The sequence below is a fragment of the Salvia miltiorrhiza genome, chromosome 4, assembly GCF_028751815.1.
Source record: "Salvia miltiorrhiza cultivar Shanhuang (shh) chromosome 4, IMPLAD_Smil_shh, whole genome shotgun sequence".
Taxonomy (NCBI): domain Eukaryota; kingdom Viridiplantae; phylum Streptophyta; class Magnoliopsida; order Lamiales; family Lamiaceae; genus Salvia; species Salvia miltiorrhiza.
In genome coordinates, this window is record NC_080390.1 from 49,736,399 (window position 1) to 49,797,346 (window position 60,948).

A 60,948-nucleotide genomic window follows, 5' to 3' on the forward strand; every position below is an offset into this window, starting at 1 on the left:
AACTGTATTGAAATTACAATAGAATGACAAAACCCGTGAAAAGATGTAGCCGAGTCGAGGAGGATCCTCTATCCGCAAGACGAGATACGCCCCGGTAGTGCTCACGGTTTGACGTGTCGTCTCCAAAGATGAAACGGCTTCGTTTCGTGGGTAGCAGCACCGCAGACCAACGAGCTCCGGCGAACTGGAACGAGGCGAGAACAGAACTTCTGAACTATATGAGTGCAGAGAGTATGTGGATGCTAGAATGCAGATTTCTGAGTGTTTGGATGCATGGAGTGGCTGTCCTATTTATAGGCACAGTCCACTTATGGAGGATCCCGTCTAATAATGACGGCAGTTACCAAGTAACCCCCACCCGTCCAATAATGACGACAGTAATGACGGCAGTTAGGGGTGAGCAGTCGGTCCGGACCGGACCGAACCGGACCGGACCGACGAAACCGAGGACCGAATTTTCAAAAAAATTTGGACCGAACCGGACCAATTGAAACCTTAGGACCGAACCGAAACCGCCATCGGTCCTCGATCCGGTTCGGTCCAAAACCGACCGTTTTTAAATATTAAAAATTATTAAAAATATTAATAATATTAATAAAAATATTAATAAAAACATTATAAATTAATAAAAATATTAGAAATTAATAAAAATATTAATAATATTAATAAAAATATTAATTATATATTTAAAATATATATATTCGATTCGGTCCGATTTTCGTCGGTTTTGGCCTCCCCAGGACCGGGACCAAACCGAAATATTTTCGGTCCAAGAAAATAGGACCGGACCGGACCAATACATGGACCAAAACCGACCCGGACCGAAAAAACCGATCGATTCGGTCCGGTCCGTCGGTTTTGATCCGGTTTTGCTCACCCCTAACGGCAGTTACGTTGTAACTCCCTCCCGTCCAATAATGACGGCAGTAATTACGGCAGTTACGTTGCAACTCCCTCCCGTCCAATAATGAAGGGAGTTATGGAGGTGTGGAAGCTTCTAGTTGGGAGATCAACGGGTCCTCCCGTCAGGTCGAGCCCCTTGTGCACGTGTAGGCCTAAACGATTGGGCCTCGTTCTTTGGACCGAGAAATCGTTGGTCATTTGGGAGCTAAGGGTAGGCCCAAAGACCAACCCAAGAACCAATTGCCAAGATCCAAGTTCACGGCCGAGGTCGGGGACCGGGGCCGAGCGAGCAGCGGCGGCGCGCGCGTGTGGGCTTTGCAACCCATCACTTGTGCACATCTCTTTTATTACATGCACTGATGTAATAACTTATATAATGTCTTAATTATCATCCACAGAATAATGTGGCATAGGCATTAACATCTTTTTAATGCTTATCTCTTTCCACAACTCCATATTTCAAGTACTCAACTTTAAATAATTATTTCTCATTCACCGGAAATCGGTTTTGAGTAAATAAATATACTACGATCATCTACTCGAAACGTAGATCGATCCTGTCCCATTTAATTATGCTAAATTAAATGTTTTCGGTACTCGAAAAATTATCAAACATTGGTTACTCACAACCAATTTTCAACGGATATTAGGATAAAAATCATAAAAATAAGACTTTGTTACCCAAGTGTCAGAACTAAATATGGGTTGTTTCGTCCAAATCCGTGAAAGAAAGTGGTTGAAAACTTGAAATTAGGAACGGATCTAAAATCTGGACTCCCTTTTAAAAAACTGTTTCTAAAATTATGCTGTGTTGCCCAGAAATTTACACGTTGCGTGGGACAAAAAGGTAAGATTGAACTATATATATAATTCTATTAATTATGTGTCACATGTGTGGTATATTATGATTGATGATCAGTGATTAATTACCTTCCTGCTAACTAATCTAATTAATATAAATTCAATAATTGAGTGCTAATTATTTTCTTAAAGGTTTTTTTTATTGAATTAATTAATTATTTATTTTCCAGATACAAATTAATATATATACCATAGCAATAATACCATAGATACCAAACTAATAGATTACAAATAAATTTAAAACAAAAAACAAAAAAAATCGCTCGATATCACCAAATAAATAAACAAATTTAAACTAAATCATTTCGAGTGCAAAAGATAAAGTACATTGTTTCCACTTTTTTGTCATGAACCGGTAGACATGCAATAAAACCATCATATTATATAAACTCGAAAAACTACATTAAAATTAGCCCTATCCAAAGTACAAAGGTACTATTGAGATCAATAATTTAAGAGAGCACATATATAAATTATTAAATGAGTGCTGGAACTATTATACGATTGGGAGAATCACTAAATTACTAATTAGTAGAGAAAACGGGCTTCGAATCCGAAATAAAATGTAAAGTTATTCATTTATATCGAAGTAATTAAAAACAATCACGCATTACAAAAATAAACAGAGTTTAACATATAATTATTTAAATTAAGTACTCAAATTTTCGCTTTATGTACGGTTCATTTCATGTAATTGTGGTAGGAACAAAATGCATCGGAGAATAGAACATCATGGTGAGATGGTTCTTTTATTAAGAGTTGGCACGACATTTAATTTAATTCTTTTAATATATATAGAGATCTTTTAGCCGAATTTTATTAGGCAAATCAATTTGAAAATAAGAATTAAAAAATTAAACCTCATTAATGATCACCCCTAGTTTGAGCTACGAGTTTCGTCCCCAGAGGCCAGAGCTCTTTACTTTGGCACAAACACAAAATTGCTGTGCACTTTAAAGTTCAAACGTCGTTTGGTTTCATTTCCATTTTTTGTTTTTTTTTCCTTCATTTTTTTAGTTAATCATTTTAAAATATTTTACGATTTCATAAATTTAAAGCTATATATATATATATATATATATATATATATATATATATATATATATATATATATATATATTTTTGAGTTTTTAGAATAATCAATTTCTCAGGGTTATTTTCATATAATTAGGGTTTATTACATCTTTCTTTTTAATCTTGTAGCTAATGATTTTATTTATAGTTGATTATATCATACATAATTAGGATTTATGATCAAGATTCCTGTCTTTTTTAATTGGATTTATAGTTTCTTTGGTTTTAATAATACAAGAAAAAGAAAAATTGTGCAAGAACGACATAGCTTTGGCAAGAAATGTGCATGACATGCGATGTTGTGCACCCATGGAATTAGAGAATTTGAATCTCAATCTTAGATCATCATTAGTTGGGTCGAACCATGACCTTCACCCAAAAATAAATAAATGATTAATTTTTTTTTCTTTGAGAACCAAATCAAGTTTACCAATTGACAAGCCAACAAACCGAGGTTGCTAGCTCCTTTCTGTTAGAACCTATGTCTATGTGTAGGTGTCTAATTTAAATATCAAGCTCAGACCCTACATAATAGCTCATATCCGAAAATAGGCGACTTTGGAGCCTAATTTTAATTTTAAAATTTCAATTGGAACAAATGGATATTCAATTGATGATTTCTGTCGAGCTGAGACTCAGAAATATCAAACCTCCACATAAAAGCTTGATTAATTATCCATTAATCTTACAATAATTGTTTCATGTAGAGTTCTGGGTACGTACTCTTTTTCGAGAAAATTAATCAAGAATTTAGAATACACCAATATTTGTTCCGTCTGCCTTTCAAATTCAACGATAAGAATGAGTCATTCTTAATTAATGCACTTGATATGTACCCATGATATGGAACACAAGATATACAGCATATATATACGCGTCTGTACAGTTTTATATATATAGGGGTGAGCTTAAATAAAAATATTTTTTAAAATATAAAATAAGAATAATTTTCAGCCCTTAGATCATTAAGATTTACGATTGATTCATCACCTAGGTCCTGAATTTGAATCCTGAAGATAGTAAAAATTTAATTTCCGTAATTCATATATTTTCACAGCGAATTCATACATGTCCTACACATAATTCATACATTTTTGCTAGTTCATATTTTTTTTATTTTAAGAACTGTTTATATCGTATATTATATATATATATATATATATATATATATAGGGGAAGGCTAAAAAAAGAACGCTTCTTAAAATATAAATTAGGAACCATTTTCAGCCCTTAGATCATCAAGATCTACGGTTGATTCATCACCTTGTTGGATAAATTCATGGTCCTGAGTTCGAATCCCAAATGTAGCAAAAAATTATTTTTCGCAATTCATGCATTTATACAGTTTATTCATGCGTGTTATACATAAAATTCATGCATTTTTGCTGGTTCGTAATTCTTAAAATAAGGGTGGTTTATTGAATAACCGCCCCCTATATATATATATATATATATATATATATATATAGGGGAAGGCTAAAATAAAAATCAAAGTTAGACTATAAAATAAGAACTAATATAGGCCATTAGACCTTAATCAATTAACGGCTGGATTTAGTCAATGATTTCTCTAGCAAATTTTCGGTGCATATGTGTATTGGGTAAACAAGTAATTTTGTGGTTTTAATTAATATCTTTTCCTAAATTATGGGGATTACATTCAAGTGTATCTTCTTTCTCAATTAATAAATCACAATTAAACACTTTAATTAGAAAACTGAAAACTTCACCTTCGGAGCTTCTAAACATCCACAGAAAACTTTTTTCTGCATGCGTAATTTGTTCTTTGTTTGTTCTTTTTATGCGCACATGATTTCATGGGTTGTACAGTATGATACATCTAAATTGTAATGTGGGTTTCATATATTATTTCTAAACTTATATGAACTACTACGAATTAAATCACATATTTATTTTTATTGCTGAACTGTCATGAATTATGTACATTATTTATGAACTAGCATGCACTCACATGAATTAAATAGTTATTAATCCTGAATTATACGAGCCACATGATTAGTTTACCGAATTATCAGTGTATATGAGCCAGAGTAGACGAGACCAAGAGATCTTTCCTCGACAGAGCTTACTTCATATCCAGATTTCTTATGAAGAACACTGGCAAAAATAATTCGTACGAAAACCAAAATAATTCGTACGTAAACCAAAAATAATTCATACGTAAATAAAGAATAATTCATACATAAATAATTCATGCGACACATGTAGGGTGAGGCTAAAATAAATAATTCATACATAAATAAAAATTAATTCGTACAAAAACTAAAAATAATTCATGCAACACATATAAGATGAGGCTAAAATAAATAATTCATACATAAATAAAAATAATTCGTACGTAAATAATAAATAATTCGTACAAAAATAAAAAATAATTCACGCAACACTATATCATACGATTTTTTTAAAACGTACACATGAACGATATCATACAAAAATTTGTTTTTAAAAAACTCAAGTCTATCAATTTAGAATGATAAAAATGAATTTTAATAAAGCTATTAGTTGTAATCAATAATGGCATATTTGTTCTTCCATAATTAGTGGGCGTACGAATCGGAACGTGTAGGTGAAGATTTGGAAGATCTAAAATCCAATTCCCATTTTGTCATTCGATTGAATATCATTATGCATTTTAAGATGAAATACTGCAAACTAAAGCAAGATCAGAGAATTTAATCAGGACCGTTAATTACCAGCAAATCTATGGCCATAAATTAGTCTTATTTTATAGTCTAAGGGGAGTTTTCTGAATAGCCCTCCCCTATATATATATATATATAGGGTTGGGTTCCAGTAGTATCCAAGCTTATAATAGATCCGTAGATTCAAATTTAGACCACACATTTATGACATGTGGCGCATCAAGATGGTGACACGTGGCAAGGCATTTCAAGGCAAAATCCGGAGAGGGGTAAAATTGGAATGTAATTTTTGAAAAAAAAATTAGATTTTCTCAAAATAGGTATATTTTAAATGCATAAAGTTTCATACGAGAATGCATGAACTTTCATATAAAAATGCATAAAGTTTCATATAAAAATGCATAAGATTTCACCCCACCCCAACCCCACCCCCCACACCCCTGAACCCCACCCCCACCCACCCCCTACCCCCCCAATTTTTTTTTATCTTTTTAAAAACTGATTTTCTGACCACTGACCCGCCCCTACCCCCCACCACCATTTTTTTTTTCTCAAAAACTGATTTTCTGACCACTGACCCCCCCACCCACCCTCCCAAAAAAAAATTTTTTTTTTTTGAAAAACTAATTTTTACATGCATAAAAATGCATGTTTTACATGCATATACTTTCGCACATAAATGCATATACTTTCACACAAAAATGCATTACATTTTTTGAAAAAATATAATTTTTTTTGGGCTGGAGGGTGGGTGGGGGGTTAGCGGTCAGGAAATAAGTTTTTAAAAATTAAAAAAAATAAAAAATTGGGAGGGGGGGTGGATGGGTGGGGGGTGCGGGGGGTGGGTGGGTCAGCGACTCAACAATCAGAAAATCAGTTTTGAAAAAAAAAATTGGGGGGGGGGGGGGGGTGGGTGGGGGGTCAGTGGTCAGAAAATCAGTTTTAAAAAAAAATTGGGTGGGGGTGGGGGGTGGGGCAGGGGTGGGGTGGCGAAAATACCAGATTTATTAAAATGAAATGCATTTTTTGTATAATTTAATGCATTTTTATGTAAAATCTTTATGCACTTTTGTTTGATTTTATATGCATGTGAAACATGACTATTTTGGGGGGTGGTAATGGGGAGGGTTGGGGGTGGTGTGGGGTGGGTTGGGGGGTGGTGCGGGGTGGGGTGGTGAAAATACCAAAACTGTAAAAATCAAATGCATTTTTATGTTCAAAGTTATGCATTTCATGTGAAAACTTTATGCATCTTTGTGTGAAACTATATGCATCTAAAATATATCTATTTTGAGAAAATGTAAAAAAAAAATATATTTTTTTAATTATTAAATCCGAAAATTACATTTCAATTTTACCCCTCTCCATATTTTGCCTTGAAATACCTTGCCACGTGTCACCATCTTGATGCGCCACATGTCATAAATGTGTGGTTTAGATTTGGATCTACGGATCTATTATAAGCATTGGATACTACATGATCTCATTCCTATATATATATATATATATATATATATATATATATATATATATATATACTTCTTAAAATAAAATAAAAATGTTTTTCAATGTACGAATTTTATGTAGAATACGTATGAATTCATCCAACAGGGTTACGAACTTACGAATTGTGAAAAATAATTTTTTACTATCTTTGGGATTCGAACTCAGGTCCACGAATTCATCCAACAGGGTTACGAATCAACCGTAGATATTGATGATCTAAGGATTGAAAATTGTTCTCCGTACTTATTTTATTTATGGGTTATTATTTGAACCTCTCCCTATATATATAAATTGAATTTTGTATAGAACTTTAATCTTCAACTTTCAATATTATTTGGAGTCACGCATACTTTCTTTAAATTTAGAAAATTAGAGGCTTATTGCATCAATAAATGCTGGTGACGAGTAGGGGACATACATGGATTCATGAAATACTATATATATCCCTCTTTATAAAAAGTATCTATTTTTAAATGACACGAATTTTAATAAAGTAGTTGAATGTGTTGTGAGTGAAGAAAGGGTCTCACTGTATTATGAGTGGACAGACGAAAATGATAAATGAATACATTTCATAAGAACTGAATGAGTATTTTTTTTAATGTTGCAGATTCACTTGATGATATAGATGTTGCTACTGAGTCTCAATAATTAAAATGAACACATATAGTCAAAATGAAATTAATAAAGGAAAAGTCACGTTACCTAATTTTTTAAAGAAACAAGGAAAAAAAAGGAGGATGAGAATAAGAGATGCATGCTAGCTAATTGAACGTGGTGAAGTTATTTTCAGCCACATTTACCTGAGCTTTACCTAATCGATCATTTGGTGTAAAACTCAATTATGTTAAAAAAAAAAAAAACAACGTTGCATTGAGTATATAAGCCAACATTTACTTTTATCCTTCTAAGCCAACCATGCGAGAGGATATATAATGTTAGTGTGAATTGAGTACACTCAGCTGGTCTCTCTCTCTCACACACACACATATAGCCCAAAGTTTTTAGAACAGTTATTGCAATTGTAGGATAATATTTTTTGAGCTAACAACTGAAGGATAAATTTTCAAAAATTTGGTATAAAGAGAACAAATTGAATCCAAAAAATTTATTTATTCTAAAATTGTAAGTCCGAAAAAAATTGTCCTATATTTACATGTGTCGTTACTTTAGTCGGCTCTGCTGATCATGTGTCCTTCAGTCAACAACCTTCTTCCTTCAGTCTGGTGCCTTCAGTTAAAGTTTTTAGTGTTTGTCGCTTCAGTCTAAACTAGTGAGGACTAAAACACTTAAGTCCATAAAGAGAAAATCAAACTAAAAAAACTTTTTAATAGTTTTGGTATCATCAAAACCAGGAGGTTGAATATATCTTTTTGTGTCTCAGCAACCGCTCGCCGGCCTCAACATAGGAGGAGCCACGGCTGATCTATTTCAGCGAGCAAAAGTGAAGAAGACATGGAGAGGCAATGGAGAAAGTCGAAAAATGCCGACCCCTCACCGGAATTACGTACGGAGGCCGACCCATATTAATAGGAGGGAAGAGAGCTGATTTATTGGGATCATTGCATCTTGAACACAAATGTTGGGATCATTGCATCTTGAAAACCAAGCAAAACTAGTTAGCTAATGTGCAATTTTATTCACTTTCATTTTTTCATATGGCAAAACTCCGAAGCTTGCATGATTGAGTGGCTTCAGCATCATCATTAAGTGATTATAATCCCTTGTACGTACGTTTCGTGTATAACAACGACTCAACTATGGATTATTAGACATGTGAAATCATGTTCAATTTAATATCATCACCAACTTGCATTTCGGATATTCGACAATTCGACATACACAATTATTATCAATATTATAATATAAATTGGATGACTTTCTCTTTATTTTGATTGAGTTCTTACACTTTCATATTTATAGAATTAAATTCGTAAATTTGTTATTTGCTAATTAATGCGTTCTGTATATTAATTTATTTAATAACCTAATCGACAATATAATTCGACATACACTTTCATATTTATAGAATTAAATTCGTAAATTTGTTATTTTCATTATCAAATAATTTTCAATTATTTAATAACTATAATTATTATTACATTTTATACGAAAATGAAAATTTACATTTTCAAATTCAGATTGAGTAATTAATGTGGATTATTTTATTTTATTTTATTTTTAAAATATATTATACATTTGCTTATATTTTAATTATGTTTAATATTTCTATTTATTTATTTATTTATTTATATCGTTTAATTTTGATATTCACTGTGCATCGCACGAGCGGACATACTTGTATGAGTAAGAACAGTTTGATATGCAATAATTGAACGTTAATGCAAATGAAATTTATAGGTTCGATGTTAACAAATAAATATATATGGGACCTAAGAGCACTCCCAGCAGATCACCTAAATGCATCACTAATTCTAAATTTAGGCTAAAATAATTGAAAATGAGATAAAAAAATGCATCCAGCAGATCCCTAAATTGGATGGGGCCCACAAAAAATTTTACACCTACCTAAATTCAATCTTAAATTTACACCCACCCTAAATTTATTTTAAGCTTATAATTAGTAGGGCCCACACATAATTATTGTTTTCATATAGAAAATAGAAGATCTGGTGTATGCATTTATAAAATCGATATCCTAAAATTAAATAGGGAAGCTTTAGGGAGAAATATAAGAGCATAATTTTGGGATTTCTGCTGGGAGTGCTCTAATATGTATTTTTTTTCTAGATATATTTCAATCTATTTGTACTATATACACTTTTTTTTTGAAATGATACTTCGGCGTATATATATATATATAAATTTGATCATTACACATTTATATATTATATGATACAAATGTTTTAAGAAATGATAACCACCACCAAGGGAACGTTAATATTAAAGACAACTATTTTGTAGTATATTTTTATTTTTAATATATAACTAGTTAGTACGACCATTCGTGCGATGCACGAACGAACATCGAAATTAAAAAGATATATTTAAATAAACATAAATATTAAACATAATCAAATATAAATTTTCAACTTTTTGTAATGCATAATGATAATTATTTTTATTAAATAAATTGAAAAATTGTATTATAATGAAAATTAGCATTACACATTTTTATTATAGAGTATTACGCATCATAATAATTAAATAAATAACTAAGTAAATATTTTCATATGCAAATAAGGGTTAATAAAAAATTGTAAAATTTTAACGAAAAAAGAGAAAGTAAAATATTTTAAAATTTTCATAATTTTTTCATTTTTAATGATTTTTATATTATATTAAATTTAAGATGTATATTGAATATTTTTTCATGAATCAAATTTGATAATGTTTATAAAATAAATAAAATATATATAAAAAAAGAAAAAAATAGTTGAAAAATTGGTGGAAGAAGAGAGGGAAAAAATGGAAAGGAAAAAACTCTTTTATATATTACTATATAGATTTTATACAAATCTCCTGTACACCCAAGTGTACCGTACACCCGGGTTGACCCGTACTCAGATCTTAATTGACCCGTATGCTAATCCAAACCCGCATCCTGATCCAAATAGTGTAAATGACACTATTCAGTTATACAAATGACACTACTTATAATTGACACTATTCAATTATATAAATGACACCGTAACATTTTAAAATGTTATAGTGTCATTTTCAATCTTATAGTGTTATTTAAAATATTATAGCGTCATTTACAATCTTATAGTGTCAATTCCAGGAAGTGTCATTTATATTTCTAAATAGTGTCAATTATACACAACGTCATTTACAATGTTATAGTGTCATTTATACGCAGTGTCATTTGTATAACAGAATAGTGTCAATTACAAGCAGTGTTATCTGTATAACTGAATAATGTCATTTACACGATTTGAGTCATTAGGATACGGATCCAGATTTGAGTATGGGTCAACTCGGATGCACAGTACACCCAAGTGTACCCAAGACCACCTCTAGATTTTATTTTGGTTTGGTTCGTGGATTGGAAAACTTCACACAACGTAAAAATGTTGATTTAAATACAAAACATATTAATAGTTAGAACCACTCATTGCGGGCTCATGGGCTTAATAGCACTCCGTAATTAGAATTTAGCTCTATCGTTATGCTTTAATCTTGTTATCACAAACTTAGAGTGTAATGCTGAAATAAGAAAATGAAATGATTAAGAAGTACGTATTGTGTAAAAGTTTAACTTTATCACCAAAAACACTGAAATGTTTTAAATTATGACTTCCATATTAAGACATACATAAAATAAACAGAGACTATAACTATTAGTGCGAAAATCAATCAAAGCCGCAATCCTTGAAAAATACTTATCTATTGATTAGGTACATTAATATGTCCACTTCTCTATTTTATATGTTTATGATTAATTTAATGTATTAGCTTGGATACTATATGCAAATTAATTATGACTAATGTTATTTAGTACATGTCTAACGTCGACACTTAATTAAGTAAGATAACCCAAATCATCATTAATTATTTCAAATAATATAATGACACCGGCTGATGTCTCAAATATGATGAAGCATGAGTGCATGGCAGTTTTGGAAGGTTTGAATTATATTAGTGGTGAAGGAATTGAATGGACTGCCTGAGCCTCTACATGCAACAACATCACTTGGAGCTGCTGGATGTCATTGTTTTCAATAATGATCTTTTCATTTTGATTCTCTCTCTCTACATATGATTATGAAGCATGTATGAGATTAAAAGACAAAGATGGATCCACTCCAAGTGTATAAAAACGCAACAATAACATTAATTTCGCCCTCTTAAATTATGTCAGTTTTTACATATCGTCAACCTTAATTGTTCTTTTTTTTGTTGAGAAAATTTCCATCCAAATGCTCACATTTTAATTATTTCACCTCCTATGTATAATAAATAGTAGTGTTTGTGAGTTTAGGTGTAGTGTAGAGTATGAGTGTGTAAACAAATTGGTATTATGTTAATTTTTTGGGAGGGGGAGGGTCAGCATTAGGTTTGACGTTTGAGTGATAATATTGATAAAATAATTCAATTTAATCAAGTATTTGTTTCGTATGATTCGGTCTGTGATGGATAATTTGATTGAAAATTATTTATCATCTCATGCAAAATTGGGCGAATTATTTAATCTTATTTCAATCATATCAATCTTATTAATTTTATGTATCTCATTTACCAAATTCAATCGTATTAATTCATAGATGTTTCACACTTTGCCCTGGAATCTTTGCACTTCACTATTTAGCATGGTTAGTTTGCGGAATGGATGGTGAAGTGCGCAGCATTTTAAAACATTCATTAATCTTTAAACAATATAGGGTGTTCCACACTTACACCTTTTATATAAATATCATAACACGATAACAAATTATGTCATATAACACAAATATACAATTGTTTCATGACCATTCAAAAGGAAAGTGTCAGCTTAAAGGTTTAACCATATCATATGATTAATATATGAATACGATGACATACACAAAATTATAAGCCAAGAAATTTTAAGTAATTGCAGATCATTAACTGCTTAGTTCGTGTGCAATAGTCATGTCATGGAAAAAGTTCAAATGGCGATACACAAAAAAAAACAAATTAACATAGTAAAGGAGATAGATTGTTATTGTACATATGTATCTTTAAAAAAATATGGAACAACACAACATTCTAAAAATTAGATTAAAAAAAAAAACTTGTAGATAAGTGTGCATACGTAGTGCAGTGTATGTTTCCTTTATCCCGGAGGTTGTTATCGTAGACCCCTAAAAGAGTTGATAATTAATCCATCCAAATGCCTATATTTGTGAATTCTTCCATCTCTATAGTTGATTAGGTATAGACGAACTCCTTTTACCCTTTGCACATACATCTCTACTTCTATTTTATGACACTTAATGAAGCGTATTAAATTCTGAACCTACCTTTTTTCAAGGAATTCAAGTACTCTACCACGTTTGCATTTAAATATTAACTCCCCACTCTCTCTCTCTCTCTCTATAAAAACTACCCCCACCATCATCACTCCTTTAATTTGTGCCAGCGCTTTGCTTTGCATTCAATAACTTGCTGCAGTTAGAGATAATGGCGACAACACCGGCTGACAAATCCCTCCGCCTCCCACCCCTCAAACCTCACAAGCTCTTCTTCCTATCCCAGATTTCCCTTAGGGCTTTCGCCGGCGCTGCCACGCTCGCCGCCGCATGGATCATGCTCACCGCCAAACAAACCTCCGTCGTCTTCGGCATCCAGGTCCACGCCCGATACAGTTACTCCCCCACTTTCAAGTAAGATCATTTCCATTCTATTAATGTTCAACTCATTTGCAAAACTTTAATTAACAGATGTTACTTAATTGACCAAGGTTTTTCGCCTACACAAATCTGATCGTGTGTGGCTCCACAATCCTGTCGCTGTTGGTGGCGTACAAGGCAGTGGATCCGGCTTACTATTTCTACGTGTTCGTGCATGATCTGATGGTGACGGTGCTGCTGATGGCCGGGTGCGCGGCGGCGACGGCGGTGGGGTACGTGGGGAAATACGGCAACAGCCACGCGGGATGGGTGGGGATCTGCGGCTACTTCGGCAAATTCTGCAGCAAGGCCACTGCTGCTTCATCCATTTCCTATTTGGCTCTTGTTGCGTACCTCATTCTCACCGTCGTCTCCGCCAACAAGTCGCGCCACCAAATCGGAGTTTGATAATTTAATTACCACATAATTATATATAATTTCAACTCTTCAGTAGATCATGTGTTACTACTAATTAACATATAGTATATAGTATATATATATGTAGTTCATTTCTGATGCTAATGTTAACTAGCTTAGTGTTTAGACCCACGTGTTGTGTGTGTTGTGTTGTCCCAACAAACATGAGATATATGGAATGGAATTATCTGCTCTACAATTATTTGAGTCTCAGGCCATTTTATATATTTTATATATATAAGTACATTTATAACAGTAACAATTTCAATCTCAAATTAAATAATATAATAGTTATAATAAAAGTTATGTATACGTTTAAATAGATACATAAAGATGGACACACCACAAATATAAATCCGAAATTCTTACATCTTATATATATGGAGTCATTGATTATTTTGTAGTCACGTGGTTTAACCGACTTCTATAAATATATATGAACTTTTATATTATGATTTATTTTATTGAATATTTTGAAGCGTGCTTTTCAAACATACTATTTTAGTCATGTACTTAATTATATAGATCATAAATAAAATTGCTAATTTGTTGTAAAAATTATCCAAAATAAAGATGGATATTTTTATTTCAACTAAATTTGTCTTATGTGATGTACAAAAGTATTTTATAATTTTAAAATTATACATAAATGTGATTAGTTTCAGAATTTATGATCTGTAGGTATTGATATAACTGTTAAAAGTATTTAATTATACTCATATATTAAACTAGTAGTTTTTAAATTTGAAAAATATATTTTAGAACTACTTCATCAGATTAATCTATCAGCATCTTTCGAAAAGTCATGAATTGGGACGCCTCCAAATCTAGCTACAAATCAAGGTCTGAATGAAAAACAAGATCAGGGACACTAGAATGAATCCCCTTTTTCTTTTCTCTACATAATGAACCTTAAAATAAAAATATTGTGTTTTATTTTCAAAAAATCAAATTTATTTCACTTATCCTCATGAAACGATGATGTTTTAATGTGTGATATGTGCTATGTCGTTTGTTAAATCGATCATTTCATTTGCATTGAATTTCTAATATGCCATTTCAATTTCAATTTAGGCGTAATTTAAAATTATTAAAAAATGACTAGAGTAAAATTTGTATTTTTTTTTACAACTTTCTGAATTTATAAAAAAACTCAAGATGATTCCAAAATTTGTGTTTAGGCACCAATAACCCCAACTTAAATATAAAAACAATGTAATAGAAAGCAAATAATGAATCCAATTGGCACTAGATTATGGATCCTTCAAAATAATGCAATAGCCCACAACTCCAAAACTAATATGGGCTTTCTTTCTCTCATCACTTCCTCGTCATCTCGGAGCAAGAAGTAATATATTTCCCCATTAGGATATTATATATATTGGATTCTAGTCCATGCATCATTTTATTACGATCCTTACTATATCTGCACTTGTACATTCATCACAATAAGTGTACATTTGTAGACGAAACACCCTAGCTAAGAATAGACAGATCGCGATAGATAAAAACAAATTATTCAAATAAAAAATCGAACTTTTTTTTTATAATAATGGACTTTTAAATACTATGAGCAATAATTTATAATCATAAAGAAGACTTATAGTAGAGATTAATTTGAATGTTAAACTCACACACCCTATACACATCAACATCTATTATCCGAAATCGAATTTTAAAAAATTAATAGTATTCGGATAAAAATATTGTTGTCTTTTCGTCTAAAATCTTTGATGTAAATTTAAAGTATGACGCTCTCATAATCATAAAGATCTAATACAAAAGAAATCCTTTTGATCCGCCTCGAATTTATAAACCCATTTTAAAGAAATTCAAATAACAAATTGCGAAATGTAAAAAGAACCCAAAGATAAATCCAACTTGTTGTTTTAACTAATGGGGTATATTTGACTATACCGTTGACTATTAAGAACCCAAAGATGTTGCTCTCAAAAATTAAATAAAGAAATAATTTAGGCAGCTATTGGTTGTAGTCTTGTAGATTCTATGATTCTGTTTTCTAATTCCATGCCGAGCGACTTTCAGTTCTCATTAATTGGAGCTTCTTTTTTCTTATCAAAGCTCATCCCATCATCAATGCCTAAACTACTTGTTTTAGGGCTAAGTTTAAAGTCCAAAGACAAAAAAATAAATAGTCTCTACCTTTTCATAAAATTATGCTGTATTTTTTTTTATATATATACTATTTTTGTTCTTTTCGATAACATAATATTTATAATAATCTAGAAATACAAATTACGTAATTTAAGTAAATATACATATTTCTCCTCAAAAAAAGTCAATACATATTTAAAATAATTAGCTAATTAAAGTTTATTAAAGTATAATGTCTTTTTTCCAGCTAGATCTCTATTTTTTTTTTTCAACGGTATTATTATTATTACTATATATATATATATATATATATATAGAAAGAAAAAAATCTTATTTTTCGTGAGATGTGAAACTAATGAATAAATCAGTATCTAGTGATGAATAAGGCAGTATATAATATTGAATAACGAGATTAAAAAAATTTCGATCTCTCTAGGATTCGAACCAAGGTGAAAATTTCCCTCCTCCAGATATATTATATCAACACCTACAAATCAATCTAAGATCTCACCATATATGAAGGATCTCATTGGAACTATTCCCTAGAGAGAGAGAGAAAGAGAGAGAGAGAGAGAAGTTTCATGAAGAATGCTAAATATTTAGATAATGGAGAATGGCGCGTAGCGAACAAGTCTATAATTTTGATGAACAAATCAATGTACCGTATGAATAAGCATTTTAGTTTGGGTTCGAATCCTGAGAGGGGGCGAGATTTCCATTATATTTACTAAATATGTTTGTTCATTAGTTATGTTGATCTGTTCGTAGAATTTATAGATTTGTTCGTTATTCTTCGTTCTCTCGAAAAATATAATTCTCTTTGGATGCCTTAATTTTATCACTTGAATTAGGTCTCATTAACTCCTGTTAGATCTCTACTTCTTTAGTTACGCTTTTACCATCCTTACAACTTACGTGGACGCGCGTGTTAAAAAAAGAGAGAAAACTATCGAAGAATTTATTTCGATTATCAATTTCGACGTCATCCCCGATATGAAGATAGACGAATTTTTTTATGACAATGACAATTCATTTTACTTGAATATCACTAATTAAGTTAATATTACGCGTTTTAAGTCATTTTTGTAAGTATGGAATGGGTGGCAATAACGAAGACTAATCAAGGTTCAACACCCGCCATACTAATGTGTTTTCGTGAAAGGTTTTAATAACTTAATTAATATAAGATGTATATACAAAACAAAGAAAAGACACTTTACTCCATCAAGATAAAATAAACACTTCCAGACACTTATTTCATCCTAAAATGATATGGAGTATCATGCAATTCTTGATAACTTATATTGGCCACACCCTATCCATACTTTTCTTCGTCACATAGGAAATAAAGTACTCCCTCTGTCCCATTAATAGTGTCCTATTTCTTTTGAGTACGGAGATTAATGAGTGTAGAAAATAGAGAGAAAATATTGCCATAAAGGGAATGAGACTCTACTAATGGGACAACCCAAAAAGAAAAGTGGGACTACTAATAGGATAGAGGGAGTATTTCCAATCCCGTCTCCAAATTTAACAATTAAATAGTTCTCACAGATATATATAGGGTCGCGTTCAATAGAGATCACGAACACGCCCATGTTCATCAAATTATATTGAACATATAAGTCATTTCGTTGAACGTTCATCAAAATATAATGATTTTTTGGGGGTTGTGGGGTTCGACCCCATGCATGTTCAACATAAAAATCCGTTGAACATGGCATGAATAAATACTGACCGTTAGATTAGATTAGATCAACGGCTGAGATTTGTTTTATGTTCTTTGAATATTTAGAGTTCAATGGAGAACACTAAATATTCAGAGAACAGTGAACAAATCTCAGTTGTTGATCTTATATAATCTAACGGTCAGTATTTATTCACGCCATGTTCAACGAATTTTTATGTTGAACATGTAGGGGGTCGAACCCCAAAAAATTTTGTCTATTTTGATGAACGTTCAACGAAATGACTTATATGTACAATATAATTTGATAAACATGAGGTGTTTGTGTTCTCTATTGAACGCGACCCTATATATATATATATATACCCCATATATATGTATATATATATATATATATATATATACACACTTTGCCGAATACCCTCAATAATTTACACATACATTACATCCCACATTATTTTCATATGTACAAAATAATATGTGCCCTATTTGGACGTAAATAAAATTTACAAATATAAATACCTAAAGTATCGAAGGCCTCTTAGTTACAAGGCTGGAGCAACCCCAAGCACGGCTAAGCGAAGCGCATCACCACCTCCACGGCCACAGCCACCGGAAACTTGGTCAACTTCCACCACAAAAAGAGGCGCCTTGAATGCACATGCAGGTGATAAAGGGAGATACCTTCTTAAGGAGACAATGAAGCACAAACTGGCATGAAAAATATTAGCAACTTACCTAATACTAATACAACAACCATATCTCTTACAATAAAATCTCAGTAGATGATCAATCATCATAAAATTATTGCTAGCCAACATATAAAATTCAAAGCCTGGTGGTCCACATGACACAACTAAGATTGTCACCGAAACTGACATCAGATAACCAATTTAATCTATAAAATCCATTCATAAACTAATGCTTCAACTGTGGGAGGTTGAAGGTTGAAGCATACATATCAACAAATATCCCAATTAACAATACATGATGGAATTTCTAAACTGGGATGTGCAAAACTCACCAGCCAACTCAAGAAAAACGAAGGCGAGGCTATCGTTTCCAACGAAGAAAACAAACTCGAATGCCCGGCAAACGCGTTGCAGAACAAATATGCTCAAAAATTATAGTACTACACACACCATTGCCTCATGTCAATTGAGTTTATTGCATTTCATTTGAACATAAATGAACACAAATAACTAATCATGTTAGTTATACAAGCAGCACAAACTTTCATCAGCTAACCACATTTACTTTTCCTACCAGAAACTTTTACCACAGCTTATGAACAATGTGTAAAAAAACTAACAAAACAGGAACCCAACAACAGATAAATTATTTTACATAGAGACTGAGGCACGATCACCTCGGGCGTTGTCAAGAGCGGGCGAAGACGCCCCACAGCTTCCCCCGGCCAAGGCTGTCGAGGAGCTTCTTAGCACCCTCAACATCCGCCTCCACGAGCTTCTGCAAGTGAGCAGGGGCGCCGGCCGCCACTATCTGCTTCTGGCATTTCTTGCTATGCAGCAGGGATCCTAATATCGACATGACATGCTTTTTATCCAAGGTGTCTAGTGCAGGATTCAATAGCTGAACTGCACACACAATCCCCTTGTCTTCCTTGCTGAAAATCCTCCTATTTCCGGCATAATTCATGAGATTCGACAACAATTCAGCTGCGGCTTCCTTCTCCTCGACTACCTTACCATCCAGCATGCTCACAAGGTGCGGAATGCACCCCATTTCTCCCAATTCCTTCCTTATTTTGGTATTGTAAGCCAAATGAGAGAGGGCTTTGGCAGCTGCAATTCTCACCCCTAATACGCCACAGCTCAACACCCCGACTACGCGGCTGAGGAAGCCATTTGCAACCAGGAATTCTGCGATATTAGGGCACGAAGCCATTGCTCTCACCATCTCCACAACCACCTCCAGACTCTGAGCAGTAGGAGCAGAATTCCAGATATCTTTGAGCGTTTGAATTCCACCTTCCCTTGCGACCAACAGTTTCAAATCATTGTCTTTCGCCACCAAATTGCACAAGCACCCAATCGCATTCTCCTGCGCTAATGCTGTACCTGAATTGCACAATGCCAGTAATATCAAGACTGTGTTTTCCTCGATGAAATTCTCCCTCACGTCTTCGAAAACGGCTAAATTCCGCAAAACCCCAGCTGCCAGCGCCTGCGAATTGGGGGTGCCTTCTCGACAGATATCCAACAGTGACGAAATTCCTCCTCTCGATCCAATCGCCCTCGCGTTTTCCTTGGAATTGCTCAAAACCCTAAGCGCGATGCACGACTTCTCCTTGGCGAATACGCTACCGGATTCGAGCACCCGCATCAAATTGTTCAACAATACCAAACCCTCGGCCAGCAAAACGTGCTTGCTCGAATCCTCGGTCGAGATTTTGGCGATCGCACTCACGGATTTCTCCTTCAATTCGGAGGAACTGGTGCAGTCGAGAAGGTGCACGAGCACCGGAACTATCCCCTGAGCCACCGCAATCAGCAAGTTCTTACCGTCTTCCTGAAAAAGCCCGAGGAGCGATTCGAGAGCGGAGCTCTTGGACTCGGTAGACCCGATCTGCAGTCGGGTCATCAAGTACCGGACCTCGGCCCGGACGGATTCTCTCCTACTGGAGGAGACGATAGACGCCGAGACGTCGGCGTTCTCGGCGAGCACACCGCTTTTGACGATTACTTCGAGATCGTTGGTGTGGGCGTCGAGCTTGGCCGACAAGGAGTCGATGTCGTTCTGGGTTTTGAGCTTGCCGCCGGGGGGAGTGGGGGAGTGGCAGAGTGCGGAGAGGGAGGCGGCGGCTGAGCACGTGGCGGAGATGGAGCGGAGGAGGTCTGATGAGAGAGGGTTATTGGCGGCGGCGGAGGCGGCGGAACTGGATAGGTCGGAGAGGCGGTTGTGTAAAGTTGTGAGCTTGGTGGTTATGAGCGACCATTTGCCCTTGAGGATTTGGACGCTGGAGACGGAATCTAGGAGGGAGTGGAGCTGCTGCTGTATGTCCGCGACGACCGAATTGATGATGGGCTCTTCCTCGGCTGCTTCCTTCATGGCGTCGGCGCGGCGGAGGAAGGGTTGCCTTGTTGGGTGAAGAGCGTGGACTTCGTATTTCGAATATTCAAAACAAAATCATTTATTCATCATTCCTATATTTGTTAGGTTTTCACCAACTATTATATTATAATCACTCAACTAATACGTAATTTTAAGCCATACCACATCAAAAATCAGACTTCTTCTTTCTATTTTTCTTTTATTGGGTGAAATTTCTAGAGCAAATAGATATATACTATTATTTTTAATATATTAATTTATTTACTCATTTTTATTGCATATGATTAATTAATTAATTTAATTAAATCTTATTATTCACTAAAGTAGATTTTTATTTATTATAATACTATTTCTAAAATGAGTCTATTTTTACACCCACAATATATCGAACTATAATTATTAAAATTCGTGATACATTTTCTTAAGACTTTTTTTTTTTTCCGGTTGAACAAAGAGAGTATTTATTTATATGAATGATTTATAAATAAATCACGTAGTTGAAAATTAATTTTATACAAGCATTGGAAAAGGATAAGCTCGGTGTTATGATCTCGTCTAATTAAAGCAATAAATTCTCAAGTCAAAAATAGAGGTTATCAAAATTAAATCAACAAGCAAGCACATGATAAATTAAGTGTGTATTGTAATTTGGAAATTAATTGGCACGCGGCACGCCTACCCAATATGACAGTTCTTGGCAAGAGCTAATCCTAGTTTAATTAAATCAATGAAAGCTAGCACACGGCACTCTTTCTTACTTTAATAAATGACACTACATTATGATCCCCCGGGAACACACACAAAAAAAAAAAAAAAAAAAAAAAAAAAAAAAAAAAAAAAAAACTCTACAATATTATCGTCCAGTTCAACAAATTATAGGATAATCATATATTTTCAGTATGACTGAAATGTTTTATTCTTGATTTTGACGTACACTTAACAGAAGAAAAAGTCTCCGGCCACTTAAAAAACAAAAGAAAAAGTTAGCAAAAACATCTTCGGTATATTTGGTATCCAATAGTATAACTAAGGGATATTTGCCGTAAAATACATGAATATTCAACTATTTCTAATTTTTTTCATGATATTTAAAATTTGAAAAAAAAGTACATCATCTTTTGATTTTTTCTAATTTTTCCCATCGGTGTGAAATACCTCCAAATAGAAGCTGATTTTAGGGCTTTTGACTTAGGTATCAAAAAAATAATTCAAAAGCCCCAAAAAAATCAGAAAAAATCGAAAGATGGTGTATTTTTTTTCAAAGTTTAAAAGTTATGAGAAAAATCAGAATTTGCTGAAAGTTCGTGTATTTTACGGCAAATATCCCTATAATTAATTATAGGAGACGAGGTCATCACTCATATATTAAAAAAAGCTAAGGAAAATATTACATTGGAATATTTTGATAAGTAAGACTTTTTATAAGGTAAGAAAGCAGGAATAACATTAACATTTCAGAAATAGTCTTGAATATAATGTTATAATAAAAATAAGGGTCAAGTAAATTTGTTTGTATGGATCGGATTTAAATATTGTCCTACCTTTAAAAAATATATAAAAAATACTGTGTTTTACTGAATCTCTAAAAATGAAACGAGAGTCCATTTTCATTATGAGAATGAGCCAGAACGAATTATTTTGTTAGTTGTTACACCTTACACGGTTTTATTCATCTCGTCAAAAGCTTCATTTCAAGGCCCGGTCATGCGACAATTTGAGGGAAAAGGAAGATTCCGGTAACCGTAGAGGAGTCAAAATGTTGCGAGTGTGAAATACAGGAAGAATCATCCAACCACTTTTTTCTTCTTTGCCCAAAGACGGGGGAAGGCTTGGAATGAGCTGCAGCTGTGGCTGGGAATCACAACGGCCGCCCAAATCTGATTGAAAGATACTTCAGTATGTTCACATCTTTCGGGAAAGAAAAGAAGATTATAATTTTACTTATGACTACTTGGGTGTGTGGTATTTGGATTCTGTGGAAGAAAAGAAATGAGAAACGTTTTGATAGGAAGGATTGGGAAACAAAAAACACTGTTTTGAAAATCAAAATTAGGCTTTGGTGCTGGAATCAGATATTCAGGATTATAGATAAAGAGCTTGATCTCCAATCTTGGTGCTCAAACGAGCTTATTTGTAAATTGTTGTAAGGCTCCTGCCTTGGTACCTCTGGTACCATTTTTTTTCGTTATATATCATCCTTTTTTTTATTAAAAAAAAGGCCCGAACATATAAAAAATTTAGGATTTCGATACTGTTTAAAATCTAAACATTCCGTGTAAATGTTAATGAATGTTTAAAATCTAAAAAATTAGGATTTTGAAACTGTTAATTTTTTTTATTTTTTATTTTGATAAATTTATAATATTAAATAAAGAAATTAAAAGATCGTGCCACGTAAAACTCAGAAAACTGTTAATTTGCTCCGTGCATGTTTGCTTTTAAAGGAGTATGTTAAATATACTAGAAGCCTAAACGAGAAGAGAGAAGAAAAAGTAGTAATAAGGACCGAATGGAGAATAAATAGTGTGAATTGAGAGGCACTTGGCTTCGCCATCCACCACTACTCTTTATTTATTTTATTTTTTTTCTATATATATAAATTATATAAATAAATAAATAAAATTAAAGATCATGTAACAAGATTCGAACTCTAGAACTCAAGCATTGAACATTAACGCTCTTTGTTAAACCAACGGACGCTCAGTAGGGTTGTAAACGAATCGAATCGAATCGAAACGAATATCGCGACCGAAGCCCCGGTGAACGGCGGCCCCCTCGAGAAAGAAAAATCAAGAAAAGGGATGAAGGGGGCCTTTTCCGGTTACAAGTAATACAGTTTGTTACAGGTCAATTCAGTTCTAAGCTTGCCTGCGTCGAGTCTTCCCCTGGTGAATGATGAATGAAGCTTCCCTGGTTGCGCTCTTCCTCTCTTCGCCGATTGAGTCCTTTGAGGAAGAAATGGGCTTTCTTCTAATACGATTTGTATTCATGAAATCATTCAAGATTCGAATCAATATTCGAATACCTTTCGAATAATAAATCTGATTCATATTCGATTCGAATTAATATTCGAACTATTCGTATTTGATTCGAATATTCGATTCAATTCAAAATTTTATAAAAAAAAATTTAAAATAATATTTTAAACAATATAAGTTTTTATATTCAACCTAGAGATATAAAACTGAAAGAAAGGTGAGTGTTTGCTCTTAAGTTTAGGGCTTAGAGTTAGAGATATTAAGATTTAGTTTTAATTATTTTTGTTTTTTGTTTAATTCATTTAATTTTAATTTATTAGCTTATCTATTTAATCATAAGGTTTAGGTTAGTTGTTGTTATACGTTTATTTCATTAGTTATCTCTATTCAATTATAATTAGATTAGATAGTTATAAATAACACATTATATATATACATATATATATGTTATAATAAATATTTAATCGAATCGAATAATTACGAATATCTCGAATATCAAAATTTTCAATTTGTATTTGGTAACTAACCGAATCAAAAATACTATTTATATTTGAGTTCGATTCGTAAATTTTTAAATACGAATATCAAAATTCGAACACGAATACTGAATCGAACAAAATTATTTGATCCGTATACAACCCTAGTCATCACTAATATTTTCATAACAGCCCTTCAGTATATAAATTTTATTTTGAAGTCCATTTATTATTGCGATTATTCCATACCATTTTCTGCCGCAACTAAGTCTACATATTTATTATTGGGTGCACAGATTTTTGGAATCTTGTATTTTTTGTTTTGTTATTGTTAGTGGATCACAGATACTCCAGTGGGAAAATTTTCAAATGATGAATATTGGAAGATCTTGATCAAAAATTCAAGAAAATATGTGCATCCCACCCAATATGATTCATTGGAAACGTCCAAACAATGAAGATTCCTTATGTTTTTTGTAGATCTTGTTTAATTTCAGCCTGATATACGTTTAATGATCCATACGTATAAAAATATAAAAGGAATTATAAATTTGAAATACTTGTAAATTATTGTTTGAAAACATGAAATTGATTGAAAATTATATCTCTACGAAGTAGTTCCCATTTTTATTAATAATATGTATGCACCATGTAATCCAAATGTACCTTTATTTTCGTAAAAATATCATCACCAAACATTAAATCTAGCCCAAAATCCATGGGATGCTTCGATTAAACCCCCTTAAAAATATCACCTCCAAACATTAATTTTAGTAAAGTAAACACCCTCTTAAAATTAAAGATGTCAATTCAATTTAAAATTCATGGATTGGTCAGATTAGATTGATAATCTGAGAGGATTTAAGGTTGAAAATTTTCAACCCGAATAATCCAACAATCTGATACGATTGGCTTGAAAATAATCCAAATCATTTAAGAAAAATGTGTGCATCCTTATGCCTCTAAAAATTGCATATTAATTACTATATATAAATATTACTTATTTATGCTTGTATTTGTTTGTTACAAATATAATATTGTTAAGAGAATTATATTAGTTAACTTTTTCAAATAAATTTTCTACCCTTACTAGCTCGATGAGCTAGCCTGAAACCTAAACATTTAGGGTTAGAGTTAAAAAAATTTAACCCAAAAAGTTTTCAGTCCGATTAACCTGCAACCGAATAATACGCCCCAAGATTCGGTGGTTGACTTGATTGATATTTCTACTTAGAATACTACTTCATTCGTTCTTGAAATGGGTTACTCATTTAAAAATGACATGTGTGCTAAGAATTTCATTGAGGGCATGTGAGTGAAATAAGGGTTTTAATTTTATTGTACGTAAATTGTGCTAGATAACTTACTAAAAAATGAAATGAATTTTAGAGACGAACATAATAAAATATAAATAAATATTTTTAGAGATGAAAGGGAGTAATACCACGATATTATGAGACGAAATGCACTTTTGAAGTGTGTAAAAAATTAAAATGGGTGGATCCATATTGACTTTCTTGACATTATTGATATAAAGTTTGAGGTTGCCCTTCAAGAAAGGAAATTTGAGCTTGCTTTTAGTTAGAGAATAGAGAGTAGTAGTATGTTTGATGTTTCTCGTAGAAGATTTTCCATTAATAAAAGTTTAAGATTTTCGTGATGCCATTTCATCAATTTTTGGTGAATCCTAAACTATTCTATCCTAAAATCCTAATGTGTATTTTGTACATCACCACTTTATTGGGGGGGGGGGGGGGGGAAATGGAAGTAAAAAGCGCGGGAGAATAATAAGGAGGAAAAGGGATGATAAATGAGAAAAAGGAGGGGAGAAAAGTGCAAACAGACAAAATATTGACAACTGGAAATCGTGGAAGTGGTGCATGCATGAGAAACATATACATACATGATACATACATCCATATATATCTGCATAGTCTCAGACTCTCAATCATCATTTCTTCGCCGTATATTCCGGTCAACTCTAGCTTTTAAATATCTCGTTATTTATATTTCTATTTTCTCATTGTTTTTTTTTTTTTGAGAGGTCTATTTTCTCATTGTTAATATATCATTTCTTCCAGAAAATACGACTCCTACGATAAAAAGTTTCCAAATATTGTATTTTTATCCGTCCTAAATATGTGAAAGCATTTGAAATTCAAGTTTCAAACTGTTGGTATTATTTGACGCATGCGTCATTTCTAGAAAATTGCTCAAAGTTCAGGTTAAAAACTTATGTGTACCCTATTGAAGTGTCCCGCATTGGATTGGAGATGGTGGCATGAATTATTTTATATGATGAGACAATTATCTCCCTTACAATGCCTTTTAAGGTAGGAATGAACCCAATATCAATTTCTAACATGATATCAGAGTCAACTCAATTCAATGATGGCCCCCAATATCGTTGTCAACAGATGGCGTTTGGGATCAAAATGTGTTTACCTATTTTTTCTATGAGCAATGCTCAATTAAATTTACAAATTTTGTATTAAAATATTGTATTGTTAATATCTCATATAATACAATCACTCGTGGATCAAATTAAACTTCTATAAACGTATGTTACAACAAAACAATGCCTTCAGAAGATATGATTAATTTTGATAGATAAAAATAGTAATGTTAATCATTTATTTATTTAAAATAATTGAAACGTTGGAATATTCAAGACTTTTGATTATTTATATCATTTAATTTAATTTTGTTTGATTTATATTCCATTAAAAATACGAGATTAGAGAAATCTTACTTTTAGAGGCATTTACTTTGAATGATTGATAAAATGCATGATAGATATTTTTATCCTTCATACTAGGATTGTTTCAATCTCACCCTTTTAATAGGATATAAATAAGCAAAACTAGTTCAAATGAAGAAGTTATTAAGGGTTCAATTCATCTAAGTAACAAGAGAATAATCTTACTATTTCTATTTGTTAAAATTAATTCTTCAAAATAAACGCGATAAAAATACTCAATCATATATATAACTCCCTACGTTCCAATAGTAGTGTCCCGCTTTCCTTTTTGAGTTGTCCAATAGTAATATCTCATTCCCTTTTTGACAATATATTATTTCTTTATATCTAATATTTAAATAATTTCCACCAACTTATTTATCTACGTTTTATATACACTCCTTAATTTCTGTGCCCAAAAATAATGAAACACTACTAATGAGACGGAGTATTAATCATAAAACATGAAGGTCAGCGAAAAAAATTACTAGTAGCATATTTTAAGTAGTTATAAACAGCACTGTGAAAAAATGAGCTATAAATACCTCAAATCAATCATGACATCATATATATTGTTTTGTGTATCCACGTATCAATCTTTATGTCATATTCTAAATATTCAAAATCTTATTTTATATTTTGACTTAAATATTGTTTGTGAATAAGTGGACCGACATCGACCTAAACGGCTAAACCTTCTTAAATTCGTTCCAAAACTATATACTCCATTATTAATAGCTATTTTGATTTTTACAATTGATATGACGGCACATGTTCTAGAATATTAGGATTTCAATATATATTACTACCAATTGATTAGTGATATCATATATAGGTATGTATTTATAGTAATGTCTTCTTATTATATACTATGTGAAGCCGGCCGGCATGGTCCCTGGTTGGCTGGTCAGCACGAGGACTACACCTCACTACCTACAAATGGCAGTGATTAATTATTTTAAACATTTATGAGAGTTACACACTTACACTTACACCTCAGATCACTCTCATTGCCATATTTATTTATTTTATAATCACTAATCACACAGTCCAACTCCAGAGCAACATCATATAGGCGCTTCATCGATACCTCATATATGTAAACTATATTGCACGCGATAAATAAATCTTTACTAATCTAAGCTAATTAATAATAATATATCATTTCTATTTTCACATTTTGCCAATTAGGCATAACTCAAGTGCTAAAGTTGAGGCACTCAAAGACTCTTATTCGTGTGACAGGGTTTTGGGTTCAATGAGAGATCTTGGATTCAATTTCAATTGTGAATGGTGTAATTTTTTTTCTTTTGTGTGGGTAGTGATCCCGCCTGTGTGCGATTGTTTATTTGATTATATTTAAATTCTTCTTGTAATTTTAATTCCAAATAAAAAAAAATCACATTTTTACCTTTTATAAAATAATTAATCTCATTTTATAAATTTTTAGTTGTCTATTACTAAAACTCTTTTATATATTTAGTTAATAACAAGCGCTAGTGTAATGTGATATATATACTATGTTTATTTATTTATTACGATCGCAAAATTGGCGAATTAATTCTTATAAATTTTGATTATACTTATAGACTTATAGTATACTTATTTTAGTTTAATAATTTAATTTAATATATATATGCATATATATATATATATGAGTTTTATTTAATTTGATACTATAAGATGAGATTTTTTTGTACCAGTGAGGCCTTGCTCTAGTGACAAAATTGAGGCACTCAAATACTCATCTTTAGGTGGTGATGTTTTTCCACTTTAGGTGGTGTTATATTCCCGCCTGCATGCGGTGTTGTATTCTCATTTGAGTGGTGGTGAGGTCTTGTCTGCGTGCGGACTGCATAATTGATTATATTCAGATACTCAATACGGTCATACTATTGATGAAATACATCATATTTTTTCATGTGAAAATAGCATATAATATCATATTTTGTCATTAAATAGAACATACCCTCATAGACAGAAACGTTTACTTTCATATATATCTGCAAATTATTAATTCATTCAATCTTTAACTGGCTAAGTAGCCGAATTAGAATGAGTTTCTTGTGTTGTCCATTTGTAGGGCCGAAACTTAAACAAGATCCTGTGTCGAAGGCGAAATTTGTGTGACTATTAGTGTGTCTTAGCGTGGTGGACCAATTATGAAGGCTTGATTAATCAATAATTCAGTAATAAATTAAGTTCTTATTTCTTCTTAGTTATGATCGTTTGTCAATGAAGAATGAAGTAATTAACAATAATTCAATATATTCTCTTTGCTTTTTTTTTTTGATCAGAAAAGGGATTAAAATTAAACATTGGTACAAGGGGTACCAACCCAGAATTACACAAAAACACATGACACCATTCCAGTCATCCATGAGGAAAAACTGATCTCAGTGTCAAAAACAATATATTCTCTTTGCTAATGTAGTACGAATACCATTTGTTTTGATACTCCCTCCGTCCCACGAAGCATGACACAGTTTTCTTTTTGGATTGTCCCACAAAGCATGACACGTTTCTAAAAATGACAAAAAATTTACCTTTTATTCACATTTTCACTTTTTCACCTACCACACTTAACACACAAAATATCAATTTCTTAATTCTCGTGCCAAAATGAAGTGTATCATGCTTCATGGGACGGAGGGAGTATTATTTAACTTTATAAATTTGGATATTAATTATTGTACTTGAATTAAAATGAACTGATTGACGTCGCCGATAGTTTGATTAATTTCTTCAATTAATTCCCATTTTGAACTTTGAAGTACCGAATTCTCGAGAACGCAAACTCTATTTTTTTAATGACCCTTTAGGACAAAGAGAGAGAGATAAGAGAGTCCACTGTTGCAAAGAAATCAAGACGCTAAACAAGAAGAAATCACAAAACTATCAAATCTATATTATGCAATAAAAAGAAGTTTTAACTGCTATTTTTTCCCATCGTAATTTAAAATTATAGTTACTTTTTAAATTTTAGTTATTAAAGTATGTTTCAATTAATTTCTACCACATTTCAGCTCAAGAAGCGTGTTACATAGGTGAGCTTAGTCATATATTCAAGAGGCACCCTCTCGTGCAACTGATTTCTGAATGACACTACTTCAACATACAAATGACACTTGACTTCAAGTGTCATTCGTATGTTGAAGTAGTGTCATTCGAAAATGTTCAAGTGTTATTTCCCGAGTGAAGTAGTGTCATTCTGGAAATCAGTTGCACTGTGCAATCGATTTGCACGGGAGTATTTGTGTATATTCAATATCAATCATTTTGATACTACACAAAATTAAACAAATTTACAAAATTCAGGATATCTAAAAAAATAAGTTAAATCTATAAATTAAAAAATGCAAAAATTAAGATAATTAATAAACTAGTGTTAACCTTTATTCAAATTTATATTTAAGCTCCTACCTATACATTTGCATTCGTTGGTAGACCATGATGCTCTTAGACTACCCCCAACGGTGACCCCGAGGAGGGGGTCACCAGAAACGACAAAAAGGATGGGGAATTAAATTAAATTGAAAGTCATCCTAAATGGGTGACCTGGGGGATCTGCCGCCCCAGAGTCACGCCTCCCACTTTTCTCCTTTTTATGCCACTTGTCAAATTTTAAGTGGTTGATTAAATATTTGAATAAATAAAATTTTATAATGTTTTTTTTTTATAAAAAATATACATTAAAATTATATTAAAATTTTTCTTATTTTTTGCTCTATAAATAGAGCCTAACTTCACTATATTTTTACACCCAAACAAAAACTCTCTCTTTCTTCATTTCACTATATTTTCATTATGGATCCAAATTATCCCAATTATTATTATCCAAATTCTTAATTACGTAGTGAATGGCCGTCATTATGATATGGCATATTATTTAACTGATGGTATATACCCTTCATGGGCTGTATTTGTCAAGTCAATTACTTCCCCACAGATCCGCAAACACAAGTTGTTCGCTCAACACCAAGAGTCTGTCCGAAAAGATGTTGAGCGAGCATTTGGAGTCCTACAAGCTCGATTTGCATTTTTACGACGCCCATGTCTTGTTTGGGATAAAGTTTTGATGGGAAAAATTATGATGGCTTGTATCATCATGCATAATATGATAGTCGAGGATGAACGAGATACCTACCAAAATTATTATGATCCAACAGAATTTTTTATGGATACACCTACAAGAGTACAAACAGAAGATGGCGAACATTTTCGCTATTCTACTGAACGTATTGCGAGCTTGTCTACTTATATGACTAATAGAGATCAACTTCGCAATAGAGAAGCTCATAGGACTCTTCAATGTGATTTGATTGAGCACGTATGGGAAAAATTTGGCACTGGCAATTAAATATGTAATTTGCATTTTCTAATTGTATTTTTAAATTTCACGTATTGTACTTTGCTATATTTAATTTCAGTTGTATGTTTAATTCTTGTAATCTTCCTTTGTGATTGAGTTAAATATCAATTATAATATATGACAATGTTTAATTATAATATAATTACAATTTTGTTTAAAAAATATTTATTTTATTTATTAAATATAATAAATAAATATTTAATTTATATTTATATTTTATTTTAGATATTAAGATAATTTAAAAATAAAGTGAAAAGAAAAAATATGTAGGTTGGGTTGGTGTCACCATTGGGAGTAAAAATTGTGTTAGGTTGTGGGTTGTGTAGGTGGATGAGAGAGAAATGAATATTTTATTAAAAAAGTGGAGTAAGGTTGGGTTGGGTGAGTGTCACGACTGTGGGTAGTCTTATGTTAAAAGAGTTGTCTGAGTCTGAAAATTATGGGCTTATAAGTTTTTGGGCTAATGAGTGAATTTGAATACTTTATAGTCTGATCAGACTACTTAAATGGGCTTGCAGATGAACATGTCACATGTGTAATAAAATGTTACTAGTAGTTTATAAATTATAACTAGGGTAATTCTAAACATAATCAGTCAATTTTTTTCGTTATAGTCCCTTGCTTAAAAAAATAACAAAATAAATTATAATTGTATTAACTTATTTTTATAGCCTCCATTTTAAATTTATGCTAATAAATTAATACTAAATAAAAGAACAAACAATATTTGCTTTTTTCCGCTTCGAAAAAATATTTGCTTTCTTCAATCTATCATTCAAACTTGGCTTTGTGACAAGGGATGATAATGAGTCGAATCTTGACCGGATCTTGTTACGTCTAGTTTTAGATCTAAATTTTCACTTGGGTCCGCATTCAATCTTGAAAAATTAAATTCAAATCCTTAAAATTCATAGGATCTCGGATTTAGATATGAATCCATAAAATAAAACCCATAATAAGAGCACTCCCAGCAGATCACCTAAATGTATCACTAACTCTAAATTTAAGCTAAAATAATTGAAAATGAGATAAAAAAATGCATCCAGCAGATCCCCTAAATTGGATGGGACCCACAAAAAATTTTACACCTACCTAAATTCAATCTTAAATTTACACCCACCCTAAATTTATTTTAAGCTTATAATTAGTAGGGGCCACACATAATTATTGTTTTTATGTAGAAAATAGGAGATATGGTGTACGTATTTATAAAATCGAGATCCTAAAATTAAATAGGAAAGCTTTAGGGAGGAATATAGGAGCATAATTTTGGGATTTCTGCTGGGAGTGCTCTAACACCCTAGACCCTAGTAATTATTTTAGAGTTTCTATAATCATTCAAAAATAAGTTGATTAGAGCATCCGCATTGGGACCTCCTTGATAGCCTCCTTGATAGCCTACTTGATAGTGTTTGTGTTATTGAGTAGGTAGTGCTGCATTGGGGTTCCTTGATAGCCTCCTTGATAATATTAGTTTTGATTTTATGTTTTTCATTTAAATTTTATTTCTCAAATTTAAATAACACAATTTATTACAAATTTAAATTGCATTAATTATAAAATCCTAAATATTACATAAAACTTTAATAAAATAAATAAAATAATGAAGAAACGGTCAAAAATATTGAAATAGGAATTTTTTTTTTTTTTTAATTATGGCGCGTGCAGAGCACGCGCCTACTCGAGGCTCCTCGATAACTCGAGGAGTCCTCGAGGAACTCCACGCTGCATCGCCCTCCTCGAAGCCAGCCATCTCCTCGAGGAGGCCCTCGAGTACCCGCGATGCGGGTGCTCTTACACCATAAGCTAATAAAAAATTACAATAATTTAAAGATTTATTGACCTACAAATACACCAACTTTGGATCAATTCTGATTTTAAACATGAACTTTAAAAAGTGTCAGAAAATGCACGAATTTATTGATTGTAATAATTTTAAAACGAAAATTCTATTTTCGATCAAATTAAAGTTTACTTAGCATGACGGAATGCTGAAGTGGACAAATCGAATAGTAGTAATTTTAACACGAATTTGAATTGCTGGATTATATTAAATTATAAGACATTCATTTTGATTCGTCTCAAATTGTATCTATGAAAGTAAATAAAATTCGTGTTAAAATTACTACAATCAATAAGTTGGTGTATTTTTTGACAGTTTTTAAAATTCATGTTAAAAACCAAAATTGATCCAAAGTTGATGTATTTATGCGTCAATAACCCTAATTTAAAATAAATCATACGCCATCCGTCCCACGAAGCATGACACATTTTCCTTTTTGGTTTGTCCCACGAAGTATGACACATTTCTAAAAATGACAAAAAAATTACCCTTTATTCACATTTTCACTTTTTCACCTACCACACTTAACACACAAAATACCAATTTCTTAATTCTCGTGCCGAAAAGAAGTGTGTCATGCTTCATGGGACGGAGGGAGTAATATTGTGAAGATACACAATCATTCCAATGTCACCCTACACAGACACATTCAAATTCAACAACATATAAATAGAGTTTTTTGAATGTGAAGTATCGGTACTAAGATTTAAACATAAAAACAAAAATAATATAATATATTAAATGGATCTATGAATTGGATATGGATATCAAAAATTATAATCCAGATGTGGTTCTCAAATTTAGAACTTTCAGATTAAAAAAATCGATATATAGAGGTGCAAATATTGATATACTCCAAGATTTATTGTCATGCTTATTTGTAACATGTCATGAACATGTTTGATCAGCAGAGATCAAGTAGGAAGGATTATTGATTAAATGTGAATTGAGATATCATGTTCAAGATTGGTGCAGCCTAATAAAGAGAGATCAGAATTGAAATAAATCATAATTTTGATTTTAAATCTTGTTTTCCACTAAGAAAAACTGCATAGTTTGCTGTTATGCAGATAACCATCTGCAAATACCTGCCAGTTCACTGTAACTGTGGCCTTCCTCGTTTACGAAAGCAAATATATTAAAATATCATTTATATGTTGAAGTAGTATGATTTCACCATAAAATCGATTTCACATGAGTTTTTGTGTAGGTGCAAAGACCCTTTCTTTTTTCTTTCCCATTTTTTTTTAGATTCCCATTTTGCATTTAACAACGACTTCATTTTCCTTTTTTAACTGTCTTTATTTCAGGTGTTGATATATAGTTAATTGTATATTTCATGATTAAAGAGATATATGATATTGCATAAGTATGAGTTGCGGAAGTCAGCTTACAGACATGCTGGTGCTGTAACAGATCAACACAATTGAGAAATTTCAGCTCATGATAGACCACTTTAGATAATTAGGTAACATCAAGATTAATATTGAGTTAAGTTGAAGTTCATTGTTAATCCATTGATGCCTAGTCCAATGATACCTTTGGATTGCCTCAGAATTCAGACAATCAAGTTATTAATAACTGGTGAACTTTCGACTCGAATCAAATTTCAAAAAAATAAAAGCTTATGTATTTTTTTAATCAAAAAAATAGATTTGGTTAAAAACTAATAAGGTATTTCAAAAATTTATAAAATATACTCCCTCCTTCCCACCGAACTTGAGTCGTTTCTTTTTTCGGCAAAAATTAGATAATTTAAAACACTAATTAACAAAACTAATTGCACCCCTTATTTTTCTTTAATCATCCCAATTCCCAAATAACACTTATTTCTCAAAAAATCAAAACTTTTTTACTGCCATACTTAAATAATTCAAATTTATATTTAAAATAATTAAAATAATTTTATTATTTTAATTAATTTTCATATTGTAATTTTATATTTAAAATAATAAAATTATAATTAAAATAGTTTTATTGTTTTAATTATTTTAATTAAATTTCATATTTAATTAATTTAAATTTTATATTTAAAATAATTAATTATATAAATAACTACTTAACCACAAATTTACAAACATACTTAAATAATTAAACTATAGCTCCTTAATTCCCGTGCCCAAAAGAAACGCCTCAAGCTCGGCGGGAAGGAGGGAATAGTTTTTTAAGGCTATAAATTATCAATGTGTTTGGATAATTGAACTTATATAGTAAGAATTTTTAGTTAGAAAGAGAAAATATATCAAAGAGAGATGAACTTAAAAGAGTATATGATGAAAATAATAAATTATAATTTAATTGTATTTATAAAATGATTATTACATAGAATAAAATTATGAAAAAAATAAATTGGAGTAAAGAAACTTATATTTTAGGGAGTTTATAAGCGGTTTATAAGTTTACTTTGTTAAATATTTTTACAAAACTTATAAATTATTTTTAAAAATTTATAAGTTATAATCTCAGTCAAACTTGTTCACAAAAAAAGTTGCGGCCGAGGAATTGAATATTTGTACCATGACTGACCATTCACAAAAAAACTTGTTCATTACCTCACTTGGCATATGAATAACTTTATTCATATTGAAAAGTCGAATTAAGTTTATGATAATTTACAGTATACACATGATAAAAATGAAAGTGGTGGTAACAAATTTTCAGATATCATAGAATCTTTTTTATACCTAAATCTGAAATTAAATTTAATGAGAGACTTAGAGGGTGTTTGGCTAAGCTTATTTTAAAGAGCTTATAAGATATAATTTCTTAAGAACTTAAAAGTTGTCAAAGTGTTTGGGTAAATGAGCTTATAAACTAGAGAGATAATTTTTAGTTAGAGAGAGAAAATCGAAAAAAAATAAAATTAGAATAATATATGATAAAAATAAAAAATCATAATTGAATTATTTTTGTAAAATGAGTTTTGCTTATAAGATAATGGAAAAATAAGTTGGATAAAAGAACATATTTTTGGAGAGCTTATAAGCTCTTGGAGCTTATTTTTACATTTTATAAGCTATTTAGAAACTTATTTTGTCAAATACTTTGAAGGAGCTTATAAGCTCCTAAACAACTTATAAGCTCAGCCAAACACCCTCTTAATATGGAATATATAAATCCTAAAAAACAATAAATTACATGTGTCGCATTATACACGTTTAGAAAGATATGCGCAAAACATACGATTAATTAAGAAGTATCTGCGGTTTTATTCTATCACCTTTAAAAAGACTTGATTCTTGAAGTCAAAATGATAAAAGAAGAAAATAAATTAAGTCGAGTCATTTATAGTTGACATTGTTGTTCTCTAATGAGTGGACATATTGATGCAGGTAGAAGCGTGAAATATATTTGATACTGATAAATATACGAACTCCGTTGATAACCATTGTATACCGGAATACGTACAATAAGGGTTAATCCGTTGATTCACTCATGAATACCGGAAGAACACCGCGAGAAGGGAACAATCCCACCCTCTACATTTTAACTCTCAATTCGACTCCACTAAAACATAAATAAAACTCCTATTTATAATAAAACCCTAGACATCTAAAAGGAAACAAACTAACTTGACCAACAAGACAAATCAATAATTAAAGATATAATATATTATACAATTCTATCTTCATCATTCTCTCCATCCTTGAAACGATTCGTCCTCGAATCGGAAACGTCCTTGATGATGTTCTGCATAGGGTCGATCATATTGACCGTGTAGGAAGTCAAAGATCTCTCGATTCTGTGCTCATAATTCCTTGAATTGTTGAGACAGAAGGTCGTCGTCACGATGGAGATAATCTTGAACATTCTGAACGGTTGATTGACGGGAGACATCGCGTAGGAGCGTAGCAAGGCTCTGGATACCAACTGATGCAGGTAGAATCGTGAAATATATTTGATACTGATAAATATACGAACTCCGTTGATAACCATTGTATACCGGAATACGTACAATAAGGGTTAATCCGTTGATTCACTCATGAATACCGGAAGAACACCGCGAGAAGGGAACAATCCCACCCTCTACATTTTAACTCTCAATTCGACTCCACTAAAACATAAATAAAACTCCTATTTATAATAAAACCCTAGACATCTAAAAGGAAACAAACTAACTTGACCAACAAGACAAATCAATAATTAAAGATATAATATATTATACAATTCTATCTTCATCACATATGGATTGGCTTGTGGAATACTATAGGAACATATGAGATACATAATTAAAGAGGTCAAATGAAAATAATTTAAATGGTGAGGGAATTTATTTGTTAGACTTTTGAATCTATTCCTTTGCATGCAAGATGACATTTACGCACTACTACAAAAATCATCATACATAACACTTCATACATAACGGTTTTTTTCAAAAACCGTTATGTATGAGCGCTTTTTTTGCAAAGATAACGGTTTTCACAAAAAACCGTTATCTATGTACTGTTGTCCATGGAAATAGATAACGGTTTAAGTTAAACCGTTATGTATATGCGTTATCTATTAGTTTCATACATAACGGTACTACAAAACCGTTAAGCCGACCGTTATCTATGAGCATATTTTTATAACGGTTATTTCAACCGTTATCTATGAGCGCCTCTCAATACTATTATGTATTAACATTTTTTTTTTCTTTTTTTTAATCAAGTTTTTCAAGCTTCTGCACCACACTCTTAACACTCTTAACACACCCGCCGCCTCCCCCCAAGCTCCCCCCGGTGACGCCGCCCGGACGACGCTGCACGAGCAACCGGACGCCGATGCCAGTGAGTCAGTGACCGCCCCCCACCCACCCTGCGTCGCGTCGCCTCTGACGCCGCTCTTCTCGCAGCAGCAGATCGGGCGGCGGAGCACCCCTCTCCTCCGCTGACGCCGTTCTTCTCGCAGCAGCAGATCGGGCGGCGGAGCACCCCTCTCCTCAGCTGACGCCGCTCTTCTCGCAGCAGCAGCAGCAGATCGAGCTTTTTGCTTCTCCGTCTGCCACCTACCGCACCCGTCTCTCTCTCTCTCCGTCCGTTAACCCTAGCAGCCGCCGTCGGTCGAGCTCTCAATCGCAGACCCTAGGAGCTGCCGCTGTCGCCGCCGCCTTCTACAATAGCCACCACCAAGGTAGAATCCCTAATTTATTCATCCCTTACGCAAATCTCATTCCAAATCCCTAATTTTTGAACTTTGTTGGTAACAATATGATTTAGATTAGGGCTTTTGCTCGATTTTTTTAAATTATATGAAGCTATTTTGCTCAAATTTTTTAATTTTCTGAAGCTATTTTGCTCAAGTTTTTGAATTATCTCTTGTTATTGGATTATCCTCAATTGAAAGAATGAAACACATTCTCATACATAATCACTTTCATTTCTTCATACTGTTACTGAAACCAGGAGTATTCTGATTACAATGTTTCTTCGGAGATCAAATCTAGTGTTATGAATTCTGCTTTAAATTTACTGCCTTGCCTTTGAATTAGGAAAATATTTGCTGATGTGTAAACGATTTCCTATCTTTGAATCTGCATATTAGGTCATTTTGTCTTCTCTGTGTCAGGTAACTGAATATATAGCTATAACATTTATATATTTGCATAATTTTATTAGTATGATGATTGATATATATATGTGTGTCAGTTGTGAGCTGTGAGATGAATGGCTGCGTGGTGTTTTCAAGTGAAGTTGGCGTCGAAATTGTTGATTTGTGTAACGTTGTCCATTTATGTGATGAAAACTGATGTAAAGCATTGTACCCATATGATGAAGCTTGCTGTGAAACTTGTTCAGTTCATTATATTGGTTTGTAACTCATACTGGTCACAGTTATAGGTTTGTAACTCATATTAAATTTCCTAGGTGTGTCGAGTCAGGTGTATCATATCTCAACACTAAAGTGGAAAGGATTATTGAAGCTTCAGGAGGCCATAGACTTGTAGAGTGTGAAGGCAACATTGTGATTCCCTGCAGGTGTAGTCTGTACTCTGTAATGGAAAATCGCATGTTAAGGTCCATTAATATGTATATTTCAGACATGTTTTACTTGGCCTTTTTGAAGCAGGCAGATGAGATGATCGTTTCAGTAACTGGAGCCACTGGGTTCATAGGTAAAAGATTGGTGCAGAGATTGCTTGCAGGTATGTGTAGACTCTAGGGACTTCATATCCATGATCACCGAACTGATTTATTGCACGAGCAAAAAACCTTATCTGATCATAAAAGCAGTTGGTTAGTTGAGTGTTTTAGCACTATTTGATTTGTGAGATGGGACACAAAATGTAACAGCTCAATGAACTTCTATTTCATTCTTATGTATAGCCAGGGACTATCCAGGAATTAAAATAGCAGAGGAACCAGAATGGAGAAACTGCATTCAAGGTTCTACGGCTGTTGTAAATCTGGCCGGATTGCCTATAAGCACAAGATGGTCACCCGAGGTATGCCGTTCTACGACTTTCCTCAGAATGATTCTGCTACATCTCACATCATAATCTAGTTAGACATCAGAGTGCCACCACAATTTTTTCTGTGCACACATTAATCTCGAAGCCCATATTGCAGATCAAGAAAGAGATCAAGGAAAGCAGGATTAAAGTAACTTCTAAGGTATATTTTGTACGTCCTTGTTAAAATCTCTTCTTAAGTTTTGAATCATCTGCTAATCGCTTATTGAAAACAATAAATATTCTAGGTTGTAGATTTTATTAATAGCACACAGGATGACCTTCGCCCCAAGGTTTTGGTTAGTGCAACAGTCTCTCTTTTACTTTAGTATACTCTGTGAAGAACTTAGTTATCTCCATTGCCTGAGCCTCTGACTCACATTTACAGGCTTGCAACTGTAGCATCCGGGGCAGCCTCAGGGAAACTCCTAGAGTATGAGGTTGGGGGTCCGAGGGTTTCAGTCCAGACAGCCTATGGCATCGAGGTTGAGGTAGGAATGTTCAGAAGGTGTAAAATATCAAAGTTTCTGTTATCTAATACAGTACCTTCCACCAACTCTAATGACTTTATTTTAATATTCTTGCTGCTGGTGCACCGTTATCTGATCATTGTTTATATTAAATATACATGATGCCATTATACGGTGAAACAAATTGAAACCTCAACTAATTGTGTTGACATTAACACTTGCTACTGTTGAATGTTGTTGTTTGATCTTCTTAGCTAGAAGATTTGGATAGTACTTTCTTGAATTCAACATCACGATCACCATTTTGTATAACCCATTTATATATTCGCATATTTACTTTTTCAGGTGGAAAACAATCCATACGATCCCAGCCTGATGGTTTTTATGGATTATAGAGACTACTGGAAACATAAAGTTCAATTCTTAGAAGCACAATATCCAACATTTCTGTATGCCATGCCTGTGTCCCCAACAAGAGTTTTCTTTGAGGTTTGGTCAAACTTTATTATATATTATTATATATTGTGACTGAAACTAACACAAGTGCTAAGCAGGAAACATGCTTAGCATCAAAAGATGCAATGCCGTTTGAACTATTGAGAAATAAATTAATGTCAAGACTGGAATTTGGGCGATATTAAGAATCTAGTGCTTAATAAAGTGTTTCATTATGTGTGGATGTATATAGTTGGTAAAAAATCATGATTTTTTCTTCTGAAATTTATACAGGTATGCCTCTGGGACTACTTCAATAAGAAGAAGCAAACTATATTAATTCCATGGAGAAGATGGTGCTATTTTTGTCCCTGGTGGTGTAGTTAGTATAAAATTGGGCGATATTAAGAATCTAGTGCTTATATGGTGGAAGAATTGTTAGACATTAATGTATGTGATATTTGTGAATATTTGGATGACAATGTATGAATATTTTGAATGTTATATAATATATGTTATCGATGGCAATGTTATTTTGTTGTTTTATAATTATTTCTTTAATTTTTGAGATAAATAACAGGAAATTTGAAAAAAATATATTACAATTATAAAAAATGCAAAAAAAATGTTATAAAAAGTGCAAAAAAACCGTTATGTATTTCTATCAAAGATAACGGTAAAAACCGTTATGAAAAGTGCAAAAAATCGTTAACTATGATGAAAAAAATAATTTAAAAATTCTAATACATAACGGTAATATCATTAATACATAACGGTAGGAACCGTTATGTATAATTGTTAAAGATAACGGTTATGTACCGTTATGTATGAGCGCATCATACCGTTATCTATACTACTATACATAACGGTAATAAAACCGTTATGTATGACCATATCATAGATATCACCACTATACTTATCGGTTTTTTGGGGTCATAGATAACGGATTTTATCCGTTATCTATGAGCGTTTTTGTAGTAGTGACGAAAATTCATGAATGACACTTGGTGATGCCGATTGGGACAACTAGAGCCATCAATATGGTCAACATGCATGGCTATTTAATTTATTCTCCAAGTCATAATTAATAATGACTTTGTGTAGCGTTGTCTTGCCTCAACAAAAGACATTAATAAATGTAATTCAAATTCATAATGCTAAGGAAGAGAGAAAAAATAAAATATGTTTAATTTTAATTTTTTCATTTTAAATTTATTTTTGATGATTTTTTATACCGTATTAAAGATCTTCTTACGAACTTAAATTTAAGATGTAGTATGTGAAGTATTTTTTTCATGTATTAAATTTGATGATGTTTAGAAAAAAAAAATTACAGAAAAAAATAGTGAAAGAAGAGAGAGAAAAAAGAAGGTAAAAATTAGAAGAAAAAGATTCCTCTTTTATATATTATATAAATTAGTGAGTTTGTTTTGTTCTTGACTACTTTTTTTTTTTCTTGGGAGAGTTGGGGAGGGCGAGCAGTAGGGTTTGAACCCGGAACCTCACTGTTCATACATAGGAAACTGCACTACTTGGTGTCCCCTTCGAGACTTGTTCTTGACTACTTGAAATATGTCTTGGAATGTATTAAAGGGTCCTTTAATCAATAATAATTTTTGTTGTATTGGTCGAAGTGAATGAAATTGATATGGAAATATTGGTAGAGGTCCCCTCACAGTCGGCGGAATATCTTATCTATTCATTTGAAAGGATAAGAATATAACATCTGAATTTCCGTTGAATGCATTATTTTGATGGATAAATACAGCACTCAAATTTAATATCTAGGAAAATAGTTTTTTTTCTTCTTTTTTTTTAAGTGTAATTAATTTCACGACAAATATTGTAACTTTATAGATCCAATGTAATGTTCTCAATTCTCACGATAAATATACTAGTAACTTTATTGTTTTAATGTTAACCAATATAGATATTACTCATAATTTATGCAGCCAAGAATGAGCTGGGGAGTTTCATCGCTATTAAGTGGAGCAAATGTATACCTCAACACACCATGAGTTAGGGCATTCCATTCCGATTTTAGAAATTAATGGTTAGTAGATTTTTTTTTTTTTTAATTTAAGGGTTAGTAGATTTAAATTTAATATGACATGTAAATAGTTAGTTAAATTAATGCAACGTTATATTGTTAGCATTAGTTTGTATAATTGAGAAAATAATATTACAGTTAACGGACGAAATTCCAAATACTATAATGGTGCATTTGACGAAAGATTGAAATTTTATCTCCAGTCGTAAAACTCAATTTTTTAAGAGGCCAACAAAAATCAATATTTTAGTAAGGCAGTCGTGACCTACTAATTCAATGATATAATTGAATGGCATGGATTGATTAATAGTTTAATACACACGACACATGAACATATATATATATATATATTAAGACGATGTTATCTTTAATTATTAACCAAGGTTCGTTCGACAGCAAGTTGCGTATCCAATCCATGGCCTCTACCACACATTGTGGGCCCATCGAGTTGGGCCTTGGACCACTTGGATGGATCTGATGGGTCTTTTTTCATCTTTTTTTTTTTTTCATATATAAATACGATTGTTTTTCGATAGCAAATAATATATGATTAATCTACTGAACATGTAATCTTCTTAGAAATATATTTATAGTCATCCACTAATTAAACCCAAGACTATGCAGTCACATTATTCACGTACAAAATTGATTGTTTCATAATTACAATTTTTCTGAGTATTGAATATGTCTATTTTCTTTAAAGAATCGTCAAACCCAAAACGCCTTGGGATGTCAAAGGGAAAGTCGAGAGTTGCCACAACCGATCAGTCTTATTCAAAGAACGTAGTTTAGAATTTCCCCCTCTTTATCGATTTTTCATTATTTCACTATTATTTTTGTGTACAAATTTTGGGATTGAATGCAATCGAAGTTGACAAATAAAATGGGTATGGTCCATGGGTCCCTTGCGCAAGCTGCAAGATTCTATTCTCTTCAAAAGATGAAAAATCCGATAGAATTCATGTCCAAGAACGAGGCGCATTTTGTTTCCATTAATTATCTATAAATACCTGTTCATATGCAATAAAATTCATCAGCAGCAGCAAGGAATAGTAAAAGGAAGGGCGGTGTTGCATGAAGAAGTAGAGTGAAATTTGGTAGCCAAGGATGACTTGCCTAAATATTTTACAGGTTTCATAATCTATATAAAACTAACATGGTTTTTAGGCGTCATCCTCTGGCTATTCAAATTCCCTCTCTTTATCATGTCAGACCGTCACTTCTTTCTTTCACTATTATGAGGATTTCCTTAACTATCATAGTCGACGGAGTAAGTGAACTCGTGATTTAAAAATTATATGATTAAAAAATTTCAATATTTTACATATTGATTTATTGTACGAGTTAAAGTAAGAATTTATTTTAGTTACACTGACTGCTTGCGAGCTTTATTTGAAATTAGAAAAAATAACTACATTTTGAAATTATTGACTATTGCTTTCGTACGTGTTTTTGCAGTTATGAAAGCGGAGGAGTGAGTAGGTTTGCAGGGAAATGCTTTGACTTGCAAAAAATTGACACACCTTTATTTCTCTATGCAAGTATATGAGTCTTTTTATTAGACATTAGACAGTCTATTTGAATCGCGCTTACTTTGTTTGACTTACATATCAAATCATACAGAACCGATCACCTACCCACCGTGGGCATGCATAACGTGCCCACCATGATGTGGCAATTGTAATTATAGTAAGATAATTTTAATTAGAGTAAGATTTATTAGTTATCTTTCCTAATTAAAATTGCCACATCAATGGTGGGCACGTTATGCTTGCCCACGGTGGGTAGGTGATCGGTTCTGTCAAATCATATTTATTTTGAATATAGTAGATGCAAGCCAAATTTTGTGTTTTATGTATGCAAAGTATTCCGCATTTAATTAATGAATCACAATTCACCAATCATTTTTATTAGGGTTTATAGACTAGCTCAGTTTGCTAGGAGATTTTCCATCTTAGTTGATGGATACTGTGTTGGATGATTTATTGTGATTAATATAACGCCTTTTCCCATTTATTGAAAAAAAAAAACATGCGGACAAAATTATTCAACTAAATTTTATCAAACCAACGAAAGGAATTGAAAGCAAAAATAGTGCAAGTAGAAGATGTTTTCCCCGAATCTCTCTTAATTACGCCATATTTATAAATAAAAAAATTCCACACCTCAGATCGCACAATCAAACGGGAAAGGCAATTAGTTAGGAAACGAAGAAAAATAGATAAAATTAAAAAAGTAAACGTGAAAAAGTGAAGAGAGGGGGGAGCGAGTCAAACTCAATCCTCTCCCACCATTCTTTCCCCTCTCCCTCTCTCTCTCTCCATTGGGATCTCCTCTGCCTCTACCGCAGCTCCGGCGTGTCCGGATTAGATCGAGATGATCATCCCCTATCTCACCGCTTTAACCACCTACTTCAGCTATGGCCTACTCTTCGCCTTCGGCCAGCTGCGCGATTTTTTCCGCAAGACTGTCGATTGGTGGTCTGCTAGCACCCTACAGGTACAAACAAGCTTTCACGTTCAGATACGCTTGTTTTTTTTTGCTTGTTTCTCCTGCGGTGAAACAATATGCGTCTGAGTTTGAAAATTTGATGCGTTTTTATGCTATTTTTCTGAAATGGAAGGGCTATGCGCCGATCTGCTTGGGGCTTGAGGATTTCTACATTCGCCGGCTGTATTTGAGAATTCAGGTTCGTATTTTGTATCCGTGTTATCTTGTTAATGTTTGTTAGTTTCATCTTCCGTGAGTTTAGGATTGAAAGTGTTTTGTGATTTATTATGATTTATGAACGTATGGCCTTTTCTGTATTTCATGCCAATAGGTGTAGGTCTCATTGTCTTGTGCTTAGTAAACTTCATATTACATTTGGAAATGACTTGTTTCTACTAAAGTTAAAGAAGGTTGCCTGTGTCTAAAGTTGATTCCTGTAGCTCTGGATAGGAAATTTTAGTAAAGAAAGAGGGAAAGGTAGTCCTTTCGTCGATGGTATAATGTAATAAACTAAAGTGTCAAAGCAATTGGCAATGAATCTTAAACAAATGCGCTAGACTGGATTCCATAATTTCACTATATGGGATTCTATAATAGTCTCTCTACATTGCCAGAGGAATGGAATTTGCTCTGTAAAATCCCATGTGATTTCAGGACTGCTTCAACAGACCAATATCAAGCCCCCCGGATGCTTGGTTTGATGTGGTGGAGCGCGTCTCCAATGATAATAACAAAACACTAAAGTAAGTATCTACCTCCAAATTTTCATTTTTTCAGAAGGTATCTTGCTATAGTTTACAATCAATATTTTCCAATTGTTTTGTTCTTCCCCACTAATCACAACCTAAGTCCCTGATCACTTAGTTATAAATTGATTCTAATATGAATACTATACTTTGGCACTAGGAGAGACCACATACAGTATTTAGGTAGATTGGAAAGTTTTAGGTTCCATATGAATTCAGGAGTATGATGTTTAAGGCTTAAGCATGAAACCCACTTGTAAATGCAATGCTTACCCACTTGTAAATGCAATGCTTACTCTAATGGTATTTTCTGTAGGCGAACAACAAGAGTTAATAGATGCCTGAACTTGGGATCGTATAACTATCTAGGATTTGCTGCAGCAGATGAGTACTGCACTCCTCGTGTAATTGAGTCCTTGAAGAAATATACCCCAAGCACCTGTAGTACTCGGGTTGATGGAGGTAAATGTGTTTCCTCATGATATTTGCCATACTGTAGCATGTATCTGCTTGTATGTATTTTGATGAATAAAACTCTTTGATCAGGCACAACAAAATTGCATGCTGAACTGGAGGAATGTGTTGCCAATTTTGTGGGAAAGCCAGCTGCTATTGTATTTGGGATGGGTTATGTCACGAATTCGGCCATTCTTCCTGTATTAATTGGAAAGGTACAGAGAATTAGGTGGCTAAATTACTTTGATATTTTTTTAATTCTGTGTAGTCCTCACTTTGGGCATTTTTCAGGGTGGTCTGATCATTAGTGACTCTCTGAACCACAACTCCATAGTTAATGGCGCTCGTGGGTCTGGGGCTACTGTTCGAGTTTTCCAGCATAACAGTATGTTATCCCCCCTCCCTCAAATGTTTGGATAATTGATCATAATTTTTATTATTATTAGTTTTTTTACGCCATCATTTGATTCTCTTAATATCCTTTGTAGCACCATCCCATTTGGAGAATGTTCTGAGGGAGCAAATTGCTGATGGACAGCCCAGAACACACAGGCCCTGGAAAAAGATCATTGTTGTGGTGGAGGGAATCTACAGTATGGAAGGGGAACTTTGCAAGCTCCCTGAAATTGTTTCCATCTGCAAGAAATACAAGGTAGGTATCAATACAAGATATTGCCACCCCCATGTTTGCTGATTGCTAGCATTCTCCATTCTTTTCTTTTTGTAAACAGTTAATGCATTAATCAGTTCAGATGGATTTTCAGTCTGTCTTTGTCTAGCTTCTCTTTATAATATCTGATATGAATAAATATACACAGGGACGGAGCCAGGGGGGCTAGAGCCCCCTCCCAATTTTTTTTTTTTAAATATATATAGATATATGTTTATACCTATTATAAAATAATTTTGTTTTATAAAAGAGTATTTGGTTATTATATTCTCTCATATATACTTAATTTAAGGATAATTCTGTTATTTAAAACTATATAATCTATGAAATATTGTTTGTTATTATTACTATTATACTTGTCTTTTAATAAAAAATGCCTAATATGTATGAAATGCTAAAAAAAATTAGTATAATGTATTGAAACTAATTTGTAATATATAGAAAATATATAATCTATGAACATGTTGTTTGTTATTATTATTATTATACTTGCCTTTTAATAAAAAATGTCTTAAATATACGGAATGTCCAAAAAAAGTTTGTGATATATTGAAACTATATAATCTATGAAAATATTGTTCGTTATTATTAGTATTATGCTCGTATTTTAATTTAAAAAATACCTTAAATATACAGAATGCCCAAAAAAAAATACTTTTTTTTTCCCCTTGTACTCTGGTTCTTTCATGGGATCCAAGTTTGATCTGTGTTACTGTTTCACGTTTTTATTCCTTTTGAACAGGCATTTGTTTATCTTGATGAGGCTCACAGCATTGGAGCTGTTGGGAAAAGTGGAAGAGGTGTTTGTGAACTCCTAGGAGTTGATCCTGCGGATGTGGATATAATGATGGGAACTTTCACTAAATCATTTGGATCATGTGGTGGTTATATTGCAGGATCCAAGGTGCATCTCATAAGTACTCTGTCTAGATTTTAAATATTTCATTAGAACAACTTATGATAGTACAGGGCAAAGCTTTTAGGCTTTATCCCCTCTTTTTCCAACATTTAACTATGCTAGTAGACAAAATTAGCTCCGAAAATGACATGCTGTCTCATAAGCTTTTAGGAGTATCAATTGATTGGCATGAATATGCATTTGTTTTCCAAGGATGATGTTTGGTCTTGTTCTTTGTAACTAAGTGGAGTACTTTCTTTTACATGTCATGCTGACATGGAGGTCTGTTCATTTCTTGATATTGCAATGGTGCATGCTGACAATTTTCTCCCTACAGGATCTTATTAAATACTTGAAATACACATGCCCTGCTCATCTTTATGCCACTTCAATATCAGCACCAGCTGCTCAGCAAATTATTTCTTCCATCAAGGTTGTTCTTGGAGAAGATGGTTCTAGCAGAGGTGAGAATTTTCTGTCCTTTGATAAATGCTACTCCACTGTTGAATCTCATGTATCTTCGAAGAGTTTTGTCCACACTTTGTGCATTTTGTCATTGCAGGGGCTCAGAAACTAGCTAGGATTCGTGAGAACAGTAACTTTTTCAGGTCTGAATTGCAGAAAATGGGTTTTGAGGTTCTAGGTGATAATGATTCCCCTGTCATGCCAATAATGCTCTACAATCCTGCAAAAATTCCTGCCTTTTCGCGAGAGTGCCTCAAACGGAACGTAAGCATTTATTTTTGTCCTTTGTAAATTTTCCTTTTCTTGTGTTGCTTCTTTCCATATCACATTTATGTTTGATCGACAATGAAATTATAGGTTGCCGTGGTGACGGTTGCTTTCCCAGCCACCCCATTGTTGTTGGCCCGTGCTCGCATTTGCATTTCTGCTTCTCATTCAAGAGAAGATCTTCTTAAAGCTTTAGAGGTTGGTTTACTTTATGTACCTCAACTATGGAACATTTTCTTCATTAAATAGCCAAGTTTGGTATAACAGTACGAGACTGGCAGGTTTTCAGCACAGTAGGGGATATGGTGGGTGTAAAATACTTTCCCGCGGAGCCCAAGAAGCAGCAAGTGGAGGTAGGCCAAGTTAAGGTAGATTGAAGAAAGGGCTTTGTGACAGCCAATTTAGAAGGGGTAACGTATATAGGGATATCTGCTTACCAAAATTTAGCTGTCAAGTTTTGTTTTTATTCTGCTGCATGCAGAAAGTTAGTTGTAATGTATGCAAGTGGTGTGTTAAGTTGCAAAACCCAAGTCGTTTTGTTGTGATATTTACCTCCCAATTCTGGGATTATATCATTTTGCAATTGTAAATCTTATTAACGCTTCTAATCTACTCTTCTGTTTGCTATGACACTCTTTTTTTGTGCATACTCTCATACACGGATGCTTAAGATTTGGTTTTTCTGTCCATTTCTAAAATGGGAAAATATTAGTATATTTTACATCTCTTTTATTTCATGTTTTTTTAAGGTGAAAAATATAGTTTCACATTAATATTCCAAGAAAAATATTATCATATATATTCACATTAATATAGTTTCATTTTGTCCGGGAAATATTCTTCTTCTTATAAAATACGTGAAAATGGTAATAAAATAATAAAAATATATTTTCACCAATTTTCATTAAAGAGAACGCACTCTTAAAATATAGTAAGACCACTATAGACGCATGACACATCCATGTGGTGGCATGTGTTAGGATGTAAGTTAGATACATCTATCTAAATATCGTGGAGTAAATAACAAAAATTAGCAATGATGAACCAACAAAAACATACTTATAATATTTAGAAATAAATCGTATTATTATTCTTACCAAAATTGCTAAATATTAATATATTGTTTTGGCTAAATGATTTTACAATATTATTCTATATTATCTATCTATATATTAATACAAAAAAGAAGAACTACTAGCTACATGTCGCTCTTGTTATCTTGCCACATGTTAGGTCCAGTTGTTGCTTAGTGTGTGGATTATATTATATCACCACTACCTCCTAAAGAAAGGGTAAATATCATAAAAACCTCTAAAATATACTCGCTTTATCAAAAATATCTTAAAATTTTCAAAATATTCTCTAAATCTTCAAATTATCAGGTTTTTATCAAATATATTCTGCATCTATTTTTCGGTTACCAAAAACGTGATGTGACTCTCTAGATGTCACAATGTAATTTATATTCTATTTTTAAAAAATGCAATGGCAAAAACGACGTCGTTTTGTACCATATCATTTAAAAAAAATTATTCTGAAATTTAAAATTCACTCCTATCGTGTTTGAAATTCACGCTAATAACTTAGAATTAGGGATAAACACGATAGAATATGGTACGAAACGAAGTCGTTTTTTTCATGCCATTTAAAAAAATAGAATATAAATTACATTATGGCATCAGGGCGAGCCACATCACGTTTCTGGTAACCGAAAAATAGATACGAGATATATTTGATAAAAACCTGATAGCTTGAGGGTTTATAGAACATTTCAAAAGTTTCAGGTATTTTTGATAAAGTGGATATAGTTCAGGGGTTTTCATGATATTTACCCACAAAAAAAAGAAGAAAAAGAAGAAGAAGTAATCGTACCAGTAAACAGAGTTAATATAAAAAATATTATTTTTTAAATAAATCAATTTATTTATTTATCTTCACTTGTTAATTTATTTATTTAATTGTTTCATACATAACATGATTGACTGATAATTTTCATTTTGTGCCTATTATTATTATTACTAGTACCTCCATTCGTGCGATGCACGACGAACATCGAAATTAATAAATATATTTAAATAAATAAATATAAATATTAAATATAATAAAAATATATAAATATTTAATATAATCAACATATTTCATATACAAACATAGAAAAAAAAAAGTTGTAAAAAGTAATGGAGAGAGAAAATAACATATTTTAAAAAAATATATAATTTATTTATTTTAAATTTATTTTTGTTGATTTTTATATCATATTAAAGATCTTTTTACGAACTTAAATTTAAGATGAATATTGAATAATTTTTTCATTAATCAAATATGACGATATTTAGAAATAAAAATAAAAATAAAAAAGAGAAGAGAAAAAGTTGATAGGAAGAGAGAAAAAAATAATGAAAAAATTGTTGGAAGAAGAGAGAAAAAAAAAAGAGGAAAAAAATGGAGGGAAAAACTACTCTTTTATATATTATATAGATAATATATATAATAATAATAATAATAATAATAATAATAATAATAATAATAATAATAATAATAATAATTATTATTATTATTATTTACGTGATTGTTACCACTTTTACATAATATTTAATTAATTTAAATGTCCTAAAAATTAAAAGCCCAAACCTAATTAGTCTCCATTAAAAGTCCAAACTAAATGAGAAGCCCAAATAATATTTATAAAAAGGTCTGGTGAGGGATATGTCATAGCCGCTTCTTCTCTGTTTTCTCTGCAATTCGCAGTGCTATTTCTTCAAAATTATTGTTTTCTTCTTCTACTTCTTTATCTTCTACGATTCATCATCTAATTCTACTCCTTTTTCTAATTTGTATATATATTAGGTGTTCAAATTGTAATTTTCAAATATCATAAGGTGGGCTGCATTTGCGGACTCAAATATGGGTTTTTGATATTTACCATACAGAGAGAATAAATGTAGCAATGGATTTTGGGTAGCAGTTGGAGCAAAAATTCTCCATTTTTTATTTTGATTTTTGATTGGAGATGTGATTTCTTCCGATCTGTTTTTTATTTTGTTCCTCTGCTTTGATTTGTGGTCTATCAGAAGGAGAATAGAAGAATAGGCAGATGGATTAAATGATTTTGCAGAGAGGTTGAACGACTTTTTTTTTTACAGGGATGATGAGTGATTGGGTTTTGAACAATTGAGAGATGAAATTGTTGTTGTTTTTGTTGTTGTTTCCCATCAGCAAGAGGAAATTTGAAACAAAATGGAGAGAATTCGTGTTTTTTGCATATGAATGGAAGAAAAAGTTTGACACTATTAAATTGAGAAAAACGTGGGAGAGAGAAAGAAGAAGTTTGATGGAAAGAGAAAATATGGCGGTAAAATTTTACCGTTAAAACTCCTTCTTTATATATAATATAGATTATTGAAAATTTTATTTTTATATACGATATCACTAACTACGAAATGTAATTTGAAAAACAGATTTGAGTTTAAACTCCTCAAGGTGTTACAAGTATGTTCGTAAAAATGTTTGAAGCACGTACCAACATAACTTATTATTATTGATTTCACACAAAAAAAAAAAAAACTTATTATTATTATTATTTTTATTATTATTATTACTATAAAATAGCATAGCAGCGGATTCAAACGTGAGATTACCTCTGACTTTAATTATTCTACCACTAGAAGTCTAGAACAACACACACCACGTATTTCATTTTATTTGTCAAAGTTGTACTTTTCGTCACGAATCTTGACACATTTTTAAATAAAATAATAATTATTACCTTATCTCTCATATTTTATCATTTTTATAGTACTTTATTACCTATACATTTAAAATATTAATCTACAACTCTCTTGACACATTTTCAAATAAAATACGTAATAATTATTATCTTATCTCTCATATTTTATCACTTTTATAGTACTTTATTACATATATATTTAAAATATTGATCTACAATTCTTTAATTCCCGTATCGAAATTAAACGTGTCAAAATTCGTGGGACGAAGAGAGTATGTTGAAAATATAATTATCACAAAGTCATTAATCTGCATTGAGTCTTCGAATTTTTATCTTTGTTGTATTGAGTCATCGAAATTGTAAACGGTGACGGGAAAATTTGTCCTTTGTGTAAAACCTAAAACCTAAAACTTCAAAATTAAATAGATTTATTTTATTTTTGTAGAGACAAGTAGAAGTTTGATCGCTCAATACAAAATATTTGGTGCACCACAATAAATAGAACAACACATCATAGTATTTCCTAGGCCCACAAATCTTGCAATCGAAACGCATGAAATTAAAAAGGAAATGCTATAAAAATATGTAATTGAGAAATGAGAGAGTTCCGAAATCGAACAAGATGAAGGTGAATAGACTAATATCAGTGCAGAAGTGACAAGGAGTTTCTGGTTATATATATCCAAATTCCCATCTTAATTGTTGAAGAATGTGTCTCAACAACTAAAACTTGAGGGTCCATTCTGGCTGAAGTATCAGCTACATTACTGGTTTGAACTTGAAGCTACACAAGTTAAATGTAGCAAAAAGTTCCATCTAATCATAATGAATAAAAGGTTCAGAGTTTACCAGTTTCATCTGTGTGTCTGAGAGAGATAACACAACTGAGGAAGGATGCCAAAGCAATTAATCAGAAACATCCTACTCAGACATAGAGGTGATCAACCTTAGTAATAAAAGGAACCAATGCTTAATGCTTTTCATCAATAGATTAACAAAGCATCACTTCACCTCTAAGTTATACCTAATACCCCATTTCTGATACACTCATTATAATACAGAGTTTTGACAAGGTTGGACACAAAGTTTACCAATCACACCAACATAAAACACAAGACATTCAAGTATTCTCAATGACAGCATGACTCGTATCATCTCAAAAAGTTGTTATTAACACTGTCTAACTACAGCTGCATCATATGATAATAACTGCCACAATCAGACCAAAAATATACCTCTAGTAGGTTGTGATCAATCAGCAAATCTAACAAAAGCACCAAGATTACCAAACTAAAAGGCAGCAAAACTACACATGTAAACCATATTCATATATGCACTATGAGTTTCAGCAAAACGTCTTGCCATCATGGGAACCATCTATCGAGTTTCTGGATAGACGAATACAGTTTCCTTCGTATCCCAACCTCATTAATCCCCATATCCTTGAGATCTTCAAGAGTCAACAATGGCAGCACCTCATCGTCTACCCCATGAATCTCAAACAGTGTCACATATTTTCCTAATCCCAAATCGTTCAGCCACATTTTCACACCACTATTATCCCCATCACCTTCCCGGGCCATCAAGGCTCGTCCCATTTCATTATCCCTCAATCCCCTCTGCTTTCCACCTACATTGTCATGATCTCCACTCGATTTGTGATTCCCATCATCAACCGAGTAATGAGGGCTAGACGGATCAGAATCCTCGACTACTAAATTGCTACTAATCAGATTACCACCCAAATCCCTCTCTTCTTCGACTCCTATGGCTTGTTGTTCGTGTTCCGCAGTCTCTCCATCAGTAGACAATCCAAGATTCCCAATTTCTTGATCCCCAATTCTCCGAGATTTCGGCGGAACCCCACTCTTGGAATTGGACGACCTAACCCTCTTTCTCTGGAAATCTCTATCCCTATTAGCGGCAGTGAAATTCCCCCAACTGCCAATCGCCACATCGTCGTCGAAATCAAGATTCCCCACTCCTTCCCATTTGCCACGCTCGTTCTTGGTGAATTTCGAATGCGCGGTTTTGGCGGTTCGAGGCTTTCTGGGTGTGGTGGCGCCTTTCCTGGGCTTCCATTGTTGCTGCAGCTTGCGGTGGCCAGGGTTTTCGTAATAGGGCTGGTGCAATCTGACGCTCGGCCGCCGCATCCGCTTGGCGTTCTCCTGCGGCACGGCCGCCGCCTCGCCGCCGTCGGGCTGCATTGCTCACTGCTCCGCAACGGCGGTTTTTCTGTGTGCACAAACTTGAAGAATTTAGTGGGTTCAGAAACAAAGTGTAAGAATCGAGAATTAATTGAGGCGGTGGGATGTGAGAGAGAGAGAGAGACGAAGCCGGAGAATGGACGCGGAGTGTATATGTATGTATTGTGTCTAAATATATAGGGACCATTCTTTTCTTTTTTTTCTTTTTTTGGTGGAAGATATAAATTCTGGAATGTAACACATTAATGAGGGCACTACAAATTCTGCTACATTATGTCACTCACGATTTCCAATCCACTACTCCTATTTTTTCTTATATTCATGCATATATTGATATAGGCAAACATAAATATTTATGACTTTTATATCATTTATGATTGTAAAAAAGATTAATTAATGTAGCGTGTAAGAAGATTAATATAAACAACATTAACTTAAATATATTTAGAATAAAAATAATTGGTATACGCATAAAGAAATACTCCTGATTTATAGCTTTTTTTATTATTATAACCACATTATCTATATATATATATATATATATATATTAAAAGATAAGATATAATTTTACATATAATTTCCTATTGCAATATAATTTTTTTAACAACTAACTTACTCTCTTGTTGATTCAAGAATGACGATATTACAAAAAATAAATAAATTAAAGCTTGTATCCCCTCGCTAATGGCAACTAGTAGTGTGTTTTTTTTTTTGTGATAAGAAATTTAAAGGTTGAATTTACAAACACTTTATAAATCTAGAGTTTGCAGCATTAAATTTTTCTAGTGCAATTTATCATTTTTATGTGGTATAAATTTAATGTAGAAGAGCATGATTTAGTTGATGCAAGGTAAAGAAAAAATTGAGTGTACGGTGACTTGCGAGGGATTTTCTTTGAATGGTGGTGCTTTGAGAAGTTTCTTTCTGGGGAAGCCACGTTGTCTATTAAATAAGTAGTAAAATAAAGAAAGAGAAGAATGGTGGAAGCAGATACTCATTATTCACACAAGGCCTGACCTGATGTTCTTCCGAAATGATGCGTTCTAGATAGAATGCATTATACACTACTGTAGACAATTAAATTGTCGTCGAATTAAATCGTGCCACGTGTAAATTCATGAATTAAATATTTAATTATATTTTCTATTTTATTAAATGGGATTTTATTCCTAAATTAAATAGATATATAATTAATATTTAACATAAATGAATTAATGGACTTATGGACACCTAAAGCCCTAAGGCCCATGCATGAAGGCCCAAAGCCCATAAAGCCCACGAAGCCCATCTCTAAAATCTATAAATAGAGGTGTTGGGGTGCTCATTAGAACAACGTGAAGGAGTGGAAGATCGAAGAGCACAAAGAATTCTCTCTAGTATCACAAGTAGAAGAGGCGGAGAATTGGAGAGTTCAAGTATTCTTCCAAGTATTCAAGTATCTTGAAGAATTCTATCTAACGTTCAAGTCTCCTTCAAATCTTCAATCGTTTGAGTATTCAAATCTTCAAGTATCCTTCGAATCTTCAAGTATTTGAGCATTCAAATCTTCAAGTATCCTTCAAAATCTTCAAGTATTCAAGTATCTTCAAATCTTCAAGTGATCAAGGCGTTCTTACAAATTCCAAGAACGATCTTCCTCAAATCAAATCAACCAAATCCCAAAGCTTCAAGGCGTTCTTACAAATTCCAAGAACGATCTTCCTCAAATCAAATCAACCAAGTCCCAAAGCTTCAAGGCGTTCTTACAAATTCTAAGGACGTTCTTCAAATCAAATCAAATCAAGTTTGAAAGCTTCAAGGCGTTCTTACAAAATTTTAAGAATGTTCTCAAATCAAATCAAGTTCAACGTTCAATCCAAAATCACGACTTAAGTCCCTTGGATTGGCGTCATCAAATCAAGTATTCCAAGAACCTTCGAGCTTGTTCAAGAATCAAATGGAAGAGAAGAATCAGAGGATTAACTAGAGATTGCAACCCGCATAAATCTATCTTCAAATCTATCAAATTATCTTTGTAACGCGTTTGTATTTTATCAAATTGAAATACAAAAAAATTTGTGTTTACAAATTTTGGCACGCCCAGTGGGACATCTCTACCTCTCATCTCTACTCTTCACCAAAAATCTTGAACAATGTCCATTCAACCAAATGCAACTGCTCCAGCTTCATCTAAAGGTTCTTCGGAAAGCATCGGTGTGATCACGCGAAGCAAAGCAAAATTGATGCAAGAGGTGTCCAAGTCGACCTCTCGTCTTCCATCTATCCATGAAGAAGATGACAACTTTGAGAGAAGCTTCACATTCCCCACTGAAAATTATCAACTCCATGCAAGTGTCATGATGACAAACACTTCCACCATGGAGGAACAACTCTTGAACTTGACAAAGATGGTTGAATCTCTAACCAAGCACATCCAAGAGCAAGATGCCCAGATTGCAAAGCTTAAAGGAGAAAAAGGAGATTCAAGCCACGCCAACAACGATAGGGAAGGCGAAGAAAGCGAAGAAGATGGAGAGAATAACGATGAAGAAATCTCCAAAGACAAATCAAAGAGTGATGGAAAAAGGCCTTCAGGAAAAGACATTATCTTCTCGTCTGGTGGCCTCATTCCCATTGACCAACTCAAAGAGTTCATCGAAGCAACAATGAAGAATAACTCCGATGGAAGCTCCAAGTCATCGTTAACTTACTCCAAGCCATATACTCGGCGAATTGACAGTATGAGGATGCCTCTTGGCTATCAACCACCAAAATTTCAACAATTTGATGGCCAAGGAAATCCGAGACAACATGTGGCTCATTTCATTGAAACATGCAACAACGCTGGTACTTATGGAGATCATTTGGTCAAACAGTTTGTTCATTCATTGAAAGGTAATGCCTTTGATTGGTACACCGACTTAGAATCAAACTCAATTGATAGTTGGGAACAACTGGAGCATGAGTTCCTCAACCGCTTCTATAGCACTAGAAGAACTGTCAGCATGGTGGAGCTCACAAGTTCGCGTCAATTCAAAGAAGAGCCAGTCATTGATTACATCAACCGATGGAGAAATCTTTGTCTCAACTGCAAGGACCGATTGTCTGAATCATCTGCCATCGAAATGTGTATTCAAGGGATGCATTGGGGCTTGCAATACATCTTGCGAGGAATCCAGCCAAGAACATTCGAGGAACTAGCCACTAGAGCTCATGATATGGAGTTGAGCATGATGGCAAGCGGGATCGAAGGACCACCAATCCAGGAGTCTAGCAAATTCAAGCCAGAATTCAAGAAAGGAGGAAAACCATATGACAAAGCACCAAAGAAGGAATCTATGGCGATTAAGGCAACTTCGGTGAAATTTCTAAAGAAAGAAGCTAATCAAGAAAGCAACCAGAACACTTCACGAGACAATCAGAACTCTTCCCGAGACATGGGGCAAAGAAGATCTACCTTGAAAGAAATGCAACAAAAGCAATACCCTTTCTTAGACTCTGATGTTTCAGGAATTTTTGATGACCTGCTCAAAGAAAAGCTTATCGAGTTGCCAGAAATGAAGCGACCAAATGAAGCAGGGAGGACAGATGATCCAAGTTACTGCAAATACCATCGTCTGGTTGGGCACCCCATACATGATTGCTTCATCTTTAAAGACAGGGTCATGCGTTTAGCTCGAGAAGGGAAAATATCTCTTGAAGAAGACGCTACTGCTGTAAATATGGTCTCCACCGACTTGAATGACATAATAGAAGGTATTGGAGCCCTGTATGATACATCCAATCAAGTAGATGAAGAACCTGAGCTAAATTTGGATAAAGATGATGATGCATTGGCAATCACATTCTCCAATGAAGACTTGCAGCTTGGATCTGAACCTCATAACAAGCCATTGTTCGTGAGTTGTTATACACAGGAGCAGAAAGTCAATCGAATTCTCATCGATGGAGGCTCAGCGGTCAATATTTTGCCACTAAGGACTTTGAAGCAATTGGGAATCCAAGTAGATGAGCTGTCAAAAAGTCGATTGATGATCCAAGGTTTCAATCATGAAGGGCAAAGAGCTCTTGGAACTATAAGGTTGCGATTGCTGATGCAGGACATGGATTCGACGGCGTTGCTTCATATTATCGATGCCAAGACGTCCTACAATATTCTTCTGGGTCGACCATGGCTTCATGAAAATGGTGTTGTTCCTTCTACATTGCACCAATGCTTCAAGTACTATCAAAATGGCGCCGTAAAAAAAGTGGTTGGTGATCAAAAGCCGTTTACGGAAGCAGAATCACATTTTGCTGATGCTAAGTTCTATTTGGAAAGAACCAAAGTCTCAATGGTGAAAGATGATACATCACATGACGAGTTGAGATCTTGCCAGGAGAAAAAGAAAGAAGAATCTTTTCTGAAGATGGAAGGATTCACCATGCCTTTAACGAAGATTGATGCCAAGAAGCCAATTCACCAACCATTTGAAGGGTTTGTCCGACCAAAGCAAAGTAGCATCACAGAGCATGAAGATCTCTCAAACAAAGAACTCTCAAAGCACTTTGATCCGAAGGCATATAAACTCCTCGTGAATGCTGGATACAATCCTCAAGAAAGCTCTATGTCAAGGTCTCATTTGGAAAAGACTGATAACGCAGGCCAAAACTCCAAAGCAGGTTTGGGATATACAGTGCAAAGCCCCATTCGAATTGCCATCAAGAGAGCCACTGCTAACTATGCTAGCACCAAGCAAACCCTGGAATCTTCAAACATTCAAACGGTTTCTGTTTTCAAAATGATGGGTAGAAGAGAAGCTCAACGAGTATCTGTCTTTAAAAGACTTGGCAAAGGTACATCATGGAAACGAAGCAAGACAAAAGGGAGTGATGAATTGCACACAACAGAGAAATGGAGAAGTTTGATCACTCCTCGAATGAAGAGATACACCACTTTGATTATGTCATGTGGGAAAGAAATGAAAGCTCGAATGAAGACCACCATCTTCACACGAGATGCCATAGATCAAGAAGATAGAGAAAGTGTGGCTTTCTCTTACTACACTACTAATAGTGCTAGTAATCCAGTTCCTCTTCCTCATACTACTCAAAGTCAAGTGCGCCGTGAAATTACAAGTCTCGTTAGAAGTGGCGTTATCACAGCAGACGTCGCAGAAAATATAGCCTTCATACGCCAGAGAAATGAAAGCATAAAGAAGTGTTTTGATTGCAAAGATCATCGCCGAAAAGATGAAGACATTGTCACAGCAAACCATATCACCTCCTGCGAGAAAATGGTCGTTGGAGAAGAGAATTCGCACTTGAGCCCCAAAGAACTGGAAACTCTGGATGAAGAGAGACTAGAAGTCCAGCAAAAATTGGAATACTATCAAGCTCTTCCTTCAAGATCCTTCAACAAAGCAGTGCGAGCGCCCTCTTTTCAAATTGGAGACATGGCCCTCGCTGCAAGGAGGCCAATTGTTATCACTCTCAACGGAAAGTTCTTGAAGTACTACTATCCTTGAAGGGTGGTAGAAGTTGAAGCATGTACATATGTATATAGTTTAATAAAAAAATAAAAATAAATAAAAAAAAATAGAAAAGCCAAAAAAAAATGGAAAGCATAAAAAGCCAAAAAAATAGAAAAGCAGAAAAGCCAAAAAATGAGTCAGATGAAGAAAAGCAACAAAATGGAGTGTATGAAGACAGCTCCTTGACGCACGAGCCTAAACTGCATGTTACTCCTGGCCCGCATGAGTATAAACTGTGCACGGCACCCAATCTCAAACACCTGTTGATCCTATGAACTACGTTTTGACTTGATCCCTTCCAAAAGGGTACGTAGGCAACTTAGATAATTTCTAGGTTCAGTCATAAGTTGTGTTTGACTCTTTTCAATTTATATCATCAAAGTTATGATTTAAGTTGATTATGTGAAGCCAAAGACGTTTCATTCCAAAATAGCAAAGAAATCAAGCCATCAAAAGAAGCACAAGCATTTGGAGAAGATGTCAAAATATCCATCACAAACCAAATGAGAATCATCAAGAGAGAAATGATAGAAACTGCGGTTTGCACCAATACTAAGCAAATGAGTCTTGATCCTCCAAAGTTCTCTGAGCAGATATCAAAAGTGACTCTGAAGTCTTCAAAATTCCGCAGCATTTCCTCATCAACATGTGCAACTTTATGTTTGTCAAACTCTCTTTTGAATTATGGGATTGCACCTCGGGCAATATGAAAGGAGGCACTATTTTGCTTGAAGGATGACGACATCTCCATCTCCCACATCTCTATCATAACAAGCTCTTCCTTGATCAAAGCAATTCTGACGATGGCTTCATTCTCCTTGGCTTAAGCATAAAGAAGAGAAGACAGCATAAAGAAGAGAAGACCCAATTTTCTCGAGTCGTTGTGCATAATTCTCCCAACTTCGTGAGATATCAAACAGAACAACCTCACTCAAACCAGACTCGAACAATCCCAGGTCTGAGCGCACCCAAGCTTGTCAAAGAATTGAGTCATCTGGCATTGAGGTCGGCTATGCATCGACAACTTCACTTCTCTCCAAGCTAAAGTTGAATCCGCTCGTGAAGTTGAAACACATGTTCGCCAAACATAATAGAACACCATTGAGTCATCTAGCCTG

The 60,948-nt window shown here is 33.2% G+C and overlaps 5 protein-coding genes across 8 annotated transcripts; 3 read left to right on the top strand and 2 right to left on the bottom strand.

Annotated features, from left to right (window-relative positions):
- Window positions 1-12,876: 12,876 nt before the first annotated feature.
- On the top strand, window positions 12,877-13,940 carry LOC131020201 (CASP-like protein 1F1). The gene is made up of 2 exons (XM_057948895.1): window positions 12,877-13,318; window positions 13,396-13,940. The coding sequence occupies exons 1-2, from the start codon at window positions 13,116-13,118 to the stop codon at window positions 13,730-13,732; spliced, it is 540 nt and encodes a 179-aa protein (XP_057804878.1). The 5' UTR covers window positions 12,877-13,115; the 3' UTR covers window positions 13,733-13,940.
- A 4,747-nt stretch (window positions 13,941-18,687) lies between these two features.
- Window positions 18,688-20,781, bottom strand: LOC131020202 (uncharacterized). Its single transcript, XM_057948896.1, has one exon. The coding sequence runs from the start codon at window positions 20,613-20,615 to the stop codon at window positions 18,924-18,926; it is 1,692 nt and encodes a 563-aa protein (XP_057804879.1). The 5' UTR covers window positions 20,616-20,781; the 3' UTR covers window positions 18,688-18,923.
- A 16,689-nt stretch (window positions 20,782-37,470) lies between these two features.
- LOC131020203 (epimerase family protein SDR39U1 homolog, chloroplastic-like) lies at window positions 37,471-40,895 on the top strand. 3 transcript variants are annotated; one of them, XM_057948897.1, is made up of 9 exons: window positions 37,471-38,139; window positions 38,874-38,984; window positions 39,076-39,151; window positions 39,333-39,451; window positions 39,576-39,620; window positions 39,706-39,756; window positions 39,846-39,948; window positions 40,273-40,416; window positions 40,657-40,895. In XM_057948897.1, exons 3-7 carry the CDS (start codon window positions 39,085-39,087, stop codon window positions 39,894-39,896), a joined length of 333 nt encoding a protein of 110 aa, XP_057804880.1. In that variant the 5' UTR covers window positions 37,471-38,139; window positions 38,874-38,984; window positions 39,076-39,084; the 3' UTR covers window positions 39,897-39,948; window positions 40,273-40,416; window positions 40,657-40,895. The 3 variants fall into 3 exon arrangements, 1 of the variants encoding a protein (XP_057804880.1); XR_009100635.1 differs by having other exon boundaries at window positions 37,500-38,139; window positions 39,337-39,451; XR_009100634.1 differs by lacking the exon at window positions 40,657-40,895 and adding an exon at window positions 40,482-40,571 and having other exon boundaries at window positions 37,500-38,139.
- Window positions 40,896-44,492: 3,597 nt separating this feature from the next.
- LOC131020204 (long chain base biosynthesis protein 2a-like) lies at window positions 44,493-49,036 on the top strand. 2 transcript variants are annotated; one of them, XM_057948900.1, is made up of 13 exons: window positions 44,496-44,911; window positions 45,036-45,101; window positions 45,557-45,645; window positions 45,965-46,110; window positions 46,195-46,319; window positions 46,396-46,489; window positions 46,593-46,756; window positions 47,517-47,678; window positions 48,010-48,136; window positions 48,235-48,401; window positions 48,495-48,602; window positions 48,686-48,822; window positions 48,863-49,036. In XM_057948900.1, the coding sequence occupies exons 1-12, from the start codon at window positions 44,789-44,791 to the stop codon at window positions 48,779-48,781; spliced, it is 1,467 nt and encodes a 488-aa protein (XP_057804883.1). In that variant the 5' UTR covers window positions 44,496-44,788; the 3' UTR covers window positions 48,782-48,822; window positions 48,863-49,036. The 2 variants fall into 2 exon arrangements, with proteins under 2 accessions (XP_057804882.1, XP_057804883.1); XM_057948899.1 differs by having other exon boundaries at window positions 44,493-44,911; window positions 48,686-49,036.
- Window positions 49,037-53,495: 4,459 nt separating this feature from the next.
- Window positions 53,496-54,338, bottom strand: LOC131023555 (uncharacterized). Its single transcript, XM_057953100.1, has one exon. The coding sequence runs from the start codon at window positions 54,336-54,338 to the stop codon at window positions 53,496-53,498; it is 843 nt and encodes a 280-aa protein (XP_057809083.1).
- Between the last annotated feature and the right edge of the window lie 6,610 nt (window positions 54,339-60,948).

What these genes read in the sequence shown, in the direction of transcription:
- LOC131020204 (XM_057948899.1), top strand. Translation starts at nt 44,789, where the DNA reads ATGATCATCCCCTATCTCACCGCTTTAACCACCTACTTCAGCTATGGC. An exon ending in CCATCTGCAAGAAATACAAG is followed by an intron (nt 46,757 to 47,516) that starts GTAGGTATCAAT and finishes CCTTTTGAACAG; the next exon opens with GCATTTGTTTATCTTGATGA. An exon ending in GAGAGTGCCTCAAACGGAAC is followed by an intron (nt 48,402 to 48,494) that starts GTAAGCATTTAT and finishes ATGAAATTATAG; the next exon opens with GTTGCCGTGGTGACGGTTGC.
- LOC131023555 (XM_057953100.1), bottom strand. Translation starts at nt 54,338, where the DNA reads ATGCAGCCCGACGGCGGCGAGGCGGCGGCCGTGCCGCAGGAGAACGCC.
- LOC131020203 (XM_057948897.1), top strand. Translation starts at nt 39,085, where the DNA reads ATGATCGTTTCAGTAACTGGAGCCACTGGGTTCATAGGTAAAAGATTG. An exon ending in GGTGCAGAGATTGCTTGCAG is followed by an intron (nt 39,152 to 39,332) that starts GTATGTGTAGAC and finishes TCTTATGTATAG; the next exon opens with CCAGGGACTATCCAGGAATT. An exon ending in GGATTAAAGTAACTTCTAAG is followed by an intron (nt 39,621 to 39,705) that starts GTATATTTTGTA and finishes TAAATATTCTAG; the next exon opens with GTTGTAGATTTTATTAATAG.
- LOC131020202 (XM_057948896.1), bottom strand. Translation starts at nt 20,615, where the DNA reads ATGAAGGAAGCAGCCGAGGAAGAGCCCATCATCAATTCGGTCGTCGCG.
- LOC131020201 (XM_057948895.1), top strand. Translation starts at nt 13,116, where the DNA reads ATGGCGACAACACCGGCTGACAAATCCCTCCGCCTCCCACCCCTCAAA. An exon ending in AGTTACTCCCCCACTTTCAA is followed by an intron (nt 13,319 to 13,395) that starts GTAAGATCATTT and finishes TAATTGACCAAG; the next exon opens with GTTTTTCGCCTACACAAATC.